This window comes from Saccoglossus kowalevskii, chromosome 18 (genome assembly GCF_978046115.1).
Source record: "Saccoglossus kowalevskii chromosome 18, keSacKowa6.1, whole genome shotgun sequence".
In the NCBI taxonomy this organism is placed as follows: domain Eukaryota; kingdom Metazoa; phylum Hemichordata; class Enteropneusta; family Harrimaniidae; genus Saccoglossus; species Saccoglossus kowalevskii.
Genome location: NC_140658.1, coordinates 16,870,185 through 16,929,607, shown reverse-complemented (window position 1 = coordinate 16,929,607; position 59,423 = coordinate 16,870,185). Strand labels below are relative to the sequence as shown.

Below are 59,423 nucleotides of genomic sequence, written 5' to 3'. Positions count from 1 at the left end.
CAGAATACTTGTAATTGTATTTTCTACTTTTTATTGAGACTTTTATTGAGAAATAACTGCGTTACGTGACACATTACTGTGTATTACTGTATCCAAGTAGCGATAACCACGATTGTGTTTTTGCTTGTTCAGCGTTAATACAACATTCTAACTTTACATGCAACACTGAGCTGGGTATTTTGTTATCGAACCCGAGTCCCCACGACCGCATTTAGCCCACTGCCCCGAAATATTACTTGTATCCTACCGTTACTGTGTGTGTAGCTTACATATTTATGGCGCCCAACGTGGGGCTAGTGGGCAGACATTTTGTATCACTTGAATACATGTAATGTACTTTTACAAGTGTATTTTCTTAGAGTAGACATTTTGTAGTACACATTTTTTGGCACATGTGGTCAGGACTCTTAGTGTAGTTTTTTTTTACATATTATTAGTTATTCATTATTTTATGAGCACTGTAATTTTTCTGAACTGTTTATTGGTTCATACATGCTTTATGTTTAACCATCTTTATACCGTTTATTAACATAGGTAACGTTTTCTATTGTGAGCATCATGGCATCTCAAGTAACAATTTCCGTTGAGGATGTGGCCTCTACTGTTATGGTTGATCATATTCCTGCATCATTGAATAGGGAGCAGATGGTGACAATATTGTCAGAGGTTGGTGAAGTTGTTGAGTTTTTATTACCTTTTGATTTTGAGACTGGTAGACATACAGGTTGTGGGTTTTGCCAGTATAGGGATGAGGCAATCGCAACCAGTGCCATTAAGTCATTGCATGCTAAGGAGGTTGGTGATGGGAAGTTGTCTGTTTCTAGTGTTCCGGCTACTATGTTGTCTCACTTTGCACCAGCACATAAAGTTAGTGGTGGTGCTGTGGGTGCATCTGGTGATTTTGCCTTGAGAGAATCTGCTGGTGATGGTCAAGTTACACCATCATTGTCGCAGGAGGACATTGCAAAAATGATCCAACTTCTGAAGATGGTTGGTCATGAGGTTACTGTTAGTGATTCTAAAACAGACTCTGATGTACAGCCTGAAGCGAGCCTACCCACACCGCCACCTCATCCCGACATTGGAAGACAAGCGACTCTGGTGATGAGATCAAGTAATGATAATGTTGAGCCAGGTCCACCTGTTGGACGACAGGACACGATTGTTGGTTCACCTCCTATTATTCTCCCAGCTAGTTTGATACACCCACCACGAGTATCTACTTTTTCGGGTGATCCTAAAGCGAAGGGTGATGCAAATTTTGAGTCTTGGAAACATGAGGTACATTGTTTATTGAAAGATAAGGCATACATAAACAGCCAGGAACTGCTCACTCCTATTATTCGCAAATCAGTGAGAGGTGAGGCTGGACAAGTTATCATGCGTATGGGAACCGACTCTACCATAGAAGCAATGGTACACAAGCTTGAAGGTATATATGGTGTTGTAGATACCGGAGCCACACTTCTACAGAAGTTCTACAATAGCAAACAGGAAGAGGGAGAAACCATAGCTACGTATGGTTGTCGACTTGAGTCAGACATCCACAGAGCTCGTGAGCGAGGTGGAATTGCTGCATTGGCAGTTGATGATGCACTACGAACAGTTTTTTGGAAAGGCATACAAGATGAGAGAATTAAAAATATCTCCAGGCATCGTTATGAGGCAGCAAGGGACTTTGATGAATTGTTACGAATTGTCAGAGTTGCCGAGCAAGAAGTTCGTGAGCAACCAAGTGCACCAATTGCTGCCAAAAGACAGCAGAGCCAAGCACACCAGACCACCACCTCCATGGTGTCTGAGGACAGTACAATGGTCCAGGAACTGGTTGCTACTGTGAAGGCCTTGCAAGATAGACTGACTAGGTTGGAGTTCAGTGGCAGTCAGGAGCCAGACAGTGCTAGAGAATCTGATAGGAAACAGAATCCTCAACCTTGGCAGGGACAGAGTGCAGAGAATGTTTCTGACCATAAAAGGGAGAAGGGTCGACGGCAAAGGCTGCGTGGACCCATCAAATGCTTCAATTGCGGTCAAGAAGGGCATGTATCTACCGGCTGTAGAAACCCGACCACAGAGCAACAAAGTAAGAAGTTTAAGTCAACAAGTAATTTCCAGGGTACCAACAGTCCTGAGACTAAACCTATTTTGCTTGGTAATGTCAGACCTCTTCTGGGGAAGATTGTTGGTGATCCAAATGAAGAGACTGCCTTTGTTAATGGTGTATCATGTACCAGTCTAGTTGATACTGGCTCACAGGTGACTACAATCAGTGAGGCATTTCACAAGGAGCATCTGTTTGATTGTCCAATCAGGCCCATTGCAGAACTTAAAGTAGAGGGTGCTGGTGGTCAAGAGGTTCCATTCTTAGGTTACGTTGGAATTGATATTAGTTTTCCACCTAAGGTATTTGGAAGTGATGAGGTGTTTAGTGTTCTGGCATTAGTTGTTCCACCTAACGGATACAATAAACATGTGCCCTTGACTATTGGTACTAACCTCATCCATCAGTGTCATCAGTATCAGCAGAACCAGCGAGGATCAACCAGAAAGCAAACCGAATCCTTGGCATGGGCTGCTGCCTATCGCCGCATGTGTGCAAGAGAGAAATACTTAGGCAGTGATGGTAACTTGGGAAATGTGAGAGCCAACTTGCGGCGACCTGTTCAAATTGAGCCAGGAATGTCAACTATCATCAGTGGTAAAACTAAGGGTGGTCCATCTGGTGACCAATATGTTACGGTGGTGGAATCAACAGAGTGTTCCAGGCTGTCAGGCAGTTTGGTGGTTGCCCCTGTAGCTGCTACATTGAAGTGTAAGGGTAGGAAATCAATTGTCCCGGTACACATCCACAATGCATCATCCAAACAGATAACAATCCGACCAGGTGATGTGATCGGTGAGATACATGCTGTCACTTGGGCTGGAAACCCAGTGAACTATGAAGCAGTGTCCCACAGACAATCTGCTAAAGTAGAGATGAACACGGTCAACTCTCACCATGAGACCTATGGTCAGTGTGCGAGAGGGGTTGATCCAGGGCTTACTTCCCGAGCTCGTGCTTACAGTCAGACTCCCAATGGTCCATTGCATTTTGATTTGAGTGAGTCTCCATTGACGTCCAGTCAGCGTGAACAAGCACAGGAGCTGTTGCAGAGAATGGATCCTGTATTTGCTAAGCATAAGAATGAGCTTGGATTTACAACTGCTGTTGAACATGAAATACCAACAACTGAAGGCCCACCTATCAAACAGCGTCACCGCAGAATACCACCATCACGGTACAAAGAGTTGAGAGAACTGTTACAGAGTATGATGGACAGTGGGGTCATCCATGAGTCCCATAGTCCCTGGGCAGCACCCATAGTTCTGGTGGAGAAAAAGGACCATTCTACCAGATTATGCATTGACTACCGTGGGTTAAATGCACGCACTATCCGTGACTCCTACGCCTTGCCCCGAATTGAGGAAACCTTGGATGCTCTCAAGGGGGCTCGTTTGTTCTCATCCATTGATCTACAGAGTGGTTATTGGCAAATTGGAGTGGCCAAAGAAGACCAGCCAAAGACTGCGTTCACAACACCTGTAGGTTTTTTCGAGTGTAGCCGAATGCCCATGGGCTTATGTAATAGTCCGAGTACGTTTCAGCGTCTTATGGAGAAATGTATGGGTGATTACAATTTGAAGTTGTGTCTTGTATATTTGGATGATATCATCATTTATTCATCCTCTTTCGAGGAGCATATGGAAAGACTGGAAGCTGTCCTCACTCGTCTACATGAATATGGCCTGAAGGTTAAGCCTTCTAAATGTGATTTTTTTAAGGAGAGAGTAAAGTACCTTGGCCACATTGTTTCTGCACAGGGTATCCAGACTGACCCGGAGAAAGTTGAGTCTTTGAAGACCTGGCCTATACCTAAGAATGTACCAGAAGTTCGATCTTTCTTGGGATTTGCCGGATATTATAGGCGCTTTGTGGAGGGTTTTTCAAACATTGCTGCTCCTCTTCATGCTCTCACGGGAGGACCATATGGTAGGAAAGGCAAAAGCAGACAAAAGGCTAGGGGTGCAAACGTACAGCCCCCAGAATTCAAATGGACACAGGAATGTCAACACGCCTTTGACATGCTGGTAGATCGTCTGACATCACCTCCAATCTTGGCATTCGCTGACTATGATTTACCGTTTGAGGTCCACACAGATGCCAGTTACACAGGACTTGGTGGGGTGTTATGTCAAGAACAAGAGGGAAGGAAGAGAGTCATTGCTTATGCCAGCAGAAGCTTATCAAAATCAGAAAGAAATTATCCAGCACACAAGTTGGAGTTCTTAGCCCTCAAATGGGTAGTTACAGACAAGTTTCATGATTATCTCTATGGTAACCAGTTCAAGGTGGTTACGGATAACAATCCGTTAACCTACGTGATGACCACAGCTAAACTGGATGCAACCGGTCATAGATGGTTGTCAGCATTGTCCACATACAATTTTACTCTTCACTATCGGCCAGGAAGGACAAATAGTGATGCAGATGGGCTCTCACGGCGACCTCATCCTGGTGACCAACACAGAGAGGTCAGTCAAGAAGTCCTACAGGATGCCATCAAAGCGATTTGCCAATACCATATTTGTAGCGTTAACTACAGACAAGCTCTAAAAGAGTCGCTACCACTAGTTGAGTCAGTGTGCAGAGATCCTGATGGAGTGCCCAGAACAGTTGAGGATCCGCCTTCACCTCAAGGCACAAAACCCTTACCATCTATCACCATGAAAGAATGGCAACATCATCAACAGAAAGACCCTACGATAATGAGAGTCATCCATTATCTCAAACAGAATAAGTGCCCTAACTTTGCAGAAAGGAGAAATGAGAGTGCAGATGTGCAGTTAATGCTGAAGGAATGGGACCACTTCTTGTTTAGAGATGGTGTATTATATCGTCAACGTACTGATAGTAATGGACAAAAACACCAGCAGTTGGTCCTCCCACCAGAATATCGTCAAGTAGCCATGGAGGGACTTCATGATAAGATAGGTCATCTTGGGAAAGAACGGGGTTTAGATCTTCTACGTTCTCGGTTTTATTGGCCGCACATGGCACATGATTTGGATGAGAAGATCAGAAATTGTCCGAGTTGTATTTTAAGAAAGGCCTCCTCGGGTAAACCAACAATAGCGCCAATGGTTAGTATTCACAGTTCTCAACCTATGCAGCTCGTGTGCATGGACTATTTGACACTTGAAGAGTCCAAGGGTGGAATCTGTAATATATTGGTAATAAGTGACCATTTTACGAGATATGCAGTTGCCATACCAACTCGTAACCAAACGGCAAGACTTACTGCTAAGCACCTATGGGAAAACTTCATCATCCATTATGGTTTTCCCCAATGCTTGCACTCGGACCAGGGCAGAAATTTTGAGAGTGAGGTGATTCGTGAGCTCTGCAAGATTTCTGGCATACAGAAGACCAGAACAACTCCCTATCGGCCACAAGGTAATGGACAGGTGGAGAGATTTAACCGCACATTGTTAGGGATGTTAGGTACCCTCAGTGATGACCAGAAGAAGGACTGGAAATCGTATGTTGCGCCGCTTGTTCATGCCTATAATTGCACCCGGCATGACACTACGGGCTACTCGCCATATTTCTTGATGTTTGGGAGACACCCTAGACTACTGATTGACCTGTATTTGGGTATAGAACCTGAGACTACAGAAAGTAGAAGTCATCACGAGTTTGCCCATGCACTGAGGGACAGGTTAAAGTTTGCTTATGAATTGGCACGCCAAGGTGCAGAGAAGTCTGCTGGTAGTAACAAGAAACGATATGATCTCAAGGCACATGAGTCAATCTTAGAACCAGGTGACCGGGTATTGGTTAGGAACGTTAAGATTAGAGGAAAGCACAAATTAGCAAATCTATGGGAGAGCACACCCTATCAAGTGGTTGAGAGACCCAATCATGATATACCAGTATATGTGGTACAACCTGAGAATAGCAGGGGAGGTAAACGACGCACATTGCATCGTAACTTACTGCTTCCATGTACAGCTCTGCCATGTCCCCAACCGACATGCAGTAGACCAAGTAGAACCAGGAGGCTGCCACGTATACAGCGTCGACAGTCAGAAGATAAAGATACTACTACTGACAGTTCTGATTCTGAGGAGGACGATAATGATATATCTCTACCAACTTTTCCTATCAATGTGCCAGTGTATGCAACTTCTGAAGCTGCAGAACCTGACCCGAAGATTAGTGTCCCTGACACTGTTCACAACACAAGTGACTCTGTCTCAATCATCCTTGATGGACATGATGATCAGTCTGCACTACCTGAACTGAGCATGTTAACTCCAACTGCAGAATCATGTGTGCGACAACCTGATAGGATTGAGAGTGAGGGTACTGCTAATCCTGAACCTACTGAATCTAATAGCCAAGATGAAGTAGTTGTTGAACAGAACCAAGAAAGTGAATTGGATGTCACGGAGCCAGTGTTAGAAACTAGCTCAGAACGTCAATCACTTGAGTGCAGTGGCAGTCCTGATGAGGTCAAAGAATCTGATGTATTGGAGCCAGAGGTGTCTGACACTCAGTTGAGAAGATCAAAGAGAACAATTAATCCTCCTGACCGTTATGGCTATTCTCAACAAATGGTGACTGCAACGTCTGATTGGATGGCGAAAGCAGACTTTCTTATTGCAGTGAGGAATCAGTTTTCTAAGAATTCTGAAGCTGATCTGTGCAGTGCTATAATAGATATTGTTACTAAAGGGTAAACCTTGTTTGACATGTTTGGTGTCTTCTTGCAATTTGGTGATGTAATGTCGGGACGACATTTCTCCTAGTGGGGGAGTGTGTGGCGGTCTATAGTGAGAGCGCCATCTATAGTATGGTGTGCGAATAACTTTGTTTATGCTTAAGTCTGTGCGTCGAGGTGTCGGTCAACATGGCGGGTTAGTGTGTCATGTTCGAATGTTTCTGTCTGTGTGGGCAAGTCGATTTTCCTGTTAAATCGACTTAATACCTTCCAAAGTCTGAACTAAAGTGGTTATGGATGTCGTGGAACGCTTGGGACAGGCGAAATCGTGTTTGCGTGGAATTTAGTAGCTGGCAGAAGTCTTTTCCGAAAGTTGTGGTTGTGTGGATCGACCGCAGAGGTTGCAGTCTGCTGTTGCCATTGTGTTGAACGAAACTGTGGTTGAACCAAATATCCAGGTTCCTGTGAGTACAATCGTTGACATTTTGAGTTCTGTACGCCAGTATTAACTGTTTCCAGTAGATCGACTCGACCAATTATGTTGTCCCGTCGAGATTTCAACTAAAGTAAAGACTGTTCTTCGTTGTGGAAATTCCCGCCATTCGTATCACGTGACTTTCTGTTGTCGTCATCCAGTTGGACTGACTTGTTTACCGTCCCAGACATCTACCAAACTTTGATTCGTGTGACATTCAGCATCAAGTAGAAAGTGCATAAATTGACTGTGACATTTTACTGTTGTGCCTTTCCCGGACCTACGTTGTGATCAAACTTATTATTTTCTATAACGTTAGTCTACATTTAGTGTAATTCGCCTGCTCTGGCATTGCGTAAGCCAGTGTGTAGTTTGCATTTTGCATGATATTTCTTTACCGATAATTATTTTGTGTCGTATACATTTATTTAGTCCAGAGTGCTTTACCTGGATTTGTGTATTTTACTATACATACATATTGTGACTACCATTCTGGTGAGTGATATTACTGAATAATTACCTTAAATTGTGTCATTTTGGTATTCACTTAAACCAAACTATTTCTGAGGTATCTTATTGTTATAGTTGATACTTGTAGTGTTACATGCATAATTTGGAACTTTGGTCTGCTTTGCATGTTTAAAACATTTTGTATTTTGGATGTCTTTAGTATTCAGTAGTTGAACTCAAACAATATTTTATTATTGAATAGTTAACTATTTTCTGTTTATATAAACCTGTGAATATACTATTTCAGTGATTGTGTGGGAATTATTTGTACTTCCCTACTGTTACGGTATTGTAGATGACCGCATTGGTTGTGTGTTATTTGAGAGCATACGTTGCATTACGATAGTCTTAGTATTTTACAGTTGAGCTAATGCATACTGTTGTATTTAGTAATCTTTTCAATTATAGTAACTTTGAAGTATTTTCCTTTTATTTTACCTGTATTTAGTATCCGAGTGCTGATCTCTGTTGTTACTAGTATATACTTCTATGTACTGAGGGAATACTCAGGCATTCATAGCCTTAGTACCTATTACGTAGTATCTATCTGCATTCAGTGTTTCTAGTTAGTAAATACTGTATTGTGTATGTGGTAGCCATTTGTATTGAGTAAGTTAGGATTACTGTGTATGCCATACATTCTCTTCAGTACTCTGGACTGATGTGTTGGCCTATATGGTTGTAGCACTTAGTGGCACTATACATTACTGTGCATAGATATTCCTGTTAGTCATTATAGTAACAACGTAATGAGTAGTATATTGTAATACATTTTCATAGCACATTACAGAATACTTGTAATTGTATTTTCTACTTTTTATTGAGACTTTTATTGAGAAATAACTGCGTTACGTGACACATTACTGTGTATTACTGTATCCAAGTAGCGATAACCACGATTGTGTTTTTGCTTGTTCAGCGTTAATACAACATTCTAACTTTACATGCAACACTGAGCTGGGTATTTTGTTATCGAACCCGAGTCCCCACGACCGCATTTAGCCCACTGCCCCGAAATATTACTTGTATCCTACCGTTACTGTGTGTGTAGCTTACAAATGCATATTGTGAAAATGGGAGACTTTTAAAAAGGAAATTTGTGAAATACAATTTGCAAATAAAAATCCTGGAGCCCCATATTTTAGATAGGCAACATTGAAAGACACCAGTTACGAGTTATAGAGTTATAAATGCTTTCTTTTGTCCAAGTTATTTAATGAATTCTATTACAGTGTCACATTTGGTGTATAGCTCACAATGATATTGGTTAGTGGTTTGTGTATAGATACACTTTACCAAGCCAAAAAGATTTGGTTTCATTTAGCTATCTTTGACATTTGTGGGGGTCCAATTCTAAAAAGGTTTGGAGCCCTATTGTTATTCTGATTTTCTTCATCTTCTTCTTCCACAGTATTTTCCTGATACCGTGATTAAGTGCTACTGAAAGGTTGCTTTTTCAGTGATGAATAATATGAAACCACGCATATACGAAACAGTCACGACAAGACCACAACTCAGCAAGTCTGCAACATTTTTATGACTGACTCAAAGCCTACCATACATGGCCTAAACTTTCACGGTGAAATGAATAACGATACGAACATTTCGATGATTCTCGACAGATGAAATACGTGCAATCCACTTACAATTCCGACTTTCCTCAGTCTATGGTTGCTGCCTTTGTAACACACCGTTCACAAAGCCTCACAGATCATTGATTCAGTGGGACAAATGTGTACGAGAAAAATGTTTGGGCTCGGCACAGGAAAGATACATGTGGTTCATCGATATAGTCACAAAGAGGGCGTTATTCAGCAACACGGGCGCGGCCTGGGTGTGTCCAAGGATTACCCAGGTACAGCGCTGAGGGCACTGTGCAATACAGTGTTATCAAAAGTTCATTCGTAGAAATTGAACAATAGTCATAATCAATCGTCGTAATTCAGAAATAGTTCTCTGTACAGTGGGACTCAAATTGATTACCAATCCCAACTCACAGTACAAGTGTTATTCAGCAGACAGTTTGAAAGTAGAAAGTTGAGAGGTGAGAGGTAGAATTACTGTACCCTATATCAGCATAGTTACAGCCGCCATCAGATGTTACCAGTCAGCGGTTCTTTTGATGAATGAGAACTGATGTCACCACAGAGTTACCAAAAGTTCAGGGTGAGATTCACCCACTCCCGTTGCAGAAGAAATCTTGAAATACAGCTGGAAACGTTGATTCTGGTCCGTTTTCGCTAAAACACAGTTCTCTGAGTTCCTCTTCTCATAAAATATCTGAATATGAGAACTACATCCAAACTAAATCCTGTTTTAAGCAGGAATACAACTGGTCCCCACAGAGCTGTTCTAAAACACTGTAGACACTCTGGTAACTATCTGCTGACTGACTCAAACTTGCATCTTTACTGGGGGTAACTCCACCCTTGAACGCACCCCAAAGGTCAAGGAGTCCACCATCTGATACTGATGGCGTACTATTCGACAGGTCCCTTTATGGAATGAAACACAGCACAGCCCATTGTTTCTTAAAAAAGTGTGAAAATTGCCTTGAATGTGTTTATAGCTTTTGAAATCTGGACTGTGGGTAATTATCAATAGTACAAAAATAAAAAAAAAGAAACCTGCATCGAATACACTAGTGTCACATGTCTAATAAGTTAACTTATTAATTTCTCAACTAATTAATTGTAACCACCTCAATTTCTTGTTAAGCTATTCTAAATAATTTCTGTGCTGATTAGTACTATGTAGCCATTAACTCGTTTGTAACAAATGATTTCATCTTCATCTTCAATTTGGTCCCCTATAGCTAGCAAGAAAGCTTCAGTACTCTGTAGAAGAAACTCACTTCGAACACAGTAATTCTGAAAGGGGTAAGCAACGCTCAATGACTCCTAATACTAATCACATACTACGGTTAATCTTCGAACATTAAATCTTTGCTAATTATACTCCTTGCCACACAATTGGATTTCCATGTAGTTTTAACTGAAGTTCACACACACACTAGCCATCAAAATACTTACCAGTTACTCTCTCCAACTGAGAGTTCTCGAGTACCAATAAACAAAAGTACCAGGTGTTATACGTACACTGACATGCACATGTACCAGCTATCATACACTGGGTCTATTGACTTACATTACATACTAAGTTAGAACCTGCGCATGTCTGCCAACGTGTAGGTGTGGTGGTTTTGGCTGCTCCGGGAAATCTTTCCTTTACAACACTTTGGGCACTAATTGGTTAACTTTAGCATAGAAAAGACGTGGATACTGCCTTGGGATACATATACTACGGTTCACGAGGGATGCCAACTGAAACCAGGGCAAGCGTGAAAGAAAAAGAAAAACTGAAAACGATGTCTGCGTCAACACCGTCAAGCTCACACAGATCGATTACGCAATACGTGGACAAATCAAAAAGTGGGCGGGACGGTGAGAGTGAGGAAGAGTTCAAACGCTTTATAAAGGAGGCTATCCTCCATATCGATGCAAATCTCTACAAATTAGTAAATGAACAGAAACGAAAAATGAATATGCTTTCTACGCCCTGAACAATAAGGTTACGCAACTTATTTCGAGAGTGAATGACCTTGAAAAACAAAACAAATTGTTGATGGCTGAAAACAATGAACTCAAAAAGAAGCAAAAAAACAAAAAAACAAACAGAAACGGTATTCGAAAAATTATAACTTGCACTTTAGAGGAATCGCAAAAACTGATAACGAGAACTGCACGGAAATCGTCGAAAATCTACTGATTGGTGTTTTCAAGATGGCGCCCGATGTTCCTCGTGTCGAAAATGCACATTGTGCTCGCAGTAAGAAAAATAAGAAGACACCAAACCACCAAATTGCTAAATTCTACAGCAGACAAATAAAAGAATCCGTGATTAGAAACGCAGGATCGCAGCTAAAGGAATCTCATGTTTATGTTACTCGCGATCTCATCAAAGAAGATTTTTAAGAAAAACAATCGTTCAAAGACGTAATGAAAACCGCGTATGAAGAAGGGAAGAAGCCGTCCTTCCGTGAAGGTAAATTATATATAGATGAATCGCTTTATAAACACCCTGATATTATATAATTATTAGACTTTTGGCTTGCACCACTTCTCAATGTGGGTAGTTTTGTGCATGTTACTTTGCTTTAGGTTATAGAATGTTTAAAGGTGAGCCGTGAAATTTATAAAAACAAAAACAAAAACAACAAGTTGTACGCGTGAGACCTGAAAGTTAATTCTGAAAAAAAAGAAAGCTGCACGTGTGAAACGCGATTTTTTTAAATATATATAAAAAAGGGAAATTTTTATCGCGGCCTTTTACCACTCATGTTAGTAGGTGTACATTGTCACCCATTGTCACCGTGTATTATTTAGGTTGCATAAGAGTGAAAGGGTGCTGTGTACTTTGTTAAATTACGTTGAGGTGCAACTTAGTCTTTTTCTGATAAACATGGCATTTATTGACTGTTTGTTACCTTTAAAATACCATATTGTGAATCGTAAATATTTACTTTTTTTTTAAATTTTTTGGAGCAGCAGCTTTTGTTTACTGTTATCCAGCTATTTTTTTTCTTTTTTTGAACTTGAGCTTTTATGCTTGCGTGTTTTATACGTTTTGTGTTTGTAGTACATGTATTCATTAAATGTTATTAGTTTAAATGTAAGGGGATTAAGAGATGCACAGAAGCGTAAGGCTATTTTTTTATGTTTGTACGAGGCAGAAAGCTGATATAATTTTACTGCAAGAAATCGATAGCAGTTTAGAGGATGAACACAAATGGAAGATTGACTGGGGAGGGGACATTTTCATTTCGCATGGAACTCGGGCAAGCTGTGGGACAGCAATTTTATCACACAAAAATACAACTATAAAACACTAAAATTGTCAAAGATACATCTGGTAGATTTATTTTTCTGGAAATAGATATTGATAGCTTTAAGGCAGTGATTGCAAATATATATATGTTCTGAATAGAGAAGAAGAACAGATTCGTTTTTTAAAAGTTGTTAAGACATCAATTAATTGTAATTTTTCTTACAGTATATTGATTATGGGAGGTGATTTTAATATACCAATAAATCCAGTAATGGATAAACGAGGTGAGAATATTGATCCAAGATCAACTTTCAGAAAGGAAATGTTATCTTTTATGAAATGTTATAATCTTATTGATATTTATAGAGAATTCAATCCTAATACATATAGGTTTACATGGAGAAGGGGAAATGCTGCAACGCGTTTGGATTACTTTTTGATTTCTAAACATCTGAATAATCAGGTAAAACTTTGTGATATTCGTCCTTGTACAAAATCAGACCATGATATAATTGTGATTTCGATTTCTGTTGGAGGTGGTTCCCTTAGAGGCCCTGTTTTTAGCTCCCGTGAAACGGAGCTTATGTGGTACCGGTGTCCGTGACTCTGTGACTCTGTGACTAAAATTTGTTCCACTGATAACTCAAGATCTGCAATTTCAATTCAAATGAAATTTGGCACACAGCTAATATATGATGAGTAGATGCGCTGATTAGATTTTGGTGCAATTCCATGCATATTAATTTGTCAATTATTGCATTAATTAGTCCCCGTTCGGACGCAGTATCTGTTTCTTAGAAATGCCAGGACCAATCACAATCAAACTTCACACGTACATCATACATGATATTATACATATGCACGTCAATTTGTTTCACGATCTGATTCGAGATGACCGAATGGCGGCCATTTTTGTGTTAAAAATCATCAAAATCAAGTATTTCTCGGCTGTTTACAGATGGATTTTGTTCAAACTTGGTATGTACATTAGACATTATAAGACCTTGATGCACATCATTTTGTTTTACAGTCTGATTCAAGATGGCCGAATGGCCGAATTTTTGTGTTAAAAAATACTAAAAATCAAACATTTCAAAATGCCCATATCAAACTCATGTGTTTCCATATACAGTATGTCATAGATTCTCAGACATCTTGATCAATTTTATTGATGGATTGACCTACATGCAATTACATTCACTTATTAGGCAAAGCCTATGCCTTTATAATACATGCTCTGATCACACAGGAGCTATTTACAGTTTAACTTTGATTTGGAAACTCAACTGTAGCCTGTTAGAGGACAATACTTATAAGGAAAGTATTAATAAAACCATTGACGATATTCTGCGTGATACTTTATACCTTGACCACCAAACTCGTTTTGAATACTTGAAGTACAAGATTCGTCAGGCTACTGTTGAATTCTCAAAGCGACAAGCAAAATAAGAAGGAATAGAGAAATTGAATTGGAAAAAGAGTTGTATAATTTAAAAAAAAATCGATGACAATTTGGATGAGGGTGTTTTGATGCAGTATGAAGCTTTAAAAAAAGAACTTGATAGCATTATTGATCACAAGATTCAGGGCTCTGCTATCCGTTCACGCATACAATGGTATCAGGAGGGTGAAAAATCTACTAAATATTTTTTGAACTTGGAAAAACGTAATTTTAAAAAGAAAACTGTAACCAAATTGATGGTCGATCATAACGAATTTACTGGTGAACGGGACATTCTTATGCAAATCAGAAATTATTATACTGCGTTATATGCATCGACCTCTCCAAATTTGAATTCAAATGATAAATATGGGTTCTTTAATAATAATAATATCCCACATGTTGACCCACAAAAATAAAATAAAAATAAACAAATGTGAAGGTATTCTGACTAAAGAGGAAGTATTTTCTGTCTTAAAAAATCCCCAAAAAATAAATCACCTGGCAGTGACGGGCTACCCCCTGAATTTTATTTTTCTGGGAAAAAAATGGGGATGGATTGGTGGCCTCACTAAATTACAGTTTCAATCATGGTGTCATGTCTACCACACAAAAACAAGCTGTTATTACTTTATTGCCAAAACCTGATAAAGCATTGACTGATTTGCATAATTGGAGACCAGTATCGCTGCTCAATGCATTACAAAATTGCAAGTAGATGCATGGCTAAACGGCTTGAAAATATTTTACCCACCATTATTCATGAAAACCAGTCTGCTTTTATACCAGGTAGAAAAATTGTTGACAATATCAGACTTATTACAGATATTAATGATTACTGTGAAAATAGTGGCCAACCGGGAGCACTTTTGTTTGTTGACTTTACAAAAGCTTTTGATACCCTAGAATGGGATTTCTTGCATAAAGCTCTCGACTTGTTCAATTTGGGCGATTCTTTTAAGAAATGGGTTTCTGTATTTTATAAAAACATTGAAAGCTGTGTACTTAATAATGGGCATTCATCAGGTTGGTTCAAGTTATATCGGGGCATCCGACAGGGTTGTCCGTTGTCCACAGCTCTCTTTGTAATTGCCATAGAGTTTTTGGCTATTGTCATTCGATCATGTGACCAAATAGATGGTATTATGTTGCCATATGAGCATGAACAAAAAATATCTGGCTTTGCAGATGATACAACTGACATAATTCTGTTCGCACTGCTCTATCCATTCTAAAACAGTTTCCTGATTTTTCTGGTCTAGAAATCAATATGGGTAAAACAGAACTACTTGTGTTGGGTAAACTTAAACATAATTGGCAAAAGATGGATATAATAGCCCCCACCCAAACACCAATCCGTTACTTGGTAATTTATATAGGTCATGATGTTAAGAAAAATTTTGAGCTTAACTTCCACCAAAAAATTGAAAAAAATAATATAAACTTGGCATATGGAAGTCACGTGTCTTGACTATTGGTGGCAGAGTTACACTTGCAAAGGTTTTTGGGTCTACTAATCTGCTCTTTGTAATGAACTCCATTTCTATTCCGCCAAAATGTGTGTCCAAAGCCCGGGCTAGGTTATTTGATTTTCTGTGGAACGGAAAAAGACACCATATAAAAACAACACTTTTATTGGGGATATTGAATATGGTGGTTTGCGCATGACTGATTTGGAGTTGTTAAACAAAGTATTAAAATTAGCTTGGGCTATAAAAGATAATGGGAACAAATGCATCATGGGGAGTTATTTTAGTAGATATGAGGGCTTGAAATTTTTATTGAGCTGTAATTATGATCCTGACAAAATGATTTTTTCTTTACCAGCTTTGTATTCTGACATTTTAAGTTTTTGGTATGAACTATTCTGTCATGGCCCACCCGTTAATTCAAATGAGGTCAAATCAGAAATACTGTGGAATAATAGATACATTTTAATTGGTGGAAAAACAGTGTGTTATTTACACTGGCTAAATAATGGGGTAAAGTGCATACAACATTTATTAAATACAGATGGTAATTTTATGTCATATGAACAATTTATAGAGAAATACACAATTAAGACAGATTTTGTAACTTTTAATGGTACATGTATTCTGCACGCAATTCCAGTTTAATGGAAGTCCAAATTAGTTGCTGGAAATATCAATGCGAATTTAACTATAAAAATAAATGATACAGTTGTTGGTAGTAAAACAAGAGATTTTTATAAGTTATTAGTTGAAAAATGTTTTGAAACGCCAACATCCATGTCCAAATATGAAGCAACTGTGTATGTGAGTGATGCAATTGATTGGAGATGTATCTGGAAATTGGCATTCGTTACCACAATGGAAGAAAAACTGCGAATCTTTCAGTTCAAAATATTGCATCGAATTTTGGCAACCAACAATTATCTTTTCCAAAATAAAATCCGACTGGACAATTGTTGTAAATGTTGTGAACAAAAAGAAACAATTGAACATCTCTTCTGGGAATGTACAACCACAGTTTCGTTTTGAAAATTATTTCAAAACTATTGGGGGGCTATACCAGGAAGTGATGATATAGTTCTAAGTTGTGAACGTATTCTCTTTGGATTTCCCCAAAAATGTATACTATTAAACCATCTTATTTTAATAGATAAATATGTTTTATATATCTGCCGCTTTACAAATGTAACGCCTTCTTTTGATTATTTTTATAAAGATTGTCAAAGAAAAGAAATCTATTGAAAAAAATGTCTTGAACGAAACACAGTACGTTTTAAAAAGTTAGAACCTAAGCTCTTAATCGTATGAAATCATTAATTGCTATTTATTTCAATCGGTTACACCTTTTAAAATAAGACTCAAGGCCTTCCAACTGAACGACGGAAAATATCCGTGTTACATACAGATACAACACAAATACAACCTAGGATATAATTTTGCAAAATCTGTGATGCGTCTGCCCCTGCTACCATAAGTGTTCAAAGCCAAACGTCGGTATTCTAAGGAGTCAGGTGATATGCATGTCTGTAGAAAACGCCCTCTGTGCTGAAGACAAATACCCGGTATGGAACTCGGAGACATGTTGGCAATGGGAATATTTTTGGATTCACATTTGTACATCACTCAATATATGACATAATTCAATGTAAAAATAACGTTCATTATACTATAAAAGGCTACACAATACTTACAATGTAATATACACGTAGAAAGCATTTCATTCTCTCAAGGAATTCGTTATAGTTTGAAAATTTAGTGACACACATGTCAAAATAAATGTTCTAAGATTTTCATAACATAATATTTTATATTTGTTTGATATTAGGGGAATGGCCTATTTTCCCAGAACGATAGTCGTGTAAAAGTATTGCCAGGTAGCACTGAATAACTTGAAAGTACGAGACAAACCTATTTTCATAGGTGATTGGTTGGGGCATTATATTGTTAGTCGAATAAAAACCGCATAATCAGATAAGTTAAATGGGAACTAAATAGAGCCTAATTTCCAGTACTGCTAGATGCTTGCAAATTATTTCAAAGTCTGGATGCTGGATTAGGCAATCTTTAGTTCGTAGGGTGGTGGTGGAAACATTTTCGTTCACGTACAGTGGCGGATCAAGAGGTGGGGGGCAAGGGGGCCATGGCCCCCTCCAAACGCTTGAAAATGCATCTGGATTACGCATAGCATCGTCCGAATCGCACGGTCCCGTCGGTGTATTCGACCTATAGGCCTGGACTCCCCCAATACATTTTGCTGGATCCGCCCCTGTTCATGTATTCACTGGGCTGCACTGGAAAATCAATGCGTCAATTGTCAAAGGAACACCAAGCAGATTCACAGACTTTCTCGTAATTCGAAATAAAACTAATATCGAACAAGGGGCATCATCGACTCCCGTAGGTCACACTGCATTGATCTTAATCGTGGCTAAGTGCACAGTCTACCGTGCATCCTTGATTATAAGCCAAAGGGCATAAACACGTAAAACTGGGAAAAGTAAAGGATGAGCTCATACTCGAGGACCACCTCAGAAAAGATGATTTTGTTTTGGGGTTTAACATTCTAACCATCTTGCCAACCACTAAAAATTATCCAAATTACATTTTTCGTTCACCACACCGGGCTCGGGGAAATAATACTTCTTTTTGTAAAAAAAATGCGTCATTGATTTCCACGGCACTTTTACAATGAAGAAACAATATGTTCATAAAAAAAACATTTTATTACAATACGATTTACATATCGTCTAATTTACGGAGTAATAATGGGTAGGGTCTGTGGGGAAACAGCCGAATGCAAGATCTTTATCATTATCTTCGTATTGGGATTGTCCGCAAACTCTCGACGCAAAGCAATTTTCACCATGTTTTTCAGTACGATCTGACCTGAAACATCTTCCTTTGACCTAATAGGTCATGTTTTTCATTAACCAGTTCATTAAAAAGCTGTGTCGTAATGACGAAATTTTCCGATTATTGACGAAGATTTGTTTAACGCAATGTGGAAGTGAATTACCACAATGTTAAAATGCGATCTGTAGCACTGATTTCGACAAAAAAACACAGTGTTTTTTTTCCTAAAAAACTGCCGATTCACAATTTCCGAAAGGTAAACTACGGTTAATAGTAACCGTGGGTAAACTGAGTGTGAAGGAAGTATTTAAACACCTTTCACGGTCGCCAAAAGGTCACATCGTCTCAAAGTAAACAATAAAGTAAAACAATAACCAGGTACACGACCTGACGGTCACATTTTTGGCTCTTTGAAAGCTACAGCTAACAAGAAATATGGATTATTTCAATATTGCAACATCGGGGTTTATCCAGAGTAAATGACAGAATAGAACGGGTAGAAACCACGTTGTGTACGTTCGCCATGCACTCTGAAAATAATGCGAGTTTTCTCAAAAAAGCACAAACCTATCACGAATATTATGAAATGAAACACACTTTTTACAGCATATTTTAAAGAATATCGTCGACGCCCAGTAAACACACTCTGGGCTTATGATCGCGAATGCCCTCAACTTGATAAATGTTTAAAAATAGAAGGATGGGGTTATACTCGGAAAGGGACTTGTGATCGGGGAAGTATGGTACTTTAACGCAATTGGGCTTTCACTGTATGTGGCTCAAACGCATAATGTTCTAAAAAGCACATTGTGCATATAAAAATTGAGTTTATACTAGTAGTAAGCAATGCCGGGCAGCATGAATGGCTATGTGTACAATTGCGTATACGAATGTGATCAGATACTAAAACGTCATAGCTTTGAAAAGTACCCGTATGTTCGTTCGCTATTTACCCCTCTCCATGAATGGCCTTCATGGTGTTTAATTGCAAGCACTTCAAATGCCTATCCATGCTACAGTTATAATTAAAACAAAATTAAACCACTGCAATTTTATTTCAAATACAGTTTAGAATATACACAACTATTAATTAAGGCCGCATTGAGGCTCGATCATAAAAGCAAATATTGTATTATATAATCATATACATAACTTGCAGTTGAGAAAATTAGTATGTTTACTATAGATTTAGTTTTCACATAAATGTAAAATGTTATCTAAAAAAATGTATAACTACTATACCCAATCCAACGTGATTTTGTTGTATGAAAGAAATGAATTAGAAGATGGCTGATTCAAAGCTACATTTTGTTGTACGGAGATATTTGCCACCATAGTTGGATAATATAGACCAATTTTCTCCTGTAGTTCCCCTGAAGACCCCACCAGAAACATATTTTATTGCTAAAATACAAGCATACACACTGCTGTTGAATGACCAGCAGACGCTATATTATTGAAGTGCAACAAACATAGTGCGTTTTATTGAAAACCTGCCTAACTAACTATATGTGTCGTATTTGTGTGATTGCTATTGTTTATCACTTCGGTGTTTTTCTTGTCCCGGTGAATTGTTTCCGGCAACGAGCTGGTCTTCGAACAGATTAAGACTTGCATCTGCTTCTTGTATCGGATTTGCGTAACTTGATGTTTTCCCATTTTCAGGGTCTGTGAACAAAGTAATGCCATTCGAACTTGAAAGAAAAGCCAAACAACATAATGCTCCCAGGTAAAGGAGCTCCACAGCGAAATACAATTAACAGATTTTTAAATCACTTTTCATTCTCTAGAAATTAAAATTTTCATCAGTATTATGTAGTCCGCCATCTTGATCGCCAGAAAGGATTGTGGGTAAAGCGTGACATTGATATATGGTGATAAACTTAAATGGTGCGAGCTTTATGCACTTCATGAGTCATCCGAATGATATTCGTGCAGTCAGGAACAGTAAATATTGGTCAAGACAATTCTTTCAACTGATACCATTATGCTTTTTTTGACGTCAAGTTTTTGAAAAGTCAAATCAGAGATACCAAGATACCGCTATGGTTTTGTCCATATTACATTCAGTCAACGGCAATATATAATGATGGATTTGCTTTATTATTCGATGTATAATTACATAAACATCAGATGTATGCCAATAGTTTTGGAAATTCATGATTACACAGGCTAATTGTAATTGTACCATACGGAAATATCACTGACGCCTTGTAATGAGAACTTAGTAAACTGTTTTTGATGTCATTGTCGTATGCTCTTACCTTCTGTGTTTTCTGTAGATCTCTTCCAACATCTTTTTCGTATAAAATAGATCAGAGACAATATAGATGATATCACAACTACACAACCAATAACAGCACCGATTACAATCCTAATATCGATACCAGTATCTGGAAGAAAATAAACTACTCTATTAATCCTAGTGCCTAAATGAATTAACTAATCTAAGGCATCATTTGACTTTGTAAACTTGACGCCTACACCGAAATAAAAGACGGACCAAAACCTTTAAAATATTCTAGGAAAAATATAGTACTTCACTGGTGCCTCTATAAGTTCCACTAGTAAGAGATAATGTATGTTTTCTATTGCAGAATGACGACCTTTATACTTGGCAAATGTAAATCATTCATTTTATGTTGAAGTCGGGTGGCGCTAGACATTGGTACTAAAGACAATTTAACGCACACTTTATTTAAAGTATATTAGATTTGAAATTCAAATTCACTGATAGCAGATTGAAATAACCACGCCAGCACATTTAATTGTGTTTGTAACGTCATATACAGTACAGTCAATGACATGTAATTACATTCCTACAAAGAAATGATACAGCGAGATAAAGACTTAACATGCGTGTTACCGTCGATAACCGATGACCTGCAGTTCAAATACTTTACAAGATAAAGGACCTGTGTCCTGAATTTTACGTTTCTTAATTGTTGATGAAATACGTGATTATTTGGTCAGTTCTGAAATATATGGATGGAATTTTGTGCATAGCTATGAACGAGATATTTCTATGTCATGCATGCATGCATTGTTTTGTTTATTTTATTTTAATTTTATTTTTATGTTTTGATATTTCCATATGAAAGCTCGCTCAAAACACAGCACAAGGCGATATTTTGGCGTAATGTTTATTACTATTTGAATGCATTATAGTCTAAATATCATAGTGACAATTGAATTTTATACAGTCCAAGAGAAATTGTCTGCATTTTCTCGTGATAAAAAAAACTATTTTAATGTAATATTATGCATTAGTTTAAAATTGTTGTTGGTAAACAAGTTTCAAGTAAAAGCAAACACAAACACAGGCTTTGTAGCAAACGTCACAATGGTGTTAACTAGTCATGCTATTTCACAGACGAATACCTAACTTGTTTTGATTATTACTCAGTTCTGATTATAATAGAACATTGACAATAGACATAAAATGAACCATAACGCTTATGCATCTATAGTTGTATAGTTGTTTATCAAGTTACGGGGATATTTTCAGACATTCAATGTTGCGCTCACGTTTTCTAATACAGTTCCAAATTAAATAATGACTTAGTACACGTGTAAGTGCTTACCAGTTTCTGCTGGACACTGTACACAGTTTTGGTCTGGTAACCCATCTCGACATAGCTGACATGACTGACAAGCTCCAAAGAAACTGTCACAAAAGAAATCGTAAGAACAATTACACATGGTCCTCGCGTTGTGAATTCAGCTCGATATGTGATGCTGTAAGTTGGTGTTCTGGCAGTGTGTAATATTGCTACGCATTATATGAAGCGTATGCGGGAAAATCCCACGAATCCCATTGGTCACATGCATCGCATTGGCCTGATGTCAACAGAAATCGGAAAATTCCATTGAGACGTGTGTTTTTGGTTTATGGACAACTAGTTTGTAAATGTAAATATTTACTCATCACTTACTATATGTTTTTGGCTCCACTCAAGTTTATGTAGATCACTCACTATTCCGGATGAAGGTAAACTTATTTTAAAGAGACAATGCGCATTGTTATATAATTCAGTTGGTTTATATTGGTAAGAACAGTATGGTTTATTGTAAAATGTAAACATTGTCACCAAGATGAAATAGTGTAAAACGTATTTATCTTAGATTTTCTTATACGTAAACGTTCTTAGCACACTCATAGTGGTGTGTTCACTATTTATCGCTGATATGGGTACTGACAAACGTACTCTTCATTTTTATTATAAATCATACCAAATTTATTGAAATGTACGAGCAATACTCTAAATGTTCTTACACTTGGATAGAAAATATTCACACGTGGTTAAAACGATTTAATAATAAAACCAGCAGAAAATCACATACCATATCTGATGCACAGGAATTTGAGAAATGTACGAGTGAAACGAGTTCTGTTTTAATTTGAACAGTTGTTTTCAAAACGCAATAGCACTTTTTGTTCGATTTATACATTTTTGTCATGTTTATACAGTTTTAGTATTTTTGATCGCGTTTAAATAATTTGGTGCAAACATAGCTGTATTAAACAATTCCTTTCAATTTTGCACATATAGTCTTGATTCTGCATAAAATGAAATCCCTGTTTGCCAGAAAACATACCAGCAGTGCTCTTTTGATGAAATACTGAGACTTTCAAATGCACACGCGTCATGGATTCGCCTATATAACTACACGAGATTGAAAACTCGCATTTCAGTATTTTATCAAACATATAATGTATGCATCCAACAAGATTTTACAATAACATCATACCAATTTTGTTAGATGGAATTTCTAAAAAAAAATAGATGACAAGTTTTCAAAATATTGCTTTAATAAATAATGAGTGTCCCTTTAACAGGTGTGTAGACACTTGTGTCATGTTCCATGACATAGGTCATTCTATCTGTAGACTATGATAGTTATCACTGACCTGACATGGAGGCTCCAAAGCAATAAGGTTATTGCTATTTCGAAAAATATACGACATCTATTACAACGTGTTTTGCAGGAAATCTACCTCAAACAATACATGACAGCCGCACGAGTTACAGTATCCATTTATGTGCTATACTGTGATGAATACAGACATAATAGTTTTAATGGTTCATTCCTGGTCAAATCATTATTTTTGAGAGTAATACATTTCATCTAAGTTTTGTTTGGTTGGTTGACAATCCCAGCTTTACAGATTCACACTATAGTAATCGCGACATTCTTTTGACATTGTTTTCATTTTTACGTGCATCGTGGACCAGTCTGTGATATTCTTGTTTTAAAATTTATTTGTTTTACTTATTAAGTAAAAGAAAGTCACAAATGGAATCGTAAGAACAATTAAACATGGTCATCGCGTTGTGAATTCAGCTCGCAATGTGATGCTGTAAGTTGGTGTTCTGGCAGTCTGTAATATTGCTACGCAATATATGAAGCGTTTGCGGAATAAACCATGAATCCCATTGGTCACATGCATCGCACTGGCCTGACCGGAAAATTCCACTCAGACGTGTGTTTTTGGTTTATGGCCAACTAGTTTATAAATGAAAATATTTATTGGTCACTTACAATCTATTTATGTAGATCGCTCACTATTCCGGATGAAGGTAAACTTATTTTAAAGAGACAATGCGCATTGTTATATATTCAGTTGGTTTATATTGGTAAGAACAGTATGGTTTATTGTAAAATGTAAATATTGTCACCGCGATGAAATAGTGTAAAACGTATTTCTCTCAGATTTCCTTATACGTGAACGTTCTGAGCACACTCATAGTGGTGTGTTCACTATTTATCGCTGGTATGGGTACTGGCAAACGGACGCTTTATTTTTATTATAAATCATACCAAATTTATTGCAATGTGCGAGCAATACTCTAAGTTATTCAAATGTTCTTACACTTATAGAAAATATTCACACGGGGTTAAAACGATTTAATTATGAAACCAGCAGAAAATCACATGTCATAACTGTTCTCAGATCAAATGTGATGCACAGGAACTTGATAAAGGTACGGGTAAAAGGAGTACTGTTTTAATTTCAACAACTGTGGGCAAAGAGCAATAGCACTTTTTTCTCGATTTGAATCGGCGGGCAATTATTAGTAAACGTGGATATGTGATCGACCATTACTGTTCCCAAGGCATGTTGTTCTATCTTCATTCAACAGCTCACTAACAATATGTTACAGCATGCGATGTTTATATATTTCGGACTAGATTGTACATTGTTCCCTGGGGTCAAGCATTTTTTGTAAAAGGGGCAATGTTATTTGTCTAGTGGAAAACTTGCCCGCGTAAATTGAAAATAATATAAGCCACGTGTCAGCATGCCTCAGCATTTAAGAGTGGGAATTTCCACAAGTAAACAATTTGATTAGAAATGTAACCTGAAGTGCTGTGATTCCATTACGATCTGAAATATTCTGCTTTTTTCGACTTTTATTTGCGATGCCATTTTGGTTTGCACGTTTGTGTTACACAAGTCAGAGGTGGAGGCATAGCTCTTCTGTATCGATAACAATCCTGAATCTTAAAATAACAAATTTAATGACACTAAATGTATTAGAAATGACTGAAATGCCAGCACAAAAACCAAAGGTTTACACAAGAAGAGCTATGCACCCACAACTATATCATCGCATGTTGTTGAGGTGAACTTGTGTTTCTTCTACTGTACAATTATCACTAATAATTCTGTTTTTGTTTTCAAAACGAATGTTTTTGGGAAATTAAACTCGTATGTGCTGCGTAATTGCTTCATAAATTCCGCATTATTCAGGTTGTAGATTTTATGTGATGTGATGTTTTTTACTATTTTAAAATATATATATATAAGTATTAAACATGTTTATTATAATGGGACGATACTTGGTTCGAAGACCAGCTGATCGATGGTAGCCAATGAGGGAGAACCAGTCTGTCCGCACATTTACTGATCGTATTGCTATTTCTTGCCCTAATATGTCTTGATCAACTCTAACTAAAACAAAATTAGATTAGAAATATGACATGCATGTCCAGTAAATTGTTGATGACACGCTAAAAATGCATGTTGTTGTATGTATATGTGGGGAGTGAAATGGTGGATTACATTTGTCCAACTCCATAAACATATAATTGGTGTGTACATGTGCATTTGAAGTAGTGGGAATACACTACATGAACGTACTAACAAAAGTCCAGAAGTTAGAAACCAAGCTAGTCCCCCGTATAGAAACTACGAACGAATTTGTCAATTTACACAGCATAAAACACTGTTCTATTGAAAATTCATTGATAATATCAAACCTTGAAGAATTGAATGTAATTGTATAGTTTCGAAGTTGGCTATTTTTGTCTGTGGTGTAATACAGGTCATTGGCCAGCTAATCGATTGTAGCCAATGAGGGAGCAGTAGCGGCGGCACCGGGGGGGGGCGATGCGACACAATTGAAGAGGGATGCCTGTCTTGCCCCCAAAAATGCAAGAAATAGCATTCCGGGGGGTCTAGATTTCAAAATTTTCCCGTAGGAGCATGCCCCCGGACCCCCTTACTCTAAGGTCACGTCTTAGGCGCGAGAGCTGGTGAGCAGATCTCGCCCCATGCAAAATTTCGTGCCGCCGCCTCTGGGGAGAACCAGTCTGTCTGCACATTTACTTCACTTTAAGATGAATAACAACACACTAGGACTCTTATGATTAGTTTATCGGGTTTGCAAATATTCCTATTCCGAGAAAATTACTCAACTGGCATTGCATAGCAGCATATGCCATGACAAAATTAAACCAGTAACACGAATCAATGACATATATCGAACTGATGGCCAATCGATTAAGCAAGCTCGTAAACAAGTTGGTTTACGTCATATACACTCCTAACTGTTAATTATTATAATACGTAGCAAACAAATAATTGGCACTGGTCACACCACTTAGTGAATTCATGTTCTGGCATGCTTTTTAAAATACGGTGACTAAAATTCCAAAGTATTTAATTTTGACCGAAGAATGCTCCCTACATGCTCAAATTGCGTCTTTTCTTGTGATTTACTACTAGCAACAGCATTCACTGACGACAAGACCTTAAAATTCTCATAAATAGTACATTAACCCCAAAATATTGATAACAGGTTCAACTGTACAGTGTTATGATAACTGTAGGTCATGTTTATGCAGTTTTAATATTTTTGATCGTGTTTAAATAATTTGGTTCAAACATAGCTGTATTAAACAATTCCTTTCAATTTTGCACATATAGTCTTGATTCTGCATAAAATGAAATTCCTGTTTGCCAGAAAACATACCAGCAGTGCTCGTTTGATGAAATACTGAGACTTTCAAATTCACACGCTTCATGGATTCGCCTATATAACTACACGAAATTGAAAACTCGCATTCCAGTATATTATCAAACATATAATGTATGCATCCAAACAGATTTTACAATAACATCACACCATTTTTTTTAGATGGAATTTCTAAAAAAAAAATAGATTACAAGTTTTCAAAATATTGCTTTGAATATTGAGTTTTTTACAATGTCTCTTTAACATGTGTTTAGACACTTGTGTCATGTTCCATGACATAGGTCATTCTATCTGTAGACTATGATAGTTATCACTAACTTGACAAGGAGACTCCAAAGGAATAAGGTCATTGATATTATGAAAAACATACAACGACATCTATCACAACGTGTTTTGCAGGAAATCTACCTCAAACAATACATGACAGCCGCACGAGTTACAGTATCCATTTATGTGCTCTACTGTGATGAATACAGACATAATAGTTTTAATGGTGCATTCCTTGTCAAATCATTATTTTTGAGAGTAATACATTTCATCTAAGTTTTTTTTGGTTGGTTGACAATCCCAGCTTTACAGATTCACACTATAGTAATCGCGACATTCTTTTGACATTCATTTTTACGTGCATCGTGGACCAGTCTGTGATATGCTTGTTTTAAAATTAATTTGTTTTACTTATTAAGTAAAAGAAAGTCACAAATGGAATCGTAAGAACAATTAAACATGGTCATCGCGTTGTGAATTCAGCTCGCAATGTGATGCTGTAAGTTGGTGTTCTGGCAGTCTGTAATATTGCTACGCAATATATGAAGCGTTTGCGGAATAAACCATGAATCCCATTGGTCACATGCATCGCACTGGCCTGACCGGAAAATTCCATTCAGACGTGTGTTTTTGGTTTATGGCCAACTAGTTTATAAATGAAAATATTTATTGGTCACTTACAATCTATTTATGTAGATCGCTCACTATTCCGGATGAAGGTAAACTTATTTTAAAGAGACAATGCGCATTGTTATATATTCAGTTGGTTTATATTGGTAAGAACAGTATGGTTTATTGTAAAATGTAAATATTGTCACCGCGATGAAATAGTGTAAAACGTATTTCTCTCAGATTTCCTTATACGTAAACATTCTGAGCACACTCATAGTGGTGTGTTCACTATTTATCGATGGTATGGATACTGGCAAACGGACGCTTTATTTTTATTATAAATCATACCAAATTTATTGCAATGTGCGAGCAATACTCTAAGTTATTCAAATGTTCTTACACTTATAGAAAATATTCACACGGGGTTAAAACGATTTAATTATGAAACCAGCAGAAAATCACATGTCATAACTGTTCTCAGATAAAATGTGATGCACAGGAACTTGATAAAGGTACGGGTAAAAGGAGTACTGTTTTAATTTCAACAACTGTGGGCAAAGAGCAATAGCACTTTTTGCTCGATTTGAATCGGCGGGCAATTATTAGTAAACGTTGATATGTGATCGACCATTACTGTTCCCAAGGCATGTTGTTCTATCTTCATTCAACAGCTCACCAACAATATGTTACAGCATGCGATGTTTATATATTTCGGACTAGATTGTACATTGTTCCCTGGGGTCAAACATTTTTTGTAAAAGGGGCAATGTTATTTGTCTAGTGGAAAACTTGCCCGCCTAAATTGAAAATAATATAAGCCACGTGTCAGCATGCCTCAGCATTTAAGAGTGGGAATTTCCACAAGTAAACAATTTGATTAGAAATGTAACCTGAAGTGCTGTGATTCCATTACGATCTGAAATATTCTGCTTTTGTCGACTTTTATTTGCGATGCCATTTTGCTTTGCACGTTTGTGTTACACAAGTCAGAGGTGGAGGCATAGCTCTTCTGTATCGATAACAATCCTGAATCTTAAAATAACAAATTTAATGACACTAAATGTATTAGAAATGACTGAAATGCCAGCACAAAAACCAAAGGTTTACACAAGAAGAGCTATGCACCCACAACTATATCACCGCATGTTGTTGAGGTGAACTTGTGTTTCTTCTACTGTACAATTATCACTAATAATTCTGTTTTTGTTTTCAAAACGAATGTTTTTGGGAAATTAAACTCGTATGTGCTGCGTAATTGCTTCATAAATTCCGCATTATTCAGGTTGTAGATTTTATGTGATGTGATGTTTTTTACTATTTAAAAAAATATATATATAAGTATTAAACATGTTTATTATAATGGGACGATACTTGGTTCGAAGACCAGCTGATCGATGGTAGCCAATGAGGGAGAACCAGTCTGTCCGCACATTTACTGATCGTATTGCTATTTCTTGCCCTAATATGTCTTGATCAACTCTAACTAAAACAAAATTAGATTAGAAATATGACATGCATGTCCAGTAAATTGTTGATGACACGCTAAAAATGCATGTTGTTGTATGTATATGTGGGGAATGAAATGGTGGATTACATTTGTCCAACTCCATAAACATATAATTGGTGTGTACATGTGCATTTGAAGTAGTGGGAATACACTACATGAACGTACTAACAAAAGTCCAGAAGTTAGAAACCAAACTAGTCCCCCGTATAGAAACTACGAACGAATTTGTCAATTTACACAGCATAAAACACTGTTCTATTGAAAATTCATTGATAATATCAAACCTTGAAGAATTGAATGTAATTGTATAGTTTCGAAGCTGGCTATTTTTGTCTGTGGTGTAATACAGGTCATTGGCCAGCTAATCGATTGTAGCCAATGAGGGAGCAGTAGCGGCGGCACCGGGGGGGGGGGGCGATGCGACACAATTGAAGAGGGATGCCTGTCTTGCCCCCAAAAATGCAAGAAATAGCATTCCGGGGGGTCTAGATTTCAAAATTTTCCCGTAGGAGCATGCCCCCGGACCCCCTTACTCTAAGGTCACGTCTTAGGCGCGAGAGCTGGTGAACAGATCTCGCGCCATGCAAAATTTCGTGCCGCCGCCTCTGGGGAGAACCAGTCTGTCTGCACATTTACTTCACTTTAAGATGAATAACAACACACTAGGATTCGTATGATTAGTTTATCGGGTTTGCAAATATTCCTATTCCGAGGTGATCACTTAACAGGCATTGTATAGCAGTAATACGAATCAATAACAATTATCAAACTGATGGACGATCAATTAGGTAAACTCGTAAACAAGTTGGTGTACGTCATATACACACGTAAATGTTAATTATTATAATACATATGCAGCAAACAAATGGTTGACACTGCAGCTGGTCACACCACTCACTGAATTCATGTTTTGGCATGTTTTTTTTTTTTTTTTTAAAAAGGTGACTAAAGTCCAAAGTATTTAATTTTGACCGAAGAACGCTCCCCTACATGCTCAAATTGAGTCTTTTCTTGTGATTTACCACTAGCCACAGCAATCACTGACGACAAAAAAAAACCCTTAAAATTCTCACAAATAGGACATTAACCCTAAAATATTGATAACAGGTGCCACTGCACAGTGTTATGATAACTGGAGGTCATGTTTATGCAATTTTAATATTGTTGATCGTGTTTAAATAATTTGGTGAAAACATAGCTGTATTAAACAATTCCTTTCAATTTTGCACATATAGTCTTCATTCTGCATAAAATGAAATTCCTGTTTGCCAGAAAACATACCAGCAGTGCTCGTTTGATGAAATACTGAGACTTTCAAATTCACACGCTTCATGGATTCGCCTATATAACTACACGAGTTTGAAAACTCACATTCCAATATATTGTCAAACATATAATGTATGCATTCAAACAGATTTTACAATAACATCATACCAATTTATTTTAGATGGAATTTCTAAAAAAAATAGATTACAAGTTTTCAAAATATTGCTTTAAATATTGAGTGTCCCTTTAACAGGTGTGTGTCATTCTTTTTGTAGACTATGGTAGTTATCACTGACCTGACATGGAGGCTCCAAAGCAATAAGGTCATTGCTATTATGAAAAGCGTACAGCGACATCTATTACAACTGCAGGAAATCTACCTCAAACAATACATGACATAGAATTATTTCAGCCACACGAGTCACGGTATCCATTTAGTGAATACGAACATAATAGTTTTAATGGTTCATTCATTGTCAAATCATTATTTTTGAGAGTAATACATTTCATCTAAGTTTTGTTTGGTTGATTGACAATCCCAGCTTTACAGACTCACACTATATTAATCACAACATTCTTTTGACATTCATTTTTTACGTACATCGTGGATCAGTGATATGCTTGTATTAAAATTTCTTTGTTTTACTCAAGTAATTGGCTGACTCGTATACGTCAAGGGTTTTTAGAACTAGATTTCGTGATTTTGTTTAAATATAGTACATAACTATGAGATCAAACCACATATGTTTACATTGACGCTCAACTACTTTAATAACAAGGATTGTTTATATTTGACTGCAGTTAAATAATCGCACGAGTAATTCGCGTGCAGCCGACGTCAAGAAAACCACATTATGTATGTGTTGGGTGCAAGAAACAAATCAAGAACCAGCAAAAATAACACGATATTCGATTTACAAAAATGCAGTAGCTGTCAGCAAATGACATTCACATCATTTCACAATTGAACATGTACATCTGCATATAGTTTTGCGTTTCCCATTACCTGAACATTGTTGTAATTCTGTTTCCATTTATGTGAACATTGTTTGAAGCTAGAAAATCACTAATATACCATTGTGTAAAATCTCTAACAATGTTGCTACAAACATTTGTTAAATATTTCACTGTTACAGTGTCGTTTATATGACAAATCATATGATGATGTTGCATATATCTCATCACATCTAATTAAGGTATAGTGTAGTGATTAGTCAGCATAAGGTTACATTGGTTGGTTATTTTATTCAATATGAGGTATCAAATTTAAAGTATTTCTAATTCATGTATTTAGTATACCAAAACATATGCTTCCGAATTATGTACTTAATTACAATGGGCATCTGAATAAAGTGCGATCTATTCCATTGCACTTTATTATTATTTCCACACTTCATCCGCCGCCGTGTTGCAGGGGAATCACTGAATTTTAAGAATGTTCTGCATACAAGAAAAATAGCAGAAGACAGAATGCCTTTACTGAATTGAAGTAAACTGCTGTTATGGCTTTATTTATGCTGACGTTTTGTTGTGTTGGAGATACAGTATTTTCATTGAAATGTTTGCACACTGTAACTCGTATGTTTATCTGCCTTACTTGTGTTAATTAAATGATTAGACAGACTCTATTAGGTTATTAATATATTCATCACTTAAATATACATATGAGTAATATCCCATCCTTGTGACATTACAGTAGTAATTAGTATCCAACACATTCATTTTATAAACAATGTTTTTAACCCTGATAGATATATTAGAATAGAAGTAGCAACACTCTAGGATGGACAATCAATATACATCATTCATAAAGATTAATGGAGCAAGACTAATTCCCACCGAAATGTCAACAGAAAGGTCGACATTGTTTCAAATGCAGAGTATTAGAATTTGTTCACCATACAGGTGGATATGGAAATGATAAGTCTCCGGGCGTCGGTGCATTCATTACTGGGAAAAACATCTGGCAAAGTTGAGACATATTAGTGTCATATATCCCAAAAATGGCAGAGCAATGGCTAATAAATATCACGAAAAGTGTTAGATGAAAGACGTTGATAACAGTATGGACAAATCAAAAGACAAGCTTCATAATCTGACGGAGACATCTAGCAAAATGAGGCATGAACATAAATATTTTCTTTATGTTAAAACATACTCTTTAGGGGTGACTATATTCTTAACATGGGTAGAGTTAATGTATAATGTGAGGTTGTCGAGCAAATTATTTAATTTAACAAGAATTCGCTGATGAAAATGTGGCACTTTCTACTTTTTTAGATGGGTCTTTGTTGGTCAAACCAATACGATGAAGGAATGTGATGAAAACCGTTAAAAAGCATGTGTACACATCCCATATTTGTGATATAATTTTACGATTACATGTATTCATGTAGTTAATTAAATAAATAAATAAATATAAACAATGGAACATCATTTCCAATGGTGTTAAATTTAATGAATTGATTTTAGCACAGTCTATCTGAGATTTGTGAGAGGCATGTTAACACGTTACAATAACTTATTGCGTCAGATTTGTGAACGGTGTGTGACGTACCACCTCAGACAATAACGCATGGTGGTACGATGCCCAAATATGGACATTGTTATTACCTTGATGAATAACTTATAGCTGCCGTATCAGGCCAGTAACACGAATGATATAGTATTGTGACCACGCCCCCGTCGACTACGTAGTAAAGGGTTCCAATGTACATAGCAACAGATCATCTCAATTAATTTTGTGTGAACAAGTGTCAGAGCCAGTTAAATGAACATCAATGCGAGTATTTGAATGTAATTCATACTGTTCTATTTGATTGACTGGCAGTCAAATCTTTAAATCATATTTATACTGCAAGCCAACTTCTTGTCAGATTATTTACCGCTTTTCAACAACAAAATTGGTTGCACAATACTTGTATACACCAACTGAAGTTGTATTTGAAAATATAAAACACAATTTCCTTTCTTATTTTTCATATTTCATTCGTAGAACTAATTCTTGTGCTTAATAATCTCTATTTCTAAACGCTTTTGTTATATACAAACTATATTTCATTCATTAAATGCAGTTAAGTTTGTAGTTAAATGCATCTTTTATGTCATATTTTATTTTGGTGAATTGTGTTTAGTATAATACATGTTTCATTCTTTTGACAGAAATCCGCAATAGTGGCCATGGGCGTTGAGCTGAAAAATAGTATTTCACGTTCAGTGTCAATGTTTCTTGGCACATGTATAAATATATATTATGAAAATAGAGATAACATCGTTTTTGGAGTCAACATTATAAACAAAATTGAGCTAGATTGCATTTGTTTTCGTTATGATGCTGCTATATTTTTTGATTCTCTATTTAATATCGACTTGCGTATGAGCACATCAAGGTGGCGCTATCACACAGACCCGCTCTATTAGTACTCCTTCGTACTCAAATTGTTTTGCAGATGGCCTTTAACAAAATACCTCTTATGACAGTTAGACTGCGCCAACACACAATAATTCTAGAAAAGTGTCCACCCCTCTGCAGGCTAGCTTTCTATTTAATGTTTGCTTGTATGATCAACAATGTTCGACTGATTTTAGACATTTCCTCGTTTACCCATCACTAGAGTATGGTTAGTTGTAAAATATGAAACAAAAATACATATCTACATATATTATTTATTCGAAATACAGCACACTAACTTTTTCGATATGCTCTTTTTACTAGGATATATTAAATAATATGCTACCCAAAACAATTTACGGAACACCTGAATTTTTTACATCAAATAAGTATGGATCATGTTAAATGATGTCATGTAAAGCCAATATTACCACAGTAGATGAGAATAGGTGGCCCTCAATTTCACAGTTACGTATTCTTTCAGGGGAAAATTAGGTGAAAAGATGGAACATTGCTCATCACACATCTGCTCTAATTCTTATGCTTCGAAGAATGTTGAGTTTTTTCCGAGTACATAATGCAACCTTGTGATCACATCTTCCAATTATGGTAATCAGAATGCACTCAATAATGGCATTGTCGCAGCTTTTGCAAGCATGCCTCCACGTCGACAATTGACAATTGAAGAGAGAGACAGGGCCATAGGCTGGTTGAATGAGGGTGTTTCCTTGCGAGAAGCTGCAAGAAAGCTAAATGTGACCCCATCTGTTATTCACAGACTATCCCAGTGCTTCAGAGAAACCCATATAGTACATGATGGCAGACCCAGGTCAGGTTGTCCACGTGTCACAACTCCTGCTGAGGACCGTAACCTCCTCATCTCAGCCCTTCGTAACCGAACCGTAACTGCCAATTCCCTACGTAGGACCCTCAGAGCAGCAACTCATACCGATGCGAGTGATCAGACTGTGCGGAACCTTCTGAGGGCCAGAAATGTCAGGCCTAGGCGCCAGGCTAGTCCTTCTCCCATACCACATAACTGCTCGTTGAGACTGGGCTGGACAGCACATTCGTTGGACACGTCGACAGTGGTCTTCTGTCGTCTTCACAGATGAGTGAAGATTCGCTTTGAAGAACAATGTGGTCGTATTCTTGTCTATAGACGCCCTGGTGAACGCTTCTCTGATGCCACCATCAGACAGCACAACCAGTTTGGCAAGCGATACCACAACGTTCACTGCAGAGATTAGTGACATCCATGAAGCGACGTTGTGCAAGAGGTGGTCACGCCCATTATTGAACTGTTCCATGAACTGGGATTTTTATTTTCAACCCTTCTCTCTTTCAGAACTTATGTAACGAAATGTGTAATGATTACATGCAGTCCTTATCATCTGTTTCATTGTTCAGATGTTTCACGTTAATTATGTGACCAAATGGGTTTATCTGAAATAAAGGATCTTTCTGTAACTCAGAATATTCAAGTGTTCCTTAAATTGTTTTGAGTAGTATATTATATTCGCAAGTTTTATTTTCAATGGCTCGTGTGTATTTATATTCCATAATACTTCCTAAAATTACTGTCAAATTAAAAATATTCGTAGGTATCATCTAGCAACGGTCGACATTTCAGAAGCCGTGACGTTCAAACACGACGTGCACGCGCGCACATAGATAAAAAGAGCACACTGAATTCGGACCATTGAGAAATCAATATGCAAATATATCGACCGCCATATGGGCGAATCTAATCGGCTAATAGTGCTATGAGGTATAATAATATAATACTCATATGTGCAGAATATACAATATCATTTTCAATATATATTACGTGCATGTTACTACACAGTATCCAAATGGAGATTATGATTCCTGGGATGTTGTTTAAAATGCACATTTTATTACCAAAATTATAATATGCAGTAAATAATTCAAATATTCCATAATGGAATACTTCCTGTGTATGGTACGAGAATTATGCCTTTGAACCAATCACGAATTGCGCCATCCAACGACGATATTAAACATATGCTTGAGGGCGCAATCTCATTCAGTGAAACATATCCTCGCGGGGGGTGGCTACGTCACAAGAACTTCCACGTTGCTAAGACGCGCACCACTGTACATGCATTTATTTGGGTTCTGTGCGCGCTGCTGTGGAAGGCCGGTCGAGCCGGTGAAATTTCGAGAAAACAACTCAAACTAAACTTTGAAGTAATCCTGCACAACCAAATTTGTATATGTTACACACGTAGAGCTATTCTTGTTACACTGTTCAGGGGAGTCTCAACAACCATCACATAGTACTGTTTTTGGCAGGTTTTTGGCCTTTGTTCTCACCGCGAGGGTTGCCAGGCGGTGAAAATGCCCGAATGTCCACCCCCGAGGATACAGGTAGATCTAACCACAACACTTTTAATGTTCGGGATCCATTATACCAATTGAGACACACCTTTTAGCCCACACTTCATAGAATAATTTATAGATTTTTTGGGAAAATACATACTCGGAAATGAAATATATCTGACAGCAGCATTATAATGACAATGGCATAAGCCATATTCCGCTCACTGCGAGATCTCGCGTGGCCAAGCTTTACGTCCTTAGCAACCAGTGACTAGAGACGGTTGCAGCGCCATTGTTCACAATATTGACTGTACAAAAACGCTACAATGGGAGTTATGGCGAATGCAAGAGCGATTCTTGATTTCATCTAGGGAAATACACGAATGCTGTGTTTTTTACACGTATCCCAAAACCAAAAACAATGGGAAATGTGATCGGTGGACCAGTGCCTGTTTTCGTGCCGATGACTTTGAAAGATACTTACAGTATTCGACCGCGTTAGCGACCAGTGTCCTCACTATCAAAGAAAATAGTGGGCGCATTCCCGAGCACCCTTCGGAAAAGAGCGCAAATGACAATTTTAATTCACCATGTGATAGTTTGAGAGGGATATTACGTCTTTGAGGGAAATAAAATTACGAAATTTGTCATTGTATGAAGAAACTGAAATGGTCACAAGCAAATATGCACATTTTATTAATTACGTGCTACCATTTACGAGGTTAAAAATATTAGAGTCTATTGGAACACAGTCGAAGTCAAAATCTTTATCATTATCTCCATTGTCGGATGTGTTGGATCGTACGCAGTCTCTCGATGAAAAGCCCTTTCCGCCATGATACATTCTTGCACGATTAGACGTGTAAGAACGTCCGAACCCGTTCTGTCGTCACAGGAAGCGCTGTCTCAGCACAGACCTGTGTCATATGACGCCTTACTAACCGTTTTTGGCTAAAATAGCGCTTCGCCGCCTTTTTACTCCAGTGTTTATATGCGGAACTTGATACTTCATAATTAAAGCCAATTAAATGTGTGATTGAAGTTCGAAATTTCCCGCGTAATTTCAGGTTTCAACTAGCCTGAAATAGAACGTCTTCAAACGCAAAAAAAAAATCTCGCGTGGAACGCACTCCATTCAAGGAACTATCAGTGTAAACTGACTGCCGAGAGCACAGTTTTTTGCTCAGCTCATTTCTACAATGGTTCTAATTTAGTATATCAGTAAAATACATGCCGACCGTCCAATGACTTCGAAACGTTCATTGCGCGATATGTGTCAGATCGGTGTTGAAATAACGCCGACCTGCAGCGTCAATACCTTGGACCTAATGATCTTGTCTGCTGTTTAACAATCAGTATGCTGTGTTGTACCGACGCCCTTTTGGGACGCAACGCAATGCAGATTTATCGATGTCGAAGTACAATCTGTTGGAATTGATTTCGGCGAATAAAACTAGTTATCAAAAACTGATAACTAGCAATTTTTGATAGATAAACTGAATATGGCATGAAGTATTTACCGCATTTCACTTTTATAAACAGGTCATTATCGAAGCGTAGTTTACGCACGGTTACTGTGGTCTACACATTCACAACACATTCACAGTGGTAGATATCCACGCTGTATCATGTAAAACTATTATTCGTTAAGCAGCGATCAAAGACAAAGTTGTATGATTAAACCATAGTCAGTGGGCCCATAAATGATAATAACAAAATGTGATATTTACTATATGGGGCCGCGTGAAACTAAATAAAGAGGTATAAAGAGGCACAAAAAATTGTTATTCAACTCAGCAGCTAATCAGCGACGGCCTTACAGTTAGATGACAATGGCGGTTTCAAATACCCCGGGAAAGTGTTTTATGTTCTTTGTGTAATTATGTGTTCGTATGCAAGGAATTTCACAAAAACGACGAATTCGACCGAATTTTGTTAGCGGCTGGCTTAAAGCGCGGTAGTCGTCGCGCTGCGCATGTGCGGCATTTATGTTGATAAACATTGGTTTTCCCACAATCCAATGCGCTTTTCAAATGGAAATCACAAGTATGAGGTTTGACCTGGGCGCGACTTGCACTGATTACCGTCGGTGACTCCTTGATATCTTCGAATAACATGAAAATTACCTAACTAAAGCTTGGAAACGTCACAATTCGTACTCGTTGATCTGCACAACAGTGAAAGTCGCCATCTTTGTTGATATGAGACCCATATATCTCGCACATGCGCAGCGCGACGATTACCGCGCTTTAATATTACCCCTAACGGATCGTTTGGCGGTGAAAGATTGGTATTTTTCCCTGATTTGAATGAATCTTGAAAACGCGTTTCACAACTTATGTCTTTATTTAGTTTCATGTCGTATTCATAATGGCGGCCATAATATAGTAAATATCGCATTTATTTTATTATCACTTGTGCGCCAGCTGACTGTGAATTAGATATTCAAATTAATGACATTTTGAAGGGGTCGGACGCTTAGCCGAACGTGAACTCGAAAATAGAAATGTTCCAAAAGTGAGGGGAGGGCGCTTAATCGAGCATTGGCGCTAACGGCCGGCATATGAATGATGTTCAAAATCAACGTCACTTCTGGTTTAAAACAATTAATATCTTTCTCAAACATTAATGCCAAACTGAATTACAATTTATGTACCACATAACTTACACAACACAACTTGAAAAAAATATAGTATTGATAAAATAAGAGAAGCGGAATTCAGGCAAGATGCATTTGTACAACAATGACATTTTGCGATTTCAGGTATAGTTTATCCGCCATTTTTTTCGCCAGAAATACATTGTTGTAATTTAAATGAACGTTGTTACATATAAGGTATGCACATATTTAAATTTCACTAGAGAAAAGATTAGGAACTTACGTTGAAAAAATAAAGAACACAATAATACTGGCCCTGTTTAGCAACGTTTTTCGTTCCAATCATACTGTAAACCCGGGGAAAAATCTATTGATGAAAACTAAATTTCGCCACCACACTTCAGGCATAACTTTGAAAATCACAGCTTTTCTGTATGTTAAAGGTAAGTGAACACCGTTTTAGAAAGGAAACCTTCAAAAAGAAAATAAATCTGACCCTTCAGATTCGACACTTACTTCAAATGTATCTATGTATCGACAGCCGCAGTGCTTTTCCATTCCATGACATGTATTCTGTTGAAAACGACTTCTATTGTCTATAAGTGTTTCCATAGTAAGGTGTACCGAAATTAGTATTTATCCGAGGACGTTGGCATGAACTAATTTGTACTCATTTGGGTCGAACTGGTATTATCAGATGTGAATTGTAAAACTTGGCTTTTGGCCAGCTGTAAAATTATCAGCCCATTTCTGCAATGTCTCTATGTTCCAATTATCATTAAAGAAATAACTCCCGGCACTTCTTGCGCGACATGTGTCAGATCAGTGTTGAAATAACGCCGACCTGCAGCGTCAATACCTTTGACCTAGTGGTCTAGTCTGTTGTGGAGCAACAGAATTTCAAAAATTGATAACCTGAAATTGGTGATAGGTAAAGTGAATATGGCATGAAGTATTTGCCGCATTTCACTTCTATTAAAAAAATATCAATTTCCAATAAAGTTATCAAGTTCAAATCCATTTGAACAAATCATTAATAGGATAAACAATATGGAAAGTTAATTAGTGTGCAAATTACCAAATTAATAATGCATTTGTTCAATGCATTTGTGTATTTTTACAAAGAATTATAAATATACGAGCATACACGGGTTTTTATTAAAAGTTAATCACGTCTGTTGTTTATAACATAGTATTTATGTACAAAATTACATTCAAATCTAGCCTGTCGGACGAACAGAAGACATACGTCGATACCAATCTACTTCACATTTGTGCCTTGTGCATGAGGCAAAATTCAGTAAGTTTGAACAGTTTGGCTATTTTCGAAAAATATATGCAAAGGAGACACATGCGTTGAGAGTAGAAGGACGATTATCTTGTTTTTATCCAGCATTCATTTCCAGCTCACTCTATGCTGATGATTGTCTGGGTCTCTGCCATAAACAGAATCTATAATAAATAAAAGAGAGAAAACTGTTAGCTTATTTGTTAGTTAGTTGTGACTTCATTTTCGCAGAAGTAATCTAAATAAACAATGAAACACTATAATTTCTATTAAATGTATATCATTATCAGATTTTATTCAAAAGTCTCCGAGTTCAGTTTTAGTAGGGTTATACTGTTTTTACCGTATCTACTGTCTCACTGCGTGTAAGCGTTGTAAATAATAGTCAAGTAGTTCCTTGTACATAGATTACAATCTTGTTAGAGTCCAAGTAACACAAAGATTTGGCTGCAAATCTAACACCATTGCCACTATATTGAACGAAAAGAGAAAGAAAAAAAATAAAATATTTCTCTATAACTCTTCAATCATTTCTTTTGAAAATTGGTTTGATGCAAAGAAAAAAGGTCTCGTAACCGCTATTTTTTTAATTCAATGCAAGCATAATTTGCTTTATTGTTCTAAAAACTCACGGCAACGTTGCACCTGAGTCTTATCCTAATTATTGACAAAAATATAAAGTTATCGTTGTATATGTTAGGTGGTCCACATATCCTCCTTTAAACGAACATAACTGTAGTGATATATCAGTTGCTAAGACTTTTTTACGACGTTACTGTGAGGTAAGACACAAATACAATTACTATTACATACTTAACAAAATATAATGTGTTTCAAATTAATTTGGAATATGTTGTGTCGTACATTAACCATTTTGAGTCACATATGGCAAAAAGTATTTGTGTCTCAATTTTCATATCACAAAACATATTTCGAAAATAATATAAATATTGTTCAATTCTTGTAATACAAACTGTAGACGTCCTATAGCAGTCACGTATTAGCCTATAGAAACACTCACTAACATTGTTTTGGCTTGTTTTTAAGAAATGTCACGTCTTATAGGACAGTATGAAGATTCGGTTTATTATTAATATATTTTATCTTATTTTGTTTCCACATATGACAGGTGCCCTCATAATACATCCCATACAGTTGCTGCGGAGATCGTCAGCTCATCAGCTTAGATAGAAAGGAAATTAATTGTTTGTACAGGACACCGGAAAACCATATAACCTGACTATAGGGTTACAGACTGGACCATGACAAATACTAAATTAGGAAGGCAATCACAACAAATATTGTCAGAGAGAGTTTTAAATACCACCGGTATAGTATATTGGCTACTGTAGACCCCCTCCCACCCCTCCCTTAGGAATTTTCATTGACCATATTTTTTAGTTAGCCTGGACCCTCAGCTATCCTAATCAAGTTGTTTACCATAAACTTGTTGGTGGGTGTGAGAGCCATGGCAATGTATTTATGAAATAAGGAAATTAAAGAAAATGACATATCTCTGTAAATAAACAACATACAAACTCGAATTAAATGTCAATGTATATAGTTTTGATGATGCCCAGTTGATTATGACCATGACCCTGGTCATTCAAGGTCAGAGTCATGGTGTAAACAAATAAAATTTTGAAAAAAAAATTGCTTGAAAGTTGAGGCCAGAATCAATTTTCCCACATTTTAGATGGATGACACCTAAGCATATACCCCTTGTAATGTCATTATGGCATTTGACAGGAAGAGCAGACATCGTGATGTTGGTGAACGGATTTGGGCACTGTGTGTCATATTCAGTTATACTAGAAATCCTGACTGCTATCCATGTGGTTATCAAATCCCATCATGATAATCCAATTCCACCTGGTATCAAAACACAAGGTAATGATGTGCTGCATTTCTGTTGGGACAAATTTGATCGCAGCGAAGAGACAACATCTGGTGCTGGAACGACTCACTAAACTCATTGTAATTCAAGAGATAGTCATTGACCAATCAAATGATGACAATTGTGAATTACCTGTCATGGCTAGGACAAAGAAGCGATCAGTGACAGATGAAGTTTAAATAATGGAGTCGTGTTTTTTCAAAAAAAACATGTTGAACCCAGCCTTAGTGTTCAAATTACTGAACCTCAACAAACAAGAGAATATGTTTTAGACATCATCTGACATGATATGGGTGTTGTGCACTGTGCACTGTGCAAGACACTACCAAAAACAGTTGACCAAAAACTACCTAGTTGGGGAGGTTGGATTTCTCTTACTGGAGAGAGAAGAGAAGAAAGAGAATCAATAGTGGAATACATGCCTCAAGTAAATGCCCAGATCACTGAACGCATGACTGTGATGCATGTGCTAAATATTTCCCAGAAGGCATCTGCTGCTGTTGGTCAGCCTTACACAATTGTAACATTCGATCTAGCTGCTGTCATCATTCAACTTGGGACATTCCACATGGCATGTGCATATATATGTGCATTGGGAAAATAATTGAAGGGTAGTAGATTGGAGGCAGTTGTGGTTGAATCCACAGTATGTGCATGTGGGTTGATAGAGTCATGCATAGGAAACATCACAATAGGGTCAGGGGCAAGTATGATGAATACAAAGACAAGTCCAGTGCTGGAGAAAAGGACATCACACCACAGTTATGGGTAGGGTACATGGATAAGGCATGGTTCAATATGCGTTTCCCGGGGGCTACTAAGGCCAATGGCATCACCCTTCATATGACCTGCCTGCAAGAAATGTGCCCTCTCTTCCTTAGTCAAGAAACTTGAAACTGTACTTGAATGTACTTCTTTACCTTTCACACACACACACGCACGCACGCACGCACGCACGCACGCACGCACGCACGCACGCACGCACGCACGCACGCACGCACGCACGCACGCACGCACACACACACCTTGGCGCTATGGAGCTTCTTGAGAATTATGGAATGAGTGTGAATCGATCTGGTGTTTCAAATTCTCGAAATGCTGTTGATATAACAATAGAACAGACCAATAACCGTCATGCCAGTGGGCATGGGCATGGTCATGGAATCATTGGATTTAGCCGTAACTTGACAGCCTATCATAGATGGAGTTACTCTCGGCATCCATGAGCAGATTATCTATAGGGAACACTTGTATCTGCTGGCATGAGATGAGCTACCACAAATATGTCACCGCATCAGAGATTGTAAAAGGGGAATCTGCAGTGCAGAAGTTGAACACTGCCTTGCAAAACTTTATCAATCCCTTCATAATACCTGATGAGCACAAACTGTATTGCATATCATCAGGGAGACCAGTTTCAGAGACCAGTTTTTACTTGCAGTTGACACACAAGGCACCAACGCCTACAAGAGATTCATAGAAGAGAGACTAGTGCAGAAGAGAGTCACTTTTAATGCACTAATCATGAGACTTAAGTTGAATTCGTTTGCATCAATGGCAGTGAAACAGTCTGTAACAAGTTCAACAAAGAAGATTAAGAAACTGGTAGCAGAGGGAAATGTATTTGGGCAGCTCATACTATGAACCATGATCTATGCATGGAAAAGGTGATGGCATATACACTTGGCCCAGTGCCTTGGGGTCTAGCCGCTGCTGATGGTGCAGCATACAAAACTGACAAGGCATAACTTCTTCTCAAACTGGAAGAGGGACATACTGTGACAAGCAGGTCAGATTCTGTGGTTCATATTATTGATGGAAATGCAATGTTACACTTACTAACACAAATCCCACAAAGCTTTGAAGAGTTGGCTCGGCGTATATTTGCACAGAACCCAAATACCACCCGTGTTGACTTTATTACAGATACATACCAGACTCAGAGTATCAAGAATATAGAGAGGGAACGTCATGGCACATTTCTCATACATGGACCTCTCACTAGAGTACCACATGACTTCAAACAGTTTCAAACAACAGTAACAAAACACAACTTATTTGTCTGATTTTGCAAGAATATAAGCAAGACAAATATGCGATAAAGCTGAAAAGAAGGCAGATAATGCTTGTCTCCGGAGAGAACTGTTGGTATCTAAGTAGTAAAAATGGCCATAGAACTGAGGTAGAAGAGGTTCAAAACTTGCGATCTGTACAGGTGGGTCAACCTATATATAATTTAATATATCCAAGTTTAACAAATATATATTCCAGTATACCAGTATGATGATAGCTACTTAGCATCTTAATCCACATTCCCAGAATTAGAAAATACGCATTATTAAAGCACATATAGTCAAGTAGGCCACTACTACACCAATGTTACCAATTTACATTTGATATGCTATTGATTCTAAAAAATGTCTTGATATTATTTGTCAGGTGGAAGCCAACACAAGAGTCATTCTCCACTGCTGTCATATTGCAATACACTGCATAGATTCAAGTGCCATCATAATCCGGTCTCCTGATACAGATGTTTTCTTCTTGCTGATGAAGTTTTCACAGAATATTAGAATACCACTAATCGTGAACACTGGTGTTGCAGACAAACGAAGGTTAATTAACATCAGCTCAGCAGTCCTGGCAATTGGCAATGAGCTATGCAATACTATGATTTCACTTCACGCATTCACTGGCTGTGATTCTAAAAGTTTATTTGTGCCTAAAAGCAGGGTGGGACCCCTGCGTGTCTCACAAGCTTAGGTACGAGCCAGACTCTTACCACAGATGAATTTGATGAATTGGAGGCATTCACATGCCTTATGTAAGTAGCGAAGACAGGTGTAAAAGATATCAACAAGCTTCAATACACTATGTTTATGACATGTTACACACCAAAGAACAAGTCACTGTCCAATATCAGGCTCTCATCTGGAATCAAGCTGTTAAGGCGTGTCCAGCCTGAAAATGGTCATGACTGGCAACTACAAAGAGACAAATTGCAGTACAAATGGACGTTGTTTTTTACCTTAATGATGAAGTATATTACAATATACGATAACAAAATTTGGCCGAATTCGTCGTTTTTGTGTGGAAAAATCCCTTAAATACGAACACCTAATTACACGAAAAACCGAAATTGTCATCCAACTGTAAGGCCGTCGCTGATTGGCTACTGGGCTGGAATGACAATTTTTGGTTTCAAATACCCCAGGAAAGTGTTCTATGTTCTTCGTGTAATTAGGTGTTCGTATGTAAGGAATTTTTCAGCACAAAAACGACGAATTGTTGGTTTGTAGAAAACTTGTCTTTTATTTAGTTTTATGCCCCTTTCAAGATGCCCCCCATATAGTAAATATCGCATTTATTTTATTATCACGTGCGCCAGCTGACTGTGGTCTAGCCAGATCCCAGACACAATATACAGCAACTGGTTGAACTTTGACGCTTGTGCATACACGGAATAATCAGTATATGCCAGGCGTTCTCTAATTGTATTTACTAATCTGGTCATTATCTTATGCACAAGAGCCTTTATCTAGATTGTTGTGTACGTTCGCAGTCAGGAAATAACAAACTAAAATTAGGAACATAAATTTATAAAACTATGACTATTAAAAAACAAATAGTAAAATGAAAGATTAAACAATAATCCACTAATTCTATTTTTATAAATGCGGCTGTGTGTGGCAAATTGCTTGCAAACACGGATACATGTTATCTGGACATCATGTGCTGTGCATGTGGGCGTGGGCGTGGAAGTTATCCAAGTGTTACTGTACAAAAACACAAAAACATGTATTAACATGCTCTGGCAACAATGTCTGCAATAATAACAGTTAATAACAGTTCCTAATAGGTTAAAAAGGTATGTTTTAATGTGGTATGTTTTAGATGCCCACGTTGGTAACCGAGAATACTACAGGTTTCACAATCGTGCTATTGTAGGATTTGAATGTTGTGTCAATGTAAAAACTTCATTTTGAGAGACAAAACGTCAAAACCGAATTTTAGGAAGTAAAAATATAATCCAGCTATGTGCAATACAAACAACAATTTTGTCAAATCTTCATATGTGGAATATATAAATGTATACTTGTTACAAGGCTTCGCTGGTAACTTTTATTTACGTGCAGATGCTTGAGTGTGATTACGTAAAAAATAACTGAACGTTAAAGCATTGTGTAGAATATGTAACTCCTCGATCTCCTGTAGCGAGAAATAAAGCTCGTAGTGCCTCGCATATTGTCACGAACAATGTCAAAGATTAAGCCATAATTCAATTTAGTAATCGATTTTGATATCTAAATAAAGGGACTATTGTGTTAAATAACCTCTGCCCTAGTCCAAGTGACCACTCAATTTGTATAAAGGCCAAATGGTGGCAATCAGGGGATATTCAAAATAATATATATTTTATAGATTGTAGCAAAACAAGCGAAAAATAACCGAAATAACAATTACCAAGCCACATAAAATACCTAGGCTAATACAATTATTTGACATTATGGACACAGAACCGTATAAGAATATTCTACCGGGTGCTTGAGAAGTAATGGTGAGTTGCAAGCACAGACAATTACAGTTAGACGATGTGATATCTAAGAAAAACTTGGGAGCCTGCAAAAGCTAGTGAATAGTAGCATGTATTAAAATAACAATCGACGTGATAGACGATTGTCTATGCTATAATACTGGGTGCGTTGTTAAAGTGTCCTAACTTTGATGAGTAGCAACTAATTATACAAGTCGGAGTCAGGAGTGTTAAAATAAATGTGTTGCGCAGAAGTACAGAGCAAATTCAATAACAGATGGTCGTTGCCATAATAAACAAATCTTTTTCCAGACGATACGCCTAAGGAGTCGAATCAAACATGTGTTGCTCGGTGGCATTCCCCGACGACTGATCTTTTATAGAGAATCTGTTGCAGTTGTACTCTACGACAACTTTTCTGTTGTGTTTGACTTCTACTATAACCATGATGGACAGGGCAGTGTTCAATAGATGTTGTTTAAATGTTTCCAATTTACTACATGAATAAAGGTCTTAATCAGACCACTCGTGTGTCTCGTCTTCTCTGTGGCAGATATTCAACAATTAGAACTTACTTCCTTTGAACTTAAGTCCAGTGAAACCAGAATAATCAAACAAGGTGGAGTGTTGTGTTTTTTAAACACATTGCAACAATAGATTTCACTGCTTCTAAATGATTTTATTCTAAACAGATTAAAATTGTAACAGGTGGAAAATCACGTCTGAAAAACCATTGTTTAAACTCATAACTACCACCGAATTCCGATTTGAGCAAAGTGTCATCCCGCGATCTACCACCAAGTAATGAAATATATTTCAGAATTTGACAAGCGTTATTTTAAATTAATTGGCCCTAGAGGTACATCTATACGTTATTGTTGGACAGGTTCGTCTCTGTAATAGATCGTTACCATAACTACAGGAAAAAACAAGACAAAGGTCGTTGCCATAATCGGTGAGTTATCCAAGTATATATAGGCAACTGTTGGGGCTACATTGTTACACTGTTTTACCCAAAACCCTGTGTAAATGAACGCCACTATGTTAAATAGACCAGGAATGATTCTTGAAAATTACAAAGTATTAAACGAGATGGGTAAATCATGCTCTGGAAAAGCTCTGCTTTCTGTTTGAACCTAGATCTCGTATTTCTGTTCATCACAAAAACACCACGAATGTTCGATTTGAGCAAAATAGTCCATGGTCTCCTAAAACACGTCATAAATTTCAAGCGACGACTCCGCTGGACAAGTTAATGTTTGGACATGGCCTCACCAGATAGATATATACGCTATTACATTGGGACGAGGGTTGTCCCTGAAATTGATTGAAATAATGTGCACTGTAGATCGTAAAAATAAAGAAATTATTTTCCAGCCTAGCTCACCTAGCCCTGAACCGTGGACTTCCTTTGCAGTGCACACAATTGAAGTTGTAGAAAATCGTTTTATGTTATACGGGCTGCAATTTATTCTTTTTTTACTTACAGATCCGAGTTTACGAAATTACATGAGGGTGTTACAACTACTTGTGTAAAGTTGTGTTATAGATTTGTAACGTGTTCATGTCATATAAATATTAAATAGTTTAAATGGCTGTGTGATTTAATACATTGCAATTAGTTTGCGATTGTTTTTTCATTATGTTTTGTATTCTTCCTTGTATTAACTCATTATAAAATTTGTTTTATTCTTATAATTATGGGTATATGTTGACATCATTTCAAGACTTATTGTCATGGGGATATTACCATTTCGTCATATCATATGCCATCGTTAGCCATTTTGCAGACTTTACGCCATCCAAGAAAAAAATACCGAAGGTTAGAATGTGTCTAGCATACGCAATACATGATTAACTCGTGCCCTGTGGGACAGAGACGCAGTGACCACTTGCTGACCACAAGCGTAAATACATTGTCTGTCGACTCAGAATAACACATATAATGAACAAAGAGGAGTTATTATGTTTTAAACCCAACATAAATTGGGGGAGCTTGTTGTCTGTTCTCTGGAAATTGTTCGGTTTCTTTCAGGAAGTTGATTGTCGTTGTCTTTAGGTCGAATATTTTCGCTAACGTTCCTGCAACAAGGAACGGTACAAATTAAAATTCACGTCCATGACGTTCCCTGCAGTGTGGTCAGTTTTTTGTCGTGATAGTTGTCTGTGAACAATTTTAGTAATGATTTTTTTTCAATTTTATATATTGTCCGCGCTCTTGCATACCTAAGTTTAGGTATTGACTAAGTTGTTGTGTTCACAATATTTGGATCAAAAATATATAAAGACGGATGTAAAATAACTCATCGTCTGGCTTCCTTTAATAATTTCATATATTAATAAATAACTTGGACATTTCATAAATTTTATCCTTGAACTTCTTTGCCTATTCCAATCGCTACCTAGAGATGTGCTGAACTGATAACCATGGACACCGATTGGTGTTACACAATTACTGCAAAATTGTTTGGAGAATAAGTTTGGTCAAATTAAATCACCTAACGACTGAAAAAACATTTCGTTTGTTTTTATTTAAACCATATCTATATATATCGGTTACTGAAATCAGTTAATATAAGTTATTCTATCCACCGTTGAGGGCGCCTGAAAAGGATCAATGAGGTTGGCACAAGTTCTAAATAAAAGTGGGATGCCTATAGTATCAACTGATTGCTATATTTATATCTCCAGCCCACTTTTTGTTTCACTATTCAATGCTTATTATTTTCGGTAATTTGATCAAAATTACTGCATACGAAAATGTAAACATGAACATAATTTCATTGAATTACATTTAGATCGCAGTTGACAAGAAATTATATTTTATGAATTTCGGTAAAACATTTGTATTGATATATATTTGTGAATATATTAAACGATTAAAATTATATTTCAGACACCGACGAATTAAATGTAGAATGAAGAAAAACCGCAATAATGATTGAACCCATATTGCATATAATATATACTAATATACTATATCTGTAATGATCATGGCAAAATAGAGCATTCTTGGAATATTATGTTCTTTAGTAAATGATAGTATATTGTTCCGTATATGTTAACATTATTGAAATATATTGCCATGTGGATATTACACCGGATGTAACATGATGCCTGTTCCAATTAATGATTAACATGGCGCCATGTTTGCAGCATGATCAGGCAACCTGTTTTAAAAGAACAAATAACATGTGTTAGAATGTTACAAATTACTCAAAAGTTGAATACTCACCGTGTATATTCTTACATAGCGTAGGCTGTATAGATCATTACAATGGCATCACAACATTAGCCTCACAGTTGAAACACGGTTAGGTAGGCTAAAACGATGAACGAATAGAGCAAGCGTTGTCCTTGGACACACCTTATTGAGAGATGGTGGATTAACTTTGCCGTCTCCGCATTGTACCATCCTTAATACCGTTGTTATCTAATTGGCGAATAGTGTATTACCAAAATCATGCTCTACAGCTTATTAAGAGGCTGAAAACAACCCATTATGTTCTGAATTCGCACCCAGTCTGTCGGGAATCGGTGATCGCAACGTAAGGTTACATATCTCTGCATCGACCCGGGGTTATACTGTTTATAATTAACTTACCAGACTGGGTTAATAGTTGACTAGTCCATACTAGTCCATAAACAAAGTTTTATTAGAATCATTTACATTAGGTCATCAGATATACGAATTTTAATTCAACATCCTTGCACTCAATATAAGCAATTATTATAATTTTGTGTTGGAAAGATAATAATAGTTGTGTATGATAAACTATAAATATTGTCCAAGGGCCCAAATAAACGTGAACGATATATATGTCACAACGTTGGTGGCGTTATGCTATGCAAACAAATTTGCAATCTTACCATTTCTAGTGATTTTCCTGATGCAATATCCTATATTTTAGTTTTTACCATTACAATTAATTTAGTGTGTTAACACATATATAGTATGGTGTAATGTGTGGTCATTGAAGTATTGATACGATATTTGAAATTATTATTCTACTGCATATCCGCCTTACCGACAACAGAGTAACATATCAATTTGAAGTTGCATCATCGTGTATGAGAAAAATCAAATAATTAAATTAACCTGATGTACGTGAAAAATAAAATAATCACTAGTAACATTGCTTTTTCGTGATTTATATGTACAATAATTAGAATTATTAATATTATATTTTAAAATTACAACTCCATTGTCAGCTGTAACTTGCAGGACACCTCCCACGGATTATTTTGATTATTTTTCCATGACTTTCAGTTGGTTGGGACTTCGTAGAAACATATTTCTTAGTATTCACGTCAATACGTCAATTCACAGAATTTTACAAAGGAGCAGAATAAGTTTAAAGCGCGGTAGTTTTCGCGCTGCGCATGTGCGATATTTGTATTGATAAACATCGATTTCCCCACAATTCAATGCGCTATTCAATGGAAATCACAAGTATGAGGTTTGACCTGGGCGCGACTTGCACTGATTACCGCCGGTGACTCCTTGATACCTTCGAATAACATGAAACGTCTCAGTTCATACCCGTTGATCTGCGCAACAGTCAAAGTCGCCATCTTTGTTTATATGAGACCCATATATCTCTCACATGTGCAGCGCGACGACTACCGCGCTTTAAGACATAAACAGTTACTTCAACATCGAGCCTAACAGCATTATTTATTTCGGCATTCACCCACACAGTGCCCCTTCATTGGGGTGCTGTAGTCAGTCACTGTATCCCTGCTGGGTTACTTATCACTAAGACTGCTCAGCGTTCTAATTCTAGTGAATGTAGTAGCAGAGTTCAAAGGGGTCGGGAAAGTCCTATGAAAGGAGAACGACGACAAAGGTCATAACTGTCAAAGCTATAAAGCTAACTCCAGCATCTGGCAGAGATTTCCTAGTATCATGCAGTGTTAGGGGTAATGTTACCCTGAGGAATCAATTCTTTACTATATTGTGTTAATATATATTATGGCAATTAGCTCGGTATTGATATAATGCAGTATACTGTAAAGTGCCCTCTATGCAAGGCAAATATTCTTTACCCAGATACAGTTTTGACGCATTGTTTTTCTCCAAAGAGATTAAACTCACCAGTATGTTGCTACGAATGACTGTGTCAAAGGTGGATGTCTTGTTGATGGAACACCTAGTTTGAAGCTCAATACAATTGTTGAAGACCATGTTGCCAGCAATGGACACTTTAGCAAATCCCGCCGTGGCATAAGACCGAGGTTACAAGCAGTCTATTAGAGGTTGCCTCATACTCTCCAATCCTATTGACATACCTTATTTCACCCAGATGTTAGTCACACTGTCATTTACCAGTTGCAAAAATAAAAGCTCTCCATTAAAACAAAAAATACCCTCTGCATATGACAGGTTCTCGACCTACCATTTCATAGAGTCTCCATAACATTACCAAGACTATTAATTCAGGCATCCTTGACACATTAGGCACAAGTAAGGGAGAGTATGTATTGTTGATGTCTGTATCCGGGGTATTTGTTGACCACTTGCCATCCAGTCAAATAGAAAGTGGCCAGGCTACATTACAACACCAGAGTGGTTCTGCTTTCTCCAACTAGGCAAGTGCAAAGATGCATTGTCGAATATATTCATGGTGAAAACATTTCTATGATTGTAAGCCAATCACAGCAAACATTAGAGAAACACAGGAAGGGGTCTAGAACTCCATAACAATTCTTAGTAGAAGCATTTGCACATATTTGGTACAACCAAGGCACAAATGAACCCACAGTTCGTTGCAAAAGCTAACCACATGTGGATCTGTTCACCTATCACAAGAAAAACAAAGATTAGTGTATCCAACAGCAGGATGCATTTTTGCGTTTTCCCTCGAATTTACACCAATCCAGCACCCTATAGCATTGCCTACAAGCACAAATACATTATTTTAACAGCGGGTTTCTTGTTCATGCCACCTGAATCACTGGGGATTTACTCTAGTTGCTACTTTTATAGTATGTTTAACCACCATTGAATACACACATAACATTTTGTTTTGGCTCAACTATAATATGGTTATATAGTATAATTTGGGATTGAATACTCCACAAGTCAGTCCTCTGCAACAAAATTGAGGACTGGGTCATTTGATCAGCCAAAGGAGGTGGTTCCATAGCAACCAGAATATCGTTTGGCTATTCTGAATAAATTTTGATCTAGTTACATCAAGGCACAGTCTCATGAGAGTATTACGCTGATGAAGCCTGATTCTGATCCAGGTCTATCTGACAGTCTGGGACAAAATATAGTCAGGTTATTGTTCTATCTATCCATTTTCTTTCTTTGAGCAGAATTAGCGTGCAGTTCAGTTCCAGATAGCCCACCTCAATTTGAATTTCATATAATCTGCCAAATCATTAAACTCCATTCTGTCATTCACAAACTGTCCTTTACCCTGAGAATAAACATAAACACTGGTGGTCAATTTTAGTGAGCAGCTAGGAGAAACCAACCTGCTTCTGTTGCTTGTTTAAGAACGTAGTGGGGAAAGCCAATCCGATCCGAGGCTTTCATTATACATTGTGTCCTTTGAATCGACGTATATATTTTTCTAGACCACCCGAAAAAAAAAGAAACATGGTACCGTTAAACATGTTTTTTGTTTGTGTATTCTGCTTCTGTAATTTATTATCTTATGACTCCATCAAATGTTGTTTTGTGTTGGACCAGTTCTTGTGTCATCCGTTTTATCATTTGCTGTAATTTCATCAGTGGAGGAGTGTTTTGTTTAATTAAAAATACTCTCACGTGCTTTAAACGACTATGCGTGTGTCCATCTTGCATAGCTTTAATATGTACGGAAATTGAGTTGCATGCAGTGTTGCTAAGTTAGACTCTAACTATCATTTACAAACCGGTAGTGTGTTCAGGTCATATGGCTTATTTTATGAAACTGAATAATTAGTTTGCAAACCCAATAATAATAATACATTTTAGTCGTACGTGCAGCCCACCTCAGTTCTCTAGTAATATTTTCAACCCAAGTTATTTAAATGTATTTTGGGAATAGAAAGACCACCTACACCCTGCTGCAACCAAAAATAATTATTATTGTATCTCTGCGATTTATAGGCAAATATTTATCGTTTACAAGGTTCCTTAATAACACCTCTCAGCTTGTACGTACGTCCGGTGGTGTATTATTAGGTGTATTACATGTTATTGAGTTTTTTAAAAATGTGTTTTACTCAACGTTTGCCAAAATCATGAAATAACAAGTAACCTGTAGAATACTGTGTGGGTAATATTTTTTATATTGATTTTTTTGTTGCATTTGCAGCAAATAGTTACCAAACAATGAGAAATCTATAGGATTGAATATATCCCACAGCTGGCTTCACATGCATTGTTCATATTTCATATGGTGCTTACACCAGGATTTAATTACAGCACCTAGGCGGTATGTGGTTACAGCTTAATGTTCGAGTAATCGCAAGAAATTGACATGACAATAGAAATTCATTAAAGACTGCCACTCCCATGCAATTAACAGCGAGTGAAATTCCTGGGATTGAAACATATATTTTGAAGTCACTGATGTAGGCAACGAATAACTGCAAGTTGACATAAAGACGAGGTAGTTTATTTAATCAGTGGTCAACTAGAGGCTGAAATTATAATTAATTTGTTTATTTCAATTTCTCCTGACGTCAAATAGAATACACTGGTGAAACACGGTAGTAACTGTGGGTGAAAGGATGTTTTGGGGTGTAGTTTACATTGTATATGGAGTGGTAGGGTCGGGTGTAATGTGTTCATTTCCAACTATTATGAAGTCACGTAGTATTTCACTTAATTTATTTTTGCTGACATGTTTTCAAGCATTACATGTGAATCTAATTTTCACTGCGCTGTGTCTCAATATAGTATGAGGGAAATGGCATATTCACTGAAATTTATTTCAGGGGAAAAATGTTTTCAGTGATAATGAAGTATTATGACAGATACCCTCCCCGTGGCTTTCATTGCGTATGGAAGTTATTTTCACGAGTGATGCGGTGTATCCTGCTGCCGTACTTTCACGAGCGAAGCCACGGGGAGGGTGTGGGGTTCTGTTATTATACACATGTCCCATATTTGATTATTTCATATTAAAAAAAGAACGTGCAACAAACCGGGATAGAAATTTAGATCGGGGAACCCAATTGCCCATTAATATGCTCCAAGACAGTGCTGCGACCTAGCAACGCTTGTCAGTGTAGAACGCGTGTCGCTGTACGTGTGAAAATAAAATAATCAGACGTCTAATTTAAGTCATTGTCCGAATAAATAACTCGTGGATGTTTAAGCGCGGTGGTCGTAGCACAGCGCGTGTTCGAATTTCATGTAAATAAACAATGTATTTTACACGCGTTGTATACGTCGCTGTGAGTCCCATATCGAACAGGACGCGACACGACGACTGTCGCCCTTTAGTTGGGACCACGACAGAACCAGAACTTAAACTGGGCGACTACGATACACGGTTGATGTTGAAGTTAAAAGTTCCTCGACAGATCTGTACATTGGCAAACATGCCGTGCAACTGCGGTACTCTACTGACGGAATGACTTTCGTTGAAATCGGTCGTCGCTGACTCGTGAGCTGCACACTACAACCTCGTTTGGGATGTTGCTTGCTTGTCGTGGATAGACTGAGTTTTGGTTACCGGTTAAATTTTGCTAATTTGGCGTTGGTAATCTTTATTTGGAACTGAGTAACGCCGCAACGTCGCCAGCAGAAACCTCATGGTATATCGATGTTGATGGTTGCGGCTCCATATTAATCGGAGATTTTACTGCGGGTCCAGGCAGCGGGTGGATCTTCCGAGAGCCCTTAAAGATTTATAAAACTCAGATTCCAGGTGGTCAACAAACATTAAGTTCTCCCAATCCTAGTATTCTATGTGATGTACATCTAACATGCCAAAAATGCTGGTGAACGATTTGAACCTGACAAAAGTACTTGAAATAGATACCAGGAAGGGGAGGGGGGTAAAAGAAAAGTTATATAACATTTTTATTAAAATACACAAGTTTGTCCAACTCCCTGTGATACAACACCTCAGACATAGCTCATTGTACTCGGCTGGAGTGTGGGCAAAAAGTTACTATTTGAATTTTTGATATCTTTTTTCATTAATGAGAAAGTTGACCCCGAAGTTAGAGTAACTGTTCAGCAGGAATGGCTTTTTAACTCTTCTGTGATTTTTTTTTGGCTTGGCTGATTTTGTCACGGTTCATACTTGACAGGCAGGTCGTACCATCACTAATTGGAAAAACAATCCTGACCCACCGCTACCATGGCAACAGCCAAAAGTCTTGTAATAGCAGTGCCCAAGTGGTAAGAGATCACCGGCGCCGACATTGTTACCACTGTCAACGGAATCCCAACGCTGCTTTGAACTTTGAATAAAATGTAAATGCTGCTTCCAATCTAGAAAATACTATCGCAAAACGATTGGAAATTATACATTTAACGGCTGAATACGTCCTAACAATAAAATAAAGTGACTTCTAATGACTGCCATGTGATTTTGCAAACCTCGTATAAGGTGCCCGGTTTTAGTTATAAACAGACGTTAGCTTCACGTTCATGTCCCTTCCATGATAACAGCCGAAAACATATTGCTTGTTTTTTACCGGTTTTCATTGGCAACCGAAGTATTTTTATTTTGTAAACAAATTTTCGTCTGCTATTTTTATTCAGTTCAAATCGTTCAGCAACATTTTTGGCATATTAGGTGTACATCACATGGAATACTACGATTGAGAGAACTTGATGTATGTTGACTGATTTTTATCATAGTACGAAGTACCAGGAAGTTACTCAGTTCCAAATAAAGATTACCAACGTCAAATGAGCAACATTTGACTGGTAATCAAGATTCATGTAATCCATGGCTAACAAGCAACATCACAAGCGAAGTTGTAGCATGCAGTAAGTCATCCCGTCAGTGGAGTACCGCAGTAACACGGCATGTTTGCCATCAGCCATTGTATTCAAACGAATCACGTGGTGTGCCGTTCTCGTTCAAACCCGGGATTCGATCAATAGGAGAGTCCCATTAAAAAAACACATTGCAAATCATGCAAGTTCAACATTTTCAAACCAATATACTAAAACAGAAATACTCAGAGATGTAAATGAAGGATAGATATTACTTTTCACTATACACATCTCTGTTGATACTATCCCTCACATATTGTACTCCCAATTACTCCTGCGTAAAATGGACTAGCCTCTTCTTGTTGACATTCAGACTAAAATCACGTGACAGGCTGTTAAAATTGGCTGTTGCATACTCTTTCGCCGGTCTGGAAAATGTGTTTAATTAACTCGCATTCAAGCAACAATGCAGATTTCCCAGTGGGAGTGAGACTATTCAAACTCTGCCACTAAAAAATAGGGGTGTTTTCAGCAAAAAACGAATAACCCTGGAATACACACAATATACTGAATTTCGGAACAAATCGTGCATTACTTACAGCAGCAGAATACCACAGAAATATCAGACGAAACATGAAAACACTATATATTGTATTTCAGCCTGAACCCTCTATATTGCAATTCAAGGAATTAACCCCATATGTGCATCCATTTCCCACCTTGGTATCATCCACCCCTGAAAACAAACTCTTAATACCACGCTGAAGCGTTTGGTAAAAAGCACCGAATTAGGTTTCTATAGTCACTAGTTATTCAGTCACCATAACTGACTATAGTGTATCACAAATGTTAAACGTGCTAAACCATTTTGATGATATAAATTGATACTTTCCGACCTTATGATCAAACACAGTTACCCATGCTAAAACACCGAGGGCACTTGATTCTAAAATGTTTTGTCTTTGCATATGTACCCCACAAATATAGTTCTTTACACTATACATTAATGCTTGTTTTCCCTCCAAATAAAAACAAATTATTAAGGAGTTACATTTCTTTAAATTTTTGGTTTTAATTTGTATTGTATTTGCTAAATGTGTATCACTCACATGCCAGGTCAAATACTGAGCCATCGCATGAAAACGTCCAACCTAAGCCGACCAAGATTTATCCTTCAGACTAATGGCATTTTGACATTGCCGGAATATGTTATTGGTATTAATTATTAAAAATACCACCTTGTTAGAAAAGTTAATGTGGTACATTAAACTGCCGTGTATCGTGATGGCAACAAATGATGGCCAATTTATACTTTGTCCAGGGTTATGTGACAGTGAGACATCACTAGGTTGGCCAGTCATTCTCGGTGTTACTGCATACCATGGTGTGATTCAAGGGTGTTAGAGTTGTAGCTTTATCGTTCAGCAAAATGATTGGGATTGGTTGGAACTCAATTAGTCTATTTACGCCATTAAATTAATTTTGGTTGTATATTGACTGTTTCGGACATATTAATTTGTTTTCACGATGTGAATATGGACACTAGAGTTGTGGTTATAGGAAGAATAACACATTGTGCGTCGATATACGCGGCTTCAACAATTTTAATTAATATCTGAAATTGAGATATTCATACTACTATGGTACCAAATCTTTTTAAAATTGTGAATTGGCGAAACGATTTTGAAGGGTACAGTTGGTACAAATTGTACCGCATTTCTTTACTCGTATAAACTATTAACGACTATGACTCCTTCTTGCATAGCTTCAATGTGTTCGGAAATTGAGTTGCATGGAGTTTTGCTAAGCCAGACTCTAACCATCATTCAATAACTGGTAGTGTGTTCAGATCATATGGCTTATTTTATAAAACTGATAACTGATAACTAGTTTCCATACCCGAAATATAATAATACGTACGTACAGCCTACCTCAGTTCTCCAGCAATATTTTCAACCCAAATTATTAAAATGTATTTTGGGGATAGAAAAGACTACCTACACCCAGCTGCAAGCCAAAATAATTATTATTGTATCTCTGCGCTTTATAGGAAAATATTTATCAAATATTTCTCAATAATACCTCTCAGATTGTACGTACGTCCGGTGTTGTATTATTAGGTGTAAAACATATTATTGAGTTTTATAAAAATGTGTTTTACTCAACATTTACCAAATCATAAAAAACCGCAATGAATTAGGTTTCAAGAGTCACTAGTTATTCAGTCACTATAAGTGACTATAGTGTATCACAAATGCTAAACGTGCTAAACCAATTTGATGATATAAATGAATACTTGCCGACACTATGATCAAACACAGTCACCCATGCATCACCGAGGGCACTTGATTCTATAATGTTTTGTCTTTGCATATTTACCCCACAAATATAGTTCTTTAAACTATATTATTGCTTGTTTTCCCTCCACATGAAAACAATACTAAGGAGTTACAGTTCTTTCCATTTTTGGTTTTAATTTGTTTTGTGTTTGCTAAATGTGTATCATTCACAAAATACTGAGCCAACGCATGAATACGTTTACCTCAGTTTTCGCGGGAGACGTCCAACCTAAGCCAACCAAGATTTATCCTTCAGACTAATGGTATTTTGATATTGACGGGATATTTTAATGGTATTAATTAGCATAAATACCACCTTGTTAGAAAAGTTAATGTGGTACCTTAAACTGCCGTGTATCGTGATAGCAACAAATGATGGCCAATTTATACTTTGTCCAGGGTTATGTGACAGTGAGACATCACTAGGTTGGCCAGTCATTCTCGGTGTTACTGCATAGCATTGTGTGATTCAAGGGTGTTAGAGTTGTAGCTTTATCGTTCAGCAAAATGATTGGGATTGGTTGGAACTAAATTAGTCTATTTACGCCATTAAATTAATTTTGGTTGTATATTGACTGTTTCGGACATATTAATTTGTTTTCACGATGTGAATATGGACACTAGAGTTGTGGTTCTAGGAAGAATAACACATTGTGCGTCGATATACGCGGCTTCAACAATTTTAATTAATATCTGAAATTGAGATTCTTTAGATTTTTAGAATTATGAATTGGCGAAACGATTTTGAAGGGTACAGTTGGTACAAATTGTACCGCATTACTTTACTCGAAAAAAAATATTTTTTAAACGACTATGACTCCTTCTTGCATAGCTTTAATATGTATGGAAATTGAGTTGCATGGAGTTATG

At 37.3% G+C, this 59,423-nt stretch overlaps 2 protein-coding genes and 1 long non-coding RNA gene across 3 annotated transcripts; 2 read left to right on the top strand and 1 right to left on the bottom strand.

The window, feature by feature from the left end:
* Positions 1 to 14,739: 14,739 nt before the first annotated feature.
* LOC146731627 (uncharacterized) lies at positions 14,740 to 15,252 on the top strand. Its single transcript, XM_085492966.1, has one exon. The coding sequence runs from the start codon at positions 14,740 to 14,742 to the stop codon at positions 15,250 to 15,252; it is 513 nt and encodes a 170-aa protein (XP_085349092.1).
* A 19,053-nt stretch (positions 15,253 to 34,305) lies between these two features.
* On the top strand, positions 34,306 to 34,764 carry LOC102801208 (uncharacterized). Its single transcript, XM_006819507.1, has one exon. The coding sequence runs from the start codon at positions 34,306 to 34,308 to the stop codon at positions 34,762 to 34,764; it is 459 nt and encodes a 152-aa protein (XP_006819570.1).
* A 5,217-nt stretch (positions 34,765 to 39,981) lies between these two features.
* On the bottom strand, positions 39,982 to 49,883 carry LOC102810423 (uncharacterized). The gene is made up of 3 exons (XR_438421.3): positions 49,549 to 49,883; positions 40,226 to 40,352; positions 39,982 to 40,046 (listed from the first exon to the last, which is right to left on the bottom strand). It is a non-coding gene; the product is annotated as an uncharacterized LOC102810423 (long non-coding RNA).
* Between the last annotated feature and the right edge of the window lie 9,540 nt (positions 49,884 to 59,423).

Coding starts and splice junctions, on each gene's coding strand:
- LOC102801208 (XM_006819507.1), top strand. CDS start 34,306: ATGCCTCCACGTCGACAATTGACAATTGAAGAGAGAGACAGGGCCATA.
- LOC146731627 (XM_085492966.1), top strand. CDS start 14,740: ATGGCTAAACGGCTTGAAAATATTTTACCCACCATTATTCATGAAAAC.